This window comes from Acomys minous, assembly GCF_964271855.1.
Source record: "Acomys minous genome assembly, chromosome: 7".
NCBI classification, from domain to species: domain Eukaryota; kingdom Metazoa; phylum Chordata; class Mammalia; order Rodentia; family Muridae; genus Acomys; species Acomys minous.
Genome location: NC_140488.1, coordinates 23415673 through 23476620, shown reverse-complemented (window position 1 = coordinate 23476620; position 60948 = coordinate 23415673). Strand labels below are relative to the sequence as shown.

Here is a 60948-nt window from a genome sequence, read left to right as displayed (position 1 = left end):
GAAGAACAGTGAAAGTATAAATGAAGAAAAATTAATAGACCACATGGTTGTACAACTAGTAAATATAGCACTGTGTTGCTTGTAACTTATATAGCTGTATGAAAGCAGGGTCACAAAGGAGGAGAAAGGCAAAGTTTCATATACTACCGAATTGTGACCATGATATCAAAATAGATTGTAATAAGTTAAGAGCATTTAAGAAACACTGAAAATATTTTGTTAAAAGTGAAGTAATAGAGGATTAACAATTATGCAGTTGAGTAGCTTTAGCCTACATAGGAACATCATACACAGAAAACCAAGAGACAAATAAAACAATATGACAAAAAGGCAGACACAAATTCAACCCTACCGATAAATTCGTGGGATATAAACACCCCACTGAAAGGTCAAATCATCAGACTAGATGAGCAAAAGTAAGCCCCAACCATATCTTGCTACAAAAGACACACATTTCAAGGCTGAGTCTAGTGATGAAACATGTATCTCATGTACATATCAACCATGTAAAATGACTATTGGCTATAGTGACACATAAGATAATAAATATTTCTTGAGACAAAAGGCGACCACGTATATGATAACAGTTTTACCCCCTTAGAAAGATATAATAATTGTAATAATATTTGTTCTCAACAGTAGAACCACAGAGAACACTAAATAATACCCAAGAGAATGAAATGAGTAATAGATGAAGCATTCATAATGGCTGGACATTTTAATATCCCATTTCCAATAGCTTACAAAAAAGAATCAAGAATGCATAGACTTGTATTTCACTATTAACCAACTTTATCTGATATCTATTTTTCCACCCAGCGATTACAAAATACACATTTAAAAAATTACATGTGAAACATTTTCTGCATGTACTGAGCCACGAAAGAAGTCAAAATAAAAACTAAAGAATTCAAGTCACATAAATACATTATATGATTGTAATTAAATCAAATATTTATATCAGAACATTATCTGAGAATATCCAAATTTTAGGGAAGTTGAATAAGATATTTCTAAATAACAGTGGTGTCAAAGCAAGACTTAAATGTACATATACAAAGTCTCACTGTGTAGCCCTCACTATGCTGACCAGGCTGGCCTCACACTCACAGAGACCCACCTGTTTCTTTGTCTCAAATGTTTGCATGTGTTTTGTTTCTTTTCTGTGTTTGTTTCTGTTTTGAGGCAAAGTTATGTAGCTCGAACCTCCCTTTAACTTATTATGTAGCCACTGCTGGCCTTGAATTCTAAATCTTCCAATAGAGAAAAGCCCAAGCCAGATGGCCATTGTAACACTGATGGCTGAAACGACACCAATCCTTTGCAAATACCCTCAGTAGAGCATTTCTTTCTTTTTATTTTTATTTAATTAATTTATTCAGATTACAGCTCAATTGTTATCCCATCACTTGTACCCTCCCATTCCTCCCTCCCTCCCACTTTCACCCTATTCCCCTTCCCTAGGCCTTTGACCGAGGGGGACCTCCTTCCCCACTATAGGGTCATAGGCTATCAAGTCTCATCTTGGTAGCCTCAACTCTCCCCGGTACGAAAGTGGGAACAGTGGCAAACACCTAGACTCCCATTGCTCTGTTGGCAGAGGCAGCAGAATCAGAAATTCTAGGCCACTGTAGAGTGGTTTGAGAATGCAAGAAGAGGAAGAGATGGTGAAGGGAGTTGGGGTGATGATGCTACTAGATGAACAAAAAAGAAGAATCTTCATCTGGAAATATATCAATGGCACCACAGGGGGCAAAATTACCAAGTGATACCTTTTTGAAGGAGAGGAAACAGGAATCAACAATGTATGAAACAGGTTATGCACCCTGGCTGAGCGTTATTGATCCCAGGAGTGCAACATTGGCTTAACATTTAAGCTCAATTAATGTGATGCATGCTGCTGGCAGAAGAATGGCTCTTCTATGTATCTGTGCTTTAATCCACAAAAACCGTAGATACGTAACAGTACGTGGCAAAGGGAACGTAAGGTTATATAAAAGGCATTAAAAGTACTAGTCTGTTAACCACAATAGGGAGATTTCACTGGGATATCTGGGTATGCCCAATGTAATCAAAAGACTCTTTAGAGATGACAGAGGGCCAGGGCACAGGAGGAGATAGTCAGAATGGTGTCCCATGACAAAGACTGACTCTCCCGTTGGTAGCTTTCAAAACAGGGAGTTGTGAACCAAATTTCACAGGTGGTCACGAAGTGATTGAGTTCACAAAACGGATTCTTCCAGAGAGCCAATAAAAGGAGCACAGCTCTGTGCGTGCACTGCCTTCACCCTAGTGAATAGAAGTCTGTTTTGTGCGGAAATATTTTATTGTTACTGTGAAATCTAAGATGACTCTTTCTTTCTTTCTTTCTTTCTTTCTTTCTTTCTTTCTTTCTTTCTTTCTTTCTTTCTTTCTTTCTTTCTTTCTTTTGTCTTTAATTTGAGTCGTTTGTGCTACATGGGTGATGCTGGACAGACAGTGCTGTCTGTGGATCTGCCCAGGCATACAAACATTCTCTACCCTCAACATGACTTCCAAAACAGTATAAACTGGGAATTTTGCAGCACAAGGCACAATTTGACAATAAGCCCATTTCTACACAACCTGGAGTGCTAGCGCTACTGAGGCAGTTCTGCGTTGGGGAGGCGGTTTAGTTTTCTGTCCTGACCCCTCAGGATTGCCCAGACTCTCCCAAGGGTATGAGAGACCCTATTGGGCTGTGTAGCCTGGTTAGGCTGGGTTCTACTTGCCCAATTGTGCAGGCAAGGACCGCTGTGACCTGTAGCTAGGTTCCTGCTCGGACCCGTTCAGATACGGCAACTGTGTCAGTTCAGTCCCGATGAGTTGGAGGCCGCTGTTTAATTTTCTGTCCTGACCCCTTGGGGCTGTCCAGTTTCTTCCAAGAGTGTGGGAGACCCTGCCGGGCTGTGTAGCCTGGCCAGGCTGGACTCTATCTGCCCAATTGTGCAGCCATGGACCGCTGTGGCCAGTAGCTAGGTTCCTGTCCAGTTGCGTTCAGACTGCGCCGCTGTGGCTGGGTAATGTGTTTACAGCCGCCTCAGCTTCCACGTGGCCTCTGGGGCTTTCTGTGGCCTGGTATGATGTTGGGAGGGTCTGAGGACAGATCCACCCATGTCCCTGAGATTTCCCCAGAACAGGGGCTCTGGTGCTTCACTGCCTGGAGTTCAGTCCCGTATACCGAATTCGGGTTTTAGAAGCCAGCTGCAGTTTGCATGTGGGTTCCGGTCCAGAGTCTGGAGATTGGTTCCCCATCCTCCATGGGCTATTGATTAACCCAGGGCTAGGGTCGCCTGTGGGCTGCACTGTTCAGCAACCTACTCACCTAGTGTTCTCCATTTCTTGTGGTCTGTGGCTCCCAGTCAGGATCCTGGTCCCTAAGTGGTAGGTCAGATACAGTGCATGATAGGTGCCGCCATCTTGGAATCCTTCGAAACACTCAGTTATTTATTTGTTTATTTTGGTTTTTTTGAGACAGGATTTCTCTGTGTAGCCTTGGCAGTCCTGGACCAGACTGGCCTCGAACTCAGAGTGATCCTCCTGCCTCTGCCTCCCAAGTGTTGGGTTAAAGGCATGCACCACCACTGCCTGGCTCTCTCTTTTGGTTTTTTTAAAAAATATTTTTGTTAGTCATTTTAATGTAGATAAATGCATTACTTTGTTTTTCCATGGTAAGTCTTAATGTTTATATTGAACATAGAAAGTCTTATCTTTCCATTCACGGTTCAGAAAGATGTTTGCTAATAGACTTTGCAGTTGGAGAAAACAGCCAATTCAAAGGCATACCAGCTCAGAGAGCATGCGGGCTTCACAGTGCTTTCAAAGCTCCTGGGCCTTCACTGAAATAGCCTCTCCCTCTAAAGTCCTCCTTGCTTCTTTACCTTGCAATATTGATATTGTGTCTAAATCCAGGAAAAGCCTGCAAAAGCCAGCTAGAAATGGCCTTTCCATCATGTTTACCTTCACTTTAAAGCTACTACGTGCTTCCGTTAGAGGTTTATGTCTTTCATTCTAAAAAAAAAAAAAAAACCACACACACACAAAGAGAGAGAGAGAAGAAAAGAAAACAACAACAACAACAACAACAACAACAACAAATGTAGCGCCCATCATCCAGTTTGTTCTCTGGAATCTAGAGAGAGAAAGGACCAATCTGTACTCTCGGTTGATGATGCTTTTAGTTCAGAGTGTGGCATGAACTAGTTGCATAGCCCACCTGCTTAAGTGTGTTTGCTCATTTACTTATTCAACACCAAAATAGATGTGCAAATAGATAGGCTGTTGGGTTCTTAGGATACTTTTTGATGAGGGAAGGAATCATACTTAAAATAATGTGGTAAGATTGAACAACAGGCAAGAGGCACACATACTGAAAATAATACATGATAAAACTTGAGAGATTTTTTCAAAATTAAGAAAAATTTTAGCAAGAATATCAATAACCAGTCAGTACGACACAATGCTATGGAGATTCGGGCAAAGAAGTCATATGGCGGGCTTCATAAATATCGCTTTGTGTACTATAAAGTCAATGAGACTGTAAATCTCACTAAAATCATGATCAGAGAGGTTTCATCCAGCAACTAATGAAAACAGATACAGGTACAGATAACAAACATGTGGTGGAGCTTGGGGCATCCTGTCGAAGAGGGGAAGGAAGGACTGTAGGAACCAGAGGGGTCAAGGATACCACAAGAAGACCTACAGAATCAACTAACCTGAGCACACAGGGACTGTCAAGCAGGGAGCCCACATGGGACTGACCCAGGCATTCTACACCTGTGTTACAGCTGTACAGCTTGGCCTTCTTTCAGGACTCATCACATAGCAGTGTGTGCAGGGGATGTCTCTGACTCTGTTGCCTGCCTTTGGGACCCTGTTGTCCTACTGGGCTGCCTCATCTAGCCTCAATAGGAGAGGCAACTTGATATGACAGAGGGGCCTGCCCTTTTCTGAAGAGAAATGGAGGAGTGAATGAAGGGGATGTGGGGAAGGGTTGGGTAGGAGGGCAGGAGAGAGGGGAAACTGAGGTCAGAATAAAAAATAAAAATCTAGAAAGAATTAGAGAAGGAAGGAAGGAAGGAAAAGAGAAGAGACCAAGTTTTTTTCCAAATGCATATGGTCTTTATTTATTTACAACAAACTATATACATTGAAGACACTTATGAAAAAATCAGGAAAGCCATATGTAAAAGTTACATTCAAAATGTTTAGCTCATTTGTATTTGGCAACCTTGAAGAAAATACTATCTATCCTATCTAGGTGGGTCTAAGGTGTTGTACCTAAGTCATTCTCTATCATATCTTGTATTTAACAACTTAAAAAACATCTAGACATTAACACATTTTCTTAAATCCTAAACAACTTAAACCTAACTGTGAAACTATAACTATCTAGTAGTCAACACCATCAGAGATTAGGGAAGGAATAAAAGTATTACTTAAGTATGAAGTACAGACAAACAACTTTCAAAACTAAGAGATGACAGAGGCAGTTTACTGCCTGGAGAGTCACCCAAAACTCTATAAGGTTGGAGCATCATCTCCATCCTTCTGGCCCAGTATATCTGGCAGACATAATGGAGAAGCAGGAAATGTGAAGGACTTGCTTACGCTGTCATGGCAGAGCTTGGCAGTCAACTCACCCTGTGTTCACGCCTTGTCCATTTTGGACAGCATGTTGTCTGTAGAGAGAGCTGAGGCATGTTTGCCCAATAGCTAGCTTGCCATTAATGAAGCTATCCCAGAAAGGAGATTTTATTAGGCTCATCATTGTTTTTAAGGTTGGCTGTGGGTATTGGCAGCAGCTGACATGCTTCAAGTAAAAAAAATCCTTAGATTAATAAAAAATATCTCTAAATGCCATATTCTGTAGGAAGAGACCAGTTTTAAAAATGACAAAACTTCCTGGGCAATGTAGCATAGGCCTTTAATCTCAGAACTCCAGAGGAGGCAGAGGCAGAAGGATCTCCATGAGTTCCAGGACAGCCTGTCTACAGCCAGGGTCATACAGTGAGACCCTGTCTCAAAGAAACATTGCAAAAATAGCAGTAACACATATGAACAATATTAATGGCTCTGTAAAGATAGAGTACAGACAGATTCTAGATTGGAATTTGGAGGCAGAGCCAAAAGGATATACCTTGTGGTTGGCTGTTTGGAGTTAAGGAAAAGGAAGCATCCAAGGATATCCTAGGTGTACTACTTTCCTTGAGCCACCTAACTGTTACCTACTGAGTAGCTGTAATTATTAGTTTAGGACATTTAATAAAATACCACAGACTGAGGGACTTCAACAACAGTAATGTGCTTTCTTGCTAAATGCTACAATTCCATGGTCACGGCGTCCACAAATATCATTCCTGATTAGGGTTTGTATCCATTACTAAGTTTCTATGCTAATATGGCTTTCTTCTGTGCACACCTTAATTACTGCATTAAGGCCCCCTTTCTTCTGAGATCGCCTAACATAATTACCTGCTCAAAGATCCCGTTACGAATGCAGTAACATTGGAAGTTGAAGCTCACAGCTTAGCCCATGGCTTTGTGCAAGAGGAAGGTGTTGTGTTGCAGGTCGAGAAGCTAGCCTGACATTGAGCTTCCTCCGGTCACGTTGGTTGTTCTGAGGGTGCAGGGGATGCTCCACCCTATGCTTCTTCCCACAGCTCCTAAGTCTCGGTCTGTGTGCTATTCAGAATATGTTGAGGAAAAACATCATGATTTCCTATGCAAAATGGGAATGCCCATCATATTTACATTGTCAATGTTATAGTATCCGGGATAGTGACATAAAGAAGCCATAGGACATAGAACATGAAAAGACAGATTGATACGGTACTATATAACAGAACCTCAGGACATGTACACATGTACACACACATTTTCTTTGCTTTATAAGATTAATTTTATTATGTATGTATGTATGTATGCATGTATGTATGTGTGTATCTGTGTGTGTGTATGTGTGTGAGAGAGAGACAAAGAGGGAGAGACAGAGACAGAGAGACAGAGAGAGTGACAGACAGACACAGAGACAGAGACAGAGACAGAGACAGAGACAGAGACAGAGAGAATATGCGTACAGGTCTGAGGAGAAACCAGAAAACGTCAAGATTCCCTCATGCTGGAGTTAGAGGCAACCTGCATGATAGGAACTGAATTTGTTCCATTTTCTCTTGATAACAAACTATCACCAAACACATAAGTTGCAAAGAAAACAATCTGATTTAGGCTCACATTTTTATGCAAAGGTGAGAAAATCAGTGCTGAGCTTGTAGGCAGTCTCAAGGCAGTGAACGGATTACTTGGGAAGAGGTGCAGAGTGATCACACTTGACCATATTCACACTCTAAGTAATATAAGATCATAATACTCCCCAACAGTTTGAACCTTAATAAGCTCATCTATTTTTAATCACCTCAAAAAGTCACCTAAACAATATATTCAGATTAGGCTTCTACTTTTATACTTCACAATGAGGAATGCATTTCAACAGAATGAAGCCTTGGAGGCCATAAAAACCATATTGGCTCCATAGCAACTTCTGTCCAAGGTTTCATGAATCTGCTATAGGTCCTCAGGCATTCCCCTGTGCATAAGGGAGGAGTGCTGTAGGGATACAGAGGCCTGATTTTCAAATAAGGCCGGATACTAACATACTTGGGCCCAGTGATTACACAAGAATGTCGTTAAGATACTTTTAAACCACAAAACTCCATTTGTAGTTAATGTAACTGGAAAGATGGCAGTTATATCTGTGGAAACAGGCAGGATAATGGCAGGTGGTAAAATTTTCTTCCATGTAAGTTACAAGTGAAAGGCCAATCAGGCACCTATATTTTAGGGTAAAATGTAAATAGCTACAAGTAATAATTTATATTAGGCAAAGAGGTATGTGTGTGTTTATGTCTCTGTGTGTGTGTTACAGAGAGGGGGGGGAGATCACCTCAGGTATAAAAGGATATACATTAAAACTAAATTCTGAGTCCTATTCCCTTCAATGTTGAGAAGAACACTGGGGCCTTTGGAGACTTGGAGACTTGGGATACTTTTGGCTGTTCAGCGCTCTGCTTCAAGATACTCCTAGAGAGGACTGCTCAAGGGAAGGCTTCGGGGCTGTGGGCTCCAACTGAGGCTCCAGGTTCTGGGTGCTCCAGGATCCAGCAGAAGAAAATCTGCTGATTACACCAGGAGAAACATTCCTCGGAACTGATCTTCTTAAGGTATTGTATTCTTTAATCTTCTTTTCCTATTGTTTAGGTTAGTCAAGTTATCAGTGAGGTACTCTCAGTTAATAAGTTCGTAATAAAATATATTTGCTAAGAAAACTGAGCCTGCAAGTGGTGCCCAATGTGCTTTGGGCATCATGGGTAACTTAACTTCTAATGTTGTGGAGGAAGATAGTGGTTTTCAGGAGACAGTAATGCTTTTTCAGGGTGTCAGCAAAATCGCAAAGTCCTTTCCTGCCTTACACCCAGACAGAATCTTTTGTTTTTTCTTGGTCTTTTTACTGTGTAACGTATTTTAAAAGATTGGAAGAAAGAACGATAAGATGCAAAAACCGGAAGGGTCAGTAAATTCCATCCTTCTAGAAAAGATAGCAGAATTGGCAGTACAACTAGAAAATTTGAAGGTAGAGATTGAACCAAATAGAAAACAAATTGCGCCATTGACAAAGGAGAAAAACCTGGTAACTGAGAGCAAGTGTTTCCCACAATTGCCTCCCCACAATGCTCCATGGGCCAGGTGGTCAGAACACCAACATGTGGAAGGGGGCGGAGAGAAACTGGAAGCTGGAAAGGCTGTAAAAAACACTACAGGAACAGGAGAGCAGAAAAACAAAAGGGTCTTTGGAGAAAAATGGTCCCATAGAGGAACCCCCGAGAGTCACACCACCACTATCAGCTTTTCCTGTGCTGTTGGATGCGTGCCTGCTCAAAATGGTGCTGAGGGCTATGATGAGATGGTATGGAGTCCACTAGATATGTTAGATTTAAAACAGTTTAAGGAATCTGTCGTCAGGTATGATGACTACATTCCGCTTTCATCAAAGAAATGTTGAACAACCGGGCCACACAGCATAGACTTGTCCCGCAAGATTGGAAAAGTTTGGTTTCTGTGGTATATGAGGTGGTGCAACAACTGCAATGGTTGTTATGGTGGTGAAAGGAGGCAGAGAGAATAGAACAATAGGAGGAGGGGGATTAATGTTAGTACAGAGCAATTACTTGGTGAAGACTGATATGCTGACTTAAGACAAGTCCAATATGATGATACAGTGATTGAATGATGTCATGCTGCAGCCTTAAGAGCTTGGGACATGGTGGAGGAACCTGGGGAAGCCTTCATAGAAGTTTTGCAGAGATTTGGATCAGCACTAGATAGAGCAATAGCAGACGCTGACACCAAACAGCTGTTGAAACTCATTATGGCATACGAGAATGCTAACACAGAATGTAAGAGGGCGATTAGACCCTTAAAGGAGAGAGGAGCTCCATTAGATGAGTGGGTAAAAGAAACAGTTAATATTAGCTTTCCAGAACATCACAACAATATGGTAGGTCAAGCTGTGGCCAGAGGTCCAAGATACCATAACACCTGGTGCTTTAAGTGCGGCAGATTTGATCATATAAAAAGAAACCGTAAGGTTAAAAGTGTCAGCCCTCAAAATAACAGGGGCACTCAATGTGGAGTAAATGATGCTCGTAGGGCAGAACAAGGGGCATCTGGCCATGATGATTATGAGGTGCTGAGACTTCCAGGGTATTATAGCCGATGTGGGAAAGGAAAACACGGGGCTAGAGATTGTCAATCCAAAAGAGAAGTGCAAGGTAATATCTTACTGCTGGGAAATGGCAGGAGGGGCCCATTGGTTTGGAGCCCCACCACCAACAATACAAGCCTAATTCTTCTAACCAGTCCAGAAGTAATGGACACAAAGGAAAATGTGGATTAGGTGTTAGTGATCTAATGCGTGCAGCAGAGCCTTGGATCTGGCCTCAGATATATCTATTACATTATTTCCACAGGTTGACTGTTACAAACTGATTACTGGTGTTTATGGCTCTTTGCCTTTAGGGACAGTAGGAATGGTTCTAGGAAGAAGTGGATTGACTTCTCATGGTCTTATTGTACATACCGGTATCACAGATGGGAATTGTAAATAGGAAATAAAAATCACAGCATGTGTAAAGAAGGAGATGTGAATTAATGCAGGGAAAGAATTTCTCAGCTATTTGGTTTCCCTACATTAAGAGCAAAGCCTCTCCAATAGAACGAACAGGTGCGTTCAGAAGTACAGGGAAACATGTGCTCTGGCAAACAATCATTAATGATCAGAGACCTAAATTAATAATACAAATGAATGGTGTTGAGTTAAAAGGTTTGGTTGATACCAATGCAGACATCATGATTATTTCAAACAAATGTTGGAATCCAATTTGGCCACTTCAGAAGGTTTATACAGAAATTATAGGGATTGGTAAATTATCTCAAATACAACAAAACATATGGTGGTTTAAGTGTGTGGGACCAGAAGGGCAAACATGGAAGTTGAGACCCTGTGTGGCTGACATACCCATAACTCTGTGGGGAAGGGATCTCTTACAATAATGAGGGTACTCAGATTAATATTCCTGCAATCACAGCAATCAACGATGATGAAGCTAGGGGTGAAATGGCGCATGCTTCTGGGGAAGGTATTAAAATGAATAATCAGGAGCAACCGCAAGCTATGCCCATTGTCCAAACTGAGACAGATATTGACTTTCCAAGTTTATAAGAGGGGCCACTGCTGATGTACCAACAGCCTTGCCCCTAAAATGGATCTCAAACAGCCCTGTGTAGCAAGAGCAGTGGCTCTTAACAAAAGAAAAATTGCAGGCACTTCATCATTTAGTACAAGACCAACTGGAGGCTCAGCATATAGAAGAGTCTACTAGCCCTTGGAATTCCCCTGTGTTTGTGGTTAAAAAAAAAAAAAAGATGTCAGGCAGCTGGAGGATGATAACAGATTTAAGAGCAGTAAATAAGGTAATCCAACCAATGGGTCATTTACAGCCTAGAATTCCTTTACCTTCCCTGTTACCTAAGTCTTGGCCTATAATAGTGATCAGTTTAAAAGATTGGTTTTTTGTTTGTTTGTTTGTTTTATGATACCTTTGCATGAGAAAGATAGGGAAAAGTTTGCTTTCTCAGTACCAACACTGAACAGTTGTGGTCCAATGAAGAGATACCATTGGATGGTACTCCCACAGGGAATGTTGAATAGCCCTATGTTATGCAGAAATTTCATTCAAAGACCATTAGAAATACTTCATAAGCAGTTTTCTCAATCTATCATTTACCATTACATGGATGATATTCTGTTGGTTGATTCTGATTCAGAGAATTTAGAAAAAATGTTTAAAGAAGTACAAAGCATTCTGCCATGCTGAGGATTACAAATTGCTGTAGAAAAAAATACAAAGAGGAGATTCAATTACCTATTTAAGCTATAAGATAACTGAACAAAATATTAGACCCCAAAAGGTACAGATCTATAGAGATCAGCTGCAAACACTAAATGATTTTCAAAAAGTAATGGGAGACACTAACTGGTTAAGAACTACAATTGGGCTAGCTACCTGTGAGTTAAGTAACTTATTTCAAACATTACAAGGGGATTCAGATTTAAACAGTCCAAGATGTCTAACAGCTGATACGGAAAAGGAGTTGACGTTGGTAGAGCAAAAACTGCAAAAGGCATATGTGGATAGAATTGATCTGAAACTTGGTTGCATCCTGGTTATTTTGCCTTTAAAACATCCTCCTTCTGGGCTCCTTATGCAAAGGGAAGATAGAATTATGGAAAAGGTTTTCCTAGCAAATAAACAAAGTAAGAAGTTGAAAATGTATATCAAAAAAATTTCTGAGTTGATTACAAATGGAAGAATAAGATTGTGTCAACTATCAGGGACAGACATGGTGGAAATTGTGGTGCCTTTACTAGTTCAGAAATCATGTCACCATGAGTGATTAATGAAGATTGGCAAAGGGCTTGTAGTAACTATTTGGGGGAAATTAATAACAAATACCTGAAAAAGAAAACCTATACAATGTATAAAGAAAACAATTGGATCCTTCCAAGTATTGTAAAGGGGACACCAATACCAGGGACACTCACCTTCTACATGGATGCAAATAAGATGGGTATGGCTGGTTATAAGTCTGATAAAAAGACTAAGGTGATCAAAAGTCCATTTATTTCCATCCAAATATCAGAATTACATGTAATCCTTATGATACTGTTAGATTTTCCTGAATCTCTTAATATAATCACTAACTCTCAGTATGCAATAAGAGTCATTCTGCATATAGAAACTGCTGAATTTACTCCTGATAACTCCAAATTGACTATATTATTTATAGAACAGCAACAGGTCATCCGAAGTAGGAACTATCCCTTGTATATTACTCATATTCAATCCCATACAAGTTTACCAGGTCCATTGGCACAAGGAAATGAGGAAATTGCCCAATTATTAATAGGGAATGTGCTCGAAGCCTCAAAATTTCATGAGAAACATTATGTTAATGGTAAGGGTTTGAAGAAAAGGTTCCCTATGACTTGGCAACAAGCCAGAGAAATAATTAATAGGTGTCCTACGTGTTTGTTGTATAATCAATGCCCTTTACCTGCTGGAGTTAACCCTAGGGGTACAAAAAGGAATGAAATCTGGCAGATAAATGTGTTTCATTTTGCAGAATTTGGAAAACTAAAATATGTACACCATACTATCCAGACCTATTTAGGATTTAGATGGGCAACTGCCCTAAATTTTTAAAAGGCTGATTGTGTAATTACTCATTTATTGGAAATGATGGCAATTATGGGAATACCTGCACAAATAAAAACTGATAATTTTCCTGCATATGTGTACCTTAAGATGAAGAAATTCTTTACATGTTATAATATTAAGCAATTACTCATATGCCACACAATCCAACAGGGCAGGCAGTTGTTGAAAAAGCTAATCATATCTTAAAAGAGATGCTTATTAAACAAAAAGGAAGGGTAAAGAACTCCAGGGACAGATTAAATAATGCTTTGTTGACTTTCTGAATGTTGGTGAAGGGACAACAGCAGCTGAAAGACATTGTGTTATTCAAAAAAACTGAGGAATTAAGACAACCAATTTACTATAAAGATTTATCGAGCATGGACTGGAAACCTGCAAAAGTTTTGAGGTGGGGCCGGGGTTATGTCTATATATCTATGGAGTGAAAAAATATGGTTGCTGACAAAACTCATAAAGATAAGATGTGACCAGGAAATACCTCTTAGTACATAACACATGAATGCATTAATATAGCAATGGAATAATAAGGGATACCTGGTCCTTATGAAATTCTTTCTTGCAGCTTGGATATTACAGCTTAAACAGATGTATAACATTGATGGCTTACACCTGCTCAAAAACAGGGCAGACATTTATCTTTAATTTGTACATCTTGAAAATTCCGTGTGTGTGTGTGTGTGTGTGTGTGTGTGTGTGTGTGTACTTATACTAAAATTGTGTAAGTTTGCTTATTGTCAGAACAAAAAACAGATAATTATGAAGACAAAGCAGGTAGCCCGAGCGATTCAACATCAAAGACTGCTTCAGCTACTATTTCCTCAAGAAATTGCATGTCTATCGACTTTAAAAATGGCTAGCCCCAAGGATCGATCCAAAAAAGACTGGACAAAACAGATACAGCTAGCTTTTGCAGCACTTGGCCAATATCTTATTTTTCTATGGGTACCCAAAAGATTTTTCCCCCAAACAGCAAAAAGTAATTTTAAGAGCATGATGTCCCCATTCCCAATATGTAGGGTGGTGGTTTTTGGTGGGTTATCAATGTCCATTTTTGCCTAGGGGGGTTAGTTGTAAGTTAATAAAAGTTTCATTTAAGGATTTCTTCTATCACTCTTTCTCTCTTATTTTTCTATTTTATCTAACATTAGGGAATAAAGGATGACGAAGGGACAATATAAGGAAAGAATATAAGGTAGGGTATAGATTTATAGAATAAAAAGTAGATTATTGAATCTGCTAGCCTCAAATAATTTATATTGGTGTTCAAATATTTCATATTGGTATTATAGATTGACAGGAATTTAAGTTTTTTCTTTTTCAACATTTGCTTTATGTATTGTATATGGTATGTTAATGGAAACTTAAATTGTATATTGTACACTGGTAGAAACTTAAGATCATTTTGTTTGACATTTATGTAATGTATTATACATGTACAACTTATTTGAACAGGTGAAAAATAACTGTTATAACTTGCTCAGTATGGTCAGAGATAGAAATTGTTAGTTGGTCACTTATAAATCTGATTAATAATAAATTACTTAATTATAGAATAAGCTTTATTAAGTTTTTTGTATATGTTTCCAAAGGAATAGATTGATGATGGATAGAATAGATAGATAGATGGTCTTCAAACACTTCAGAGATCCACAGAAAATGGCATTCAATAATAAAGGTCTTTTAATACAAAGAGACACATCCGTTCCTGGCAGCACCTCGAGTCTAATCATGCAGCCATCAAGAAAAGATAGTGGCAGATAGCCACTGGTCTGAGGAACTTTGCTTATCTCTACTGCTGATGACAGAATGACCGTCCACTATGATCAAGCCTGATACTGAGAAATTAGCTGCCCAGCCTTGCAGGGATTACGTGGGCCAATACTTCAGGATTCCTGCTTCAGAGCAGTCTTTAAGATGCCTTGGGCTGGCTGGCTGAAGGCTGGGATGCCCCAACAATGGAGAGGAACTTGTGACTGTCCAGACACTCAGCTCTCTGTCCTATCAATACTTTTGGAAGTTGCTTGCCTGCACTTCCTTCATATTAAACAGTTTTTCCTTCTGGAATCTCTTATGGGGTTGAAGACTAGATAGTAACAGTAGTAATATAAGTTTAGTTTGAAAAAATGTAGATATTAGGATAAGAATCAGTAGCATAGGATAGATAGTTGAATAATTTCTTAAAAATTTTAACTACAAACAGACTGACTGCTCCTTGTAAATGTGACTTACTGGATAATTCTTATTTTGTTGTATATAACTTATTTTATTTAATAGAAAGGGGAGATGAAGGAGAGATAAACATGCTTTTGTTTAGATCACAAGTTGGGGATGAGAAAAAGACTTGTGAGAGAGCAGATGATGTTTATCCCCTTAGAAGTCGAACCACCATGTGGGGGAGATTGGTTATTAACCAGCTGAAAAACACGCTTGAACAAATTCTGAGAGGAGGTATATATGTGAGCCAAAAACAAGAGGCGGATCCTTTGGAGACGGGGATAATTTCAGCTGTTCATTCCTGTGCCTCAAGATGCTCCTAGAGAGAACTGCTGGAGGGAAGGCTTCGGGGCTCTGGGCTCCATTTGAGGCTATGGGTTCTGGTTGCTCCAGGTTCCTGCAGAAGAAATCCTGCTGATTACACCAGGAGAAACGTTCCTTGGAACTGATCTCCTTATGGTTTCATTACTGTATTTTTTTAAACTTCTTTTCCTATTATTTAGGTTAATCGGGTTATCAGTGAGGTACTCTCAGTCAATAAGTTCATAATAAAATCTATTTGCTAAGAAAATTGAGCCTACAGGGAAGAGTCAGGCAGATATCTTGGTGACTGAGAGAAGAACATACAGTGACTAGAGGAGGGAACCAAGGAAGAAGACCCAATTGGACCAGGAAAATAAAAGGAAAGATGCAACCAATTAGGAGGGTCTGGTCTCCCAGCATGTTCACCCTTTCACAGGATCAGTGCTTGCTCTGTGCCTTCATAGGAGCACAGGGGTGGGGGAGGAGCTGAAGTTTGACTTAGAGATGACTAACATGTGTTTCTTCACCTGTTTCTTGTTTTTAGGATCCTGGAGAGCTTCAGAGAACAGATGAAGTCTCTGCTGTCAATCAACTGTCTTAACCTTACCTTGTAAACCCAGGAGTCAACAAAGGGATTCATAGATGGTCCAGGTAAAAAGTCAAAGTATTGTCTTGTTCTCCACCCTAAATCCCAGATGGACATGGCTGGACACTGGCCATTGGCAGGTGACACATGTGGAATAAAAAATCAGCCCTAAACCAGAAAACCACACCATTTTTCTCAAGGCATTTACTGTGCACGAGTACCCTCCCTACACAGGCTTGCCTAGCAGATGGCATACCCAATGCCTCAGGTTTAAATCATCCCATGATACCAGCCCTCTCTGAAAACCTAGAGGCTATTTCCTTGCTGAAGTCCTACCCCACTCCCAGTCAGGTGAATTTCCAGCACCTCTTCCACCTACCTTCCCCACAGGATGGAACTTGGATTACACAAACACTTGAATTCGCTATTCTAAATACTGCAATTTGCCTGTCCCGTCTGCTGACCTCTGCCTCTCTGTATTTGACATGTTTTGATTCTGTAGGGTTGTGGGTTTTGTTTCATCACCAAGGTGACTATGTGGTTAATTACCCTTTGACTTTTGGGGTCAAGGCCTCCATCTGGGCAGGAAACATCAATGACTCCAGAAATTTCACCCATTCACCACCCCCATGTCTCTGCAGTGTCAGGACTTGTGTGTGCCATGGAGGAATGTCCAGAGGCTAACTGGAGCCACCAAATTATTGGTAGTGTATTGAGCTGTCTCATCCACCAAGTTTCATTAGCTCCCCAGTTTCATCAGACTGCAGCTGTGCCAGGGGCCAGATCTACTGGTAGAAGGGTCTCACCCCAAGGACTAAGCCTAAACCCATTTACTGGTTAAGGTTCATAAGCTTAGGATAAGTTTATACTTGAGCCAGAAAGACAGAGCAGAGGTGGAATGCTGTCTTGCCTGATCATCTCAGCTTCTGTGCAGGGCTACAAGCCAGTCTTTATTTCCCACATGATCATGTCTCAAGTAACTGATTTTCTTTGGGCAACATTTTCCTAGTGTTGACTAAGCACCAGGGTCACAAGCCTTGAATATTTGTGGAAAGCCAGTTGAGTCGCGCAAGGCCCTCACTTCTGGAAGTTGTGGGAACATCTAAGACCTGAGCCAACCTCTACCCATCATGGGAACACTTTAAAAGAGCACTGATGCGCTTATGGCAGGTGCTGAACAAAGTCAAGAATGCTCTAGGAGAGCCAGGGGCTCTTCCCACTGGGGCACTTCCCACCTGGGGTTCTTCCCACCTGGGGCTCTTCCCACCTGGGGCTCTTCCCATCTGGGGTTCTTCCCACCTGGGGCACTTCCCACCTGGGGCTCTTCCCACCTGGGGCTCTTCCCACCTGGGGCTCTTCCCATCTGGGGCTCTTCCCATCTGGGGCCCTTTCCTCATGGAACCCTTTCCACTTGGGGCCCTTTCCATCTGGGGTTCTTCCCACCTGCGGCTCTTCCCACGTGGAGCCCTTTCCACCTGCATTGTGGGCAAAGATGCAGAGACAAAAGGGAAGAACTTTGTGCTGCTTATGATATTGGCGATGCACGAGGGCAGAAAGTTGCAGAACCTTTGTATCATACCCAATGGTTCACCAAAGCTGAAGGCAGAGTGCATGCTGAGAGGAAAGAAACAACTACAGAGGGAAGGAAAAGATAGGACCAATAAGGGGGGACTGGGATTGCATTGCATAACAATAGATGATCATGCAGCAGAGCCTTGCTTACTGTTCCTGCTGAAAAGCCCAATCATTTAACATCCCCTGTGGCATAGTCAATCCAAACCTAGCTCTGAATCTGAGAGTTGATTTTTAATTTGGTGTTTGAGAATGAATAACATGTACTTTGATCAGTCTGTCCTTCTCCCTCTCCCCTAACTCCACACATTACTTTTCTCACCACCACTCTCTGCTCATGGGATCTCTTCAGTGCAGCCAGTGTGTGCATCTGTGTGGAGTCATTCACTGGGACACAGACAGCCTAGGAGAGTCTACATTGCCAGAAAAATCAACCCTCTTTCTCCTTCCAGCAGCCATCTGTTGTCATTGATGACTGGTGTTTGAGGTTAAAGTCTTGGGACCACTCCATGGCGATGTGTAATTTGGGAGGCAAGAGTAATTCTAGGTCAGTTAGTGCAAGGTGAGGCTTCTGGCCACACACATTAATCCTTCATCAGGCGAGCAGGCTCTTGCTTCAGTTAGTCAGAAGTCAAGTGCCAGAGAGCCTGAAGTGAGGGTTATCAGTGGGGTCTATCAGGCTGTCCTCTGACAGAGTTAGAATCCCAGCAGGAGCTGGGAGTGCAACAGGGGCTCAGGAGCAAGGCTTCAGGTGGCTTGAGATCACAGTGGGTGGGACAGTTATTAACAGGAACATGTCTCCAGCTCAGTCAGGGTGAACAATACCCACAGGCTACAACATGTCAAGCCTACTTTCCCCTTCATTGTCCGCAAGATACACTTCAAAACATTGCTCAATACATAGCCCTGGCTGTTAGCTGCTACTGTGGCATGAAAAGATGTGGAGGAAGGGTGTGGACTGAAGCTGATAGTCTTAATAATACTCTTCCTTTTTTATTATAAAATGCACTTGGGACTAAGAATCTTTATACATGTTGGATGCCATAGAAAACTCATGAATATGCAGCTGTAAATCTGTGTATATATAATATTCCATTATATATAAGCCAAGTCTTGTCCTTTCTATGTGGAAATGAGCAAGTGTAGAAGTTAAATTAAACCATGTCTGGAAGCTCTTGTGAATTTCATCATTTCCCCTGCGTGAGCCACACTAATATGTAACTCCTGAGCTCTCCCTGGAGGGTGAATTGAACTTGGCCTCATGTTGAAAAGATAAACAAGGTCAAACTGACTCTACCACCCCATGTCTCCTCACTGGGTTATAGTGAGGTGCTTTCAGCTTGGGGCCACTTTATTGACATTGTTGCTGGAGTGGAGAAACACAGGAGAGGGTACAGAGCCACCTACTTTGAATCTTAGAGCTAATGACTACTGTGTTGAGGATGGAGAAGGCAGGCTAGGTCCCGGGGCTTCCTTTCCAGGCTCTTCAATCTAGAAGGTTTTGCAGCTGTTCTGTGGTGTTCGAGAGAAGGACAGAGCTCCTGGGCTGCAGCTGTTGACTCCTGTGCTCACAATCTCTGGAGAACTTCTCTGTGCCTCTACTTACCCTCAGCTGGTAGGAGTTGAGCATTTGCAGGAGGGGAAACAACTAAAGCAGGAAACTCTGGTGAGTGCCAGCATTTGACAAACTACCTGACAAAGTGAGTGTGACTGTGCTCAGCCATTGCAGGGCTGCTCAAGGAGGTTATCTCCAAGAACAGCCACATTCTAAGCAGTGGGCGGAAGCAGTCATGCCCACAGGTGGCCTCAGGCCTCCTGGAATTCCCATGCCTTCCTAAGAAGCGCTCAATCTTACCGCTGTCCTCAGCAGTCCTGTGCTTTGTGAGGAAAGTGTTCTGCCCCCCAATGGCATATTCTCCAGCTGAAGACCAGATTGCTAAAACAACTTTGCAAATGCAGAGCTTAAGCTGTGATTCTGAGAACTATGGATGCTGTCCAGCAAATTAGAGTGAACTCCAAAGTCACACTGGGACCAGGGTGCTTGAGTAGCTATCAAAAGCCCACGTGCCACCACCATCCTTCTGTTGCCCTCAGGGCCATACCTCTTTAAGACCTCATCTCCAAATGGGGTGATTTCTGGTAGAGCTATCCATGCCCCTGACCCCCCCCAACTCCTACCACTCTTAATATAGTGTGGAAATGTTCTTCTTGGTACAGGACCAACAAGCAAAATCACCTTTGTGGCCACAATTCTGGGGAGATGATCCCTGAACTGTACTGGCCAGCCAATCTAGCCTGCTTGTGAGCTCCAGGTGCGGTAGTAGACACTGTCTTTAAAAGTAAGATGGGGATAACACACACACAAAGACAAATCAACCAACCAAAAAGGTTGTAGGTGGGAAAAGGGTGCCTATATTCATAGCCACAGAGCAGGGTACCAGCTATTGGATTCTGTAAGTGTAGAAAACAGGCCAATGTGCTAGGAACAGGTACTGCATGAAATGTTTCTCTCTAGAACATAGGCTCTTCATCAGGACATAAGTGTGGGTCTACCAAGTCAGTAATATTCCTAGGATTTCAAAGTCCGCCTCACAGACACAAGATTTGCAGTACAATATAGTGTTTATTAAGCAAAGACATACCTTTTTTTGAACAGATATTCCTTCTCAAATTGGTTGTCTGGAATATAGGTTACAAAGTGGCATAGGACCACAGAAGACATATATGAATAAATCAAAATTAAGGCCCAAGATTTGGGGGAAAGGGCATGATGGAGCAATATTTTTCTGCGTTTCAAACCTCTGTGGCATTTCTTATTTTGGCAAAAACATTAGTACCCTAGAATTCTGCCCATTGAAGGCAGCTTGCCCCAGCAAAAGCACAGATGTATATACGTTTACTTGAAAAAGTGTGGGGCAAGCAGATGGAAATGAATAGTGGTTATCACACACTAATCTGGATGTAATAGTTTGCTTTTGCAGCTTACTTTCCATTAAACTCATTATGCTTAAGAAACAACTAAAAATTAAATTTGTGAGTAAAGAAAATAACCCACCCACCCTCTCCCATCCAGGGACTCTTGTATGTCCCTTTCCCACATAGACCATGGATTTAGGTCTTCTGCCTCATCTTCCCCTTAGGGGTGAGGATTGATGGTGTTCTCTTCAGTCAGAGAATATGCAGAATTGCCTTGACCAGGCTGCCTGGTCTCTCTCAGGTAATCAGAAGAGGCATGCTGAAAAGAAAAAAAAAAAGCAGGGAGAGTGGTAAACTGAAATATTCTGTGGTGATAGGAGTATTCCTTTATTTTAAGCCAGTGAGCCACTGACAAGTGTCTTTGCACTATTGGTTTACAAGGTACTAGCAGAGGAGAGAGAGAGTGTGGGGGGGAATGGAGGGAGGGAGGGAGGGAGGGAGAGAGAGAGAGAGAGAGAGAGAGAGAGAGACAGACAGACAGACAGACAGACAGACAGACAGACAGACAGACAGACAGACAGAGGCAGAGACAGAGACAGAGACAGAGACAGAGACAGAGACAGAGACAGAAAGAGAGCTTGGAAAGCTAGGATTCCTGTACTATTCTTTCTTACAGATGCCCCTTGCCTTAATGGCAGTCCTGAGAACCCAAAACTTCCTTTTAGTCTGCAGCATCTGTGTCTGGCCCTCCACTCCCCAGCTTTTGTGAAGTCGGGTCTAGCCAAAGTCTCACCTGTAACCTTGGATTTAAGTCATTCCTGCATTTACACAGTGGAAGTAAAGATGTCAGCTCCCACCAGGAAGTGGAGGAGGACAAGCACAAAGGCAGTGTTACAGGTATCAGTTGTAGAACTCTTTTTTGACTCTATTTTGAAGTGATACAGGACCCAGTAAGTGGAACCAAATGGGGTGAATGAGGAAAATAGATTCAGGAGGAATTGGGCTTCAAACAGCTGAAGATCAGGGCAGGAGTGAGCAGAAAGGAAGGGGCCCAGTCAGAGTCTTATGTCCTCAGGATGAAACTCTTGCCCTTCCCACTCTACCTCTTTCCCAATGAGGTAGAAACCCTACATTCACTGCCTGGACTATCAGATCAATTTTGTGACAACTCTGATTCTTAGAGTCCCATTCAAGGATGCCATTGTCTTGGTAATGGGCACGAAAAGGACTACCTTTGGAGTCTACTTTGCTAGTGAGCCGGTCAGACCATTTGCCCATTTTGATCTCGGTATGAGATTATAGGGATCCAATTTCTGGTGACACAGATGGTTCACTTCGTCAAAGCATGTATATGAAAATACTACACATTTAGTTATCTAGAATTTCTAAACATTTAAAATGAAAATACTTTTGATGTGTTGCTTCTTTGCCAGATTGAATGTTTTTGCTCCTTATAGGGCTAGCTGGGACTTTACATGAAGAGCTAAATCTGCTGGGTTATTTTTATCAGGGCCGGTTTTAATTCTGCAAGTGTAGCCCTTAAAGATGGTCCCCAAGGTGTGTCTGCCCTGTCTAACATAAGGCAACTCCATAGATAAATGCCAAGTACACTCATTCAGCAAAGGGAATTTTAAGGAACTTTTTCAATATGATGAGACATATCCAAGGTAGGTTCTAGACTGTATTGCAGTATTGCAAAATGTATAATCTCAGTAAGGAATCTGGATTCAGTGTTGAGCTTGGCACTAAAGTGAGGTGTGGCTGGGGAAGACTGAAAGTCAGACTGTATTTAGGAAACATTTATGCAGCTCAGTCATACAAGGATCCTTGTAGTTGTTACTACTGCAGTAAAACCCAATGGTTTTACTCAGCAGTGAGTTCTACCATCACATGTGTGACTTCCTTCAAATTGATAATGCTTTCAACTCTGCATACCAAATAGAGAACATATTGCTGGGGCATTCTCCTTATGAAGAAGAGTCCCAGATCAAAAGAAAAAAGCTATAGGGCATTTCAACTCTATCATACAGATTCCCTCTTAGACTGTAGAGCCACAAGTTCACCTACACTAAACAACGTTTGTCTGTAATGTGGCCCATGGTATTATTTCATAACTGCATGAAATTTCCTGAGTCCCCCAGGCCAGGAATTTTTGATTAATGACCTTCAGTTATTTTTGATTTATGAATTTCAGATGATTGAGAAGCACCTACATGTGACAGTGTTGGTGGGTCCTGTGGCCTTGCCGATGAGTACTGTGATTCTGATGGTGGGTAACCTGTTGTTGCCAATGGCTGATGTGGCACTGTCATTATTTGATGTGACCTTGTTGATGGGTGAGGCCGAAGTAGAGGAGTACAATCAACAGGATCTCTGCTATGTCTGTAAGAAATTTGGAGCTGTTACACAGGTCAAAGAATGATGGCTCATATGGAGTTCTCCAGGTTACCTGTAAAAGCTCATCCAGGTTTATGTTATTGGCTGCTCACAGCAAGTAGCAAACATCTTACATCTACTTCCCTGGTTTTCATTTCCCATGCCTTCTTTCCAGAGAAGGTGAAGAATGGACATGAAACTCGGGAGTTAGTTATGGTCAATAAACACTTCTCTACAAACACCCCGTGCAAAGAGTCTGAACTTGAGGAATAAAGCCAATGATTTCAAGGGTTGGATGGGAAATCTCTGCATTTGAGGCTGTCTTGTCTAAACCTTCTGTGTGGAAGATCTTCCATTTTATTAATAGATGCTGAGATAGGCACTATACAGGCAGGAACAAGGAAAAAAGCAGTGGCCTCCACCCTTCTCCCCAGTCAATCTGTCTCTTACCTATTTGTCTGATTTTGTGGATGCTCAGAATTGTCATTTCCATAAGAATTAATGGGGCCTCTCCCCACGTCATTAATAGCAGTCACCATCTACACAAAACCAACAGCGTTATTAAAAAAAATACAGGGGTACCATATATGAACTTATTGACATCTTAGGCTCTGGCTGCTCCTGTACCTGTTCTCGTGGCCGACATGCCCGATTCGCTTGTCCTCGTCCGGTTTGTGGCGGGTCATACAAGCCGCGAAGCATCTCAATACGCTGGGCCAACTCATATATACATTGTTCTCGTTCTCTGATCTGCAGATATTGACGTGTCAAAAACGAACATGATAGTAACTTTTTATAGACAATTCAAAGACTTTAATCCAGCCGACTGGGACTTAAGTGTAGTGCAAAGAATTGAAAGCGAGGAGCTTTTAAAGGCAAAAAAGAAAACCAAAACCAAACAAACAAAAAACACACCCGACAGCTGCAAGGAGGAGCTAAGATAAGCAGTTAGTTGGAGTTGAGGGTTGCATAAGCAGGCAGTTTAACAGAAGCCAAGATAAGTTAGTTGGGGCATCTTGACCTTAGGTTCCTAGAGTAGGATTGGGTAATTTATAAAAGTAACTTGATGTTTGAAAAAGCACCCCCCCCCCAGAAATGAAATGTACATTTAAATGAATCTCAAACTAATGGAAGTCTGGTCTCTATATGCATACAGGGCTATGGGGACTACTGACTGCTTTGGTAGCCCACTAGTCACAGACATGCCTCTGAGTCACAGATTTCTGAACATCCAAAACACCTGCACAAGCAAGTGTATAGCATTGAGCCTGTATCAAGGTCTCCCTAGCATAGATATGTTTAATTCTCTGGAGCAACTCAACTGCAGCCTATGGGGTAGGCTGAATTGAATAAACAAAGCCAATCAGACTTCCTATACAAATGAAATGTCCTTTCAGTTATAAACTTAAACTTTCCATACCTCTTCTTCATCAAAGGTTCTGGTTATGGTCAAATCATAAACTTGTGTCCTTATTCGTGGGGTGTTGAGTACGGCAACCCTTTGCCGCAAAAGTGGATTCTGTAATTGAAAAGATCTCATTGGTTGCATTTGTAAGGACACAAAATTACCTGCTGTTAGTTCATGCCGTTCCTTAATACACTAAACACATGTGAACATGGAAAAGAAGGGCTCAGCAATCCCACAGGGAACCTTAGATATCTAGAAGCTAAGATCTGGCTGGGCTCTCCTCAGCTCCTGTACACAGGGAGATTAAAGACCCGCTATTGATGGTTTTAAGAATTTAAGACTGTATCCACACTGAGAGTTTAATTATTCGTATAAATTTCCTTCTAAATAGTTCAGGGAAATTTCATGGTACTCCAAAAATCCATGTAAGGCAAGAAGGCCTTTCAAAAACACGTCCTTGTATACTTAACGAGATGAGAAGAAAAGGGGTGTGATTTGCCTTAGAGAACATCCAACCTGCCTGTTTTTAAGGGTTCAATAGATTTTCTTGTGTGTCTGAAAAGCTAGGACATTAGAAACAGTGATATATGTTTTTGAAAAATAAAGATCATGCTTTCTATAAAGCAAACTTGAGCAAACAGAGTGAATTTAAGCTTAACATTGTTAGAGGTTAAAAAAAAATGTACTTGAAAAAAACTGAGATGTACCTCAGTTACTCCAGAAGCTGACTGATCTATGTGCACTGTGGGTTCCACTACTGCCACTGGGCGCACATGCTGTGTGTTTGTATTTGGGATTGTTGAGGCTGTCTTTGCTGCCTTTTGATGTCCTTGGCCTTGGCCTACAACGGTTTCTAGGGTCTTAACATTTTTCTTGTCTTCGGTGTCTTCTGTTATTTCACAGTAATATTCATATGATGAGGAGCTAGAAAGTACAATCATTTCATCGATATTCTGTTCCTTAGAATTGGAGGTCTTTGCCTCTTCCAGTGATTTATTCTCATCTTCATCTCTGCTCCTTTCCTGTTCTGGGGAGCCTTCTTCCTGGCTGTCATTTAAAAGGATCTCTGGAGGCACTTCTAATTCCATGTCCATGTTGTTTGAATCTGTCGTACACTTCTGTCCAGAACCTGAGGAAGGAACAACCATAGAGGAGATTGGGACTAAAACAATAAAATGTGCCATCGTTATATAACAGGACATTGTGGTTTAATCTCATGTTTAAGGATGAGATATGCTTGGAGAGATGGCTCAGAAGATAAGAGCACTGTCTGCTCCTCCCGATGTCCTGAGTTCAATTCTCAGCAACCATATAGTGGCTCACACCCATCTGTACTGTAATTTGATGCCCTCTTCTGTGATGCAGGCATACATGCAGATAAAGCACTCACACATAAAATAAACAAATGCAAATCTTAAAAAAAAGGAGATGTGCCAGGTACTAGGAATCATTTACAGGACAGTATTTTTTAAAATTCATTCATATTTGAAACTTAATGACAAATATATCTGAATTTCTCTCTGCCCACCTCCCATTTTATACTGGTGCTTAAATCCAGCCCAGTTAATAGTAACCTTTCATGGCAACATCCTTTCGGCTCTACCTCATGATGTTGGGTGTCCTCTAAATACTAAAGCTGAAATAAGTCACAAATGACTCTAAGTCTCATAGGCAGAAATTTATGCAAGCAAACTGAAAGTTCCACGGAAAACCTCTGAAAAAATGTCTGTAGTAACATTATTCATAATTATCAAAAACTTGAAAGCAATCCAGATGTCCTTCTGCTGATGGAGGGATTAAAATTGGCAATATAGTCATAATGTGGAATAAATGAAAGTGATCCATTGTTTCCTGTGACATGAAATTTGCTAACTGTACATTTCTAAGAAAAGAAGACAGATGAAAAAGTCCTCACATTGGTAATAAGAATGAAACCAATGTTGTTTTGATTATGTAATGTGTGACATTAAGGGCATCACAATGGAATGGGTAGATTTTTTTTGCTTTTGTCCATTTTCCCGTGTATTGCTCTTTCTATTCAAATTATTTTATTTTTGTGACAACATCCATGAATCCCAGGATGGCCTTGAACTCATGGCATAGATAATGGCCATGAACCCCTGACCCTTCTGCCTCTCCCTCCTGAGTACTGCATTGAAATTTTTCTCTAAGTCCAAAATTATTTCAAAATGAAAAACATTTACAAAATATAAGCATCAGGATCAGGCAGAGTGACCCACCAGATACCTCCCAATTGCTCCATGCAGCTTCAGGATGCGCACTTCACAACAATGCTATGGATACAAGCAAATTGCACTTCAATCATTCAGTTAGTTTTATATATTCCATTTTAGCCCTTTTGGAAAATTCTAGTTCCCTGACAGTTTCAGTGCTCAGAGCTTTGACTAAACTTTTCTGCTATCAATCACTTCCAAATCATTTTTGCATCTTAATAGTATATATTTGCAATTTTCTGGTTCCAAATGAAAAAATAAATATCAGTAAGCCATAGCAAGCACTCCAGATGCTGCTAAATTTCAACGTTTGTTGCTGGTTATCTGGCTTTGCTCCTCTGACTGGAAAGGCTAGCTGTAAGATCTTATAAGGATTGCTCCACAGCTGGTTTAACAATAATGAATATAATTCCACAGAACAACCCTACAAGGTAATTTCAGATAAGTAGGTTAAGTGCAATCACTCTTCATGTAAATGTTAGAAATGGTCACACACACACACACACACACACACACACACACACACACACACACCTACCTTTGTGCTGTTTTCAAAGAACAACTTGGAATAGAGATCTGAAACTTACAGAAATAATGGAAGTGGTGCTACTAAAACTATTTGAAAGTTAAACCTACATTTGAAACTGAGGAGAAAAGAAAGATTAACCATAATAAGTAAAAATGTCACAATATAAGTTATCTGCAATGAGATCCATGTCTCAAGTGTTGCAGTTTTTATACAATGGTATAATTAGTACTTTGTTATAGAAACATAAAAGGAGCAGCAGTATTTTGGAGGGATTAACCACCTTCACTGCTACTTCCATTACATTGTCCTGGCAACACACATGCCTATAATTCTGTCATCCCTGCACTCAGGAGTGGAGCTAAAGGGCCTGCTCTGACTTCTAGGACAGGGTGAACAATACATAAAAAATTTGCGTCAAAACATCAACAAAACTAACAACAAAAACATGTTGTTGCACTAAGACACTGCAAGGACATAAACAATAAAGTGTTATTTATTCAAAGACAGATCTATCACAATGTCTGCAGTATTAAAATCAAAAGCAAGTGAGTAATACAAATTCAACAGAAAAAAGGAGAGTCTGCACATTTCTAACTGGAGTTTCTAAAATGTGTAAGATCAGTGATTGCTTGAATCTATGAGAAGATATTTACTTGTATTTCTCTGAATCATCATATCAAAGATTTACAGAAAATGAGCAAAGTTGGACATGACACCTGTGATTTCACAGTGTTATAAACAGAACACTATTTTAAACCTCCTAACCACCTTGAAGGTCATCTGATTTATTTCATCCACTTCCAAATAGCTCGTTGTACCTACTCGATGTCAGGGGTGTAAAACCTGTGGAAGAAAGGCTTGTCCTTGTACCTGTGCTCTTGCTTGTAGTGGCACTTATGTTTCTCCTTGTGCTCAGCGGAGCTGATGTCCTGGTCTGATTTGTTCCTAGTGGCCTTTGTCGAGTGGCTGGTTGAATATCCATAATCTCAACCTGAGATTCCAAAAGAAGATGATATATTTCACTAGTGAGAAAGAGTAAGACACAAATAATAGGAAACACAGGCAGAACTCAAACACTTTAAACATAATAACATACTTCAAGCAATTGAAAAGCCAACACTGTGTCTGTGTGTGTGTGTGTGTGTGTGTGTGTGTGTGTGTGTGTGTGTTTGCAACAGACATGAAGTAAATAACAACATTAGAGGGATAAAGGTTCATAGTTCTACACAACGGCAGTCAGTGTACATACTTTTGAGTCTGAATTAGGATGTTCCATATTCGCAGCTTCATCCTGGCAAATTCTTTGCAAATCATTCTTCTGGCGTCGTTTTTCAAGCCTCAATAAAGCCAGAAAGAAAGAATTATCAAAATGTGTGTTGTGTACTGGCCAGGAATCTTGCTCTTTGTTGGATAGCTTTCATTGCACTAGACAGGGTTATATAAGCTGATGGAGGGAGAAAAAAAGTCATTGACAGTTTTGCCAGCTGTGAACACTGTCATCAACAATAATGACTGGCATGGCAAAATATGCCCATGTTTGCAACAGTTGCATCAATGTTATGTGGCAACCGACCAATTTCTGAATGGATTGATGGCCACACCACGGGAGGAAACATATGTCTAGTACTATAAATCTGATCAAGAACACAAAGCTGGGGAGTTCACCTGCCCCAAGGGTGAATCTACTTGCCATTACCTTGCTAAATGGACATAGTATCAATGTGCTCTCTAAATTAATGTCTTTATGCAATTCGTCTTTATGCCCATGGATTAGTGCAGTTCTCAGATCTCATCAGAGAAGTTCATTTACGCAGTATTCAGTGGTTAAAATTGAAACTCACAACTAGTCAAGCTATAGAGAATTAAGTGTTATTGGCATGTTTAGATATACATGGTACATCTGTAAGAGCCCCTTCCACACAAGGCTTAGGGAGTATTGCAGAAGGTAGGGCAGGAAGGCTGTAGGAATCAGAGATCAGGGAGGAAACAGTGTCATGTGGACCATGACAGGAACACTGCACTCAGGAGCTCACAATAATGGTGTGGCCGCATGAGACCCACAGAAGCCCTATGTCCTGTAATACTGCTCCAAAGACTGTTTGTTCTAATTGACCTCTTTAGAACAATATAGAAATATGATCCAATGAGAAACCACTGTTAGAACCCAATCTCTGCTCTGAACACAGTAAAGACATTCACAAACAGAAAGAATTCTAGCTCAAGGACTAGAACTAGCTATTCAGATGTTTGTTTTGATAAATCTCTGGGTATTGTGTTTATTTCATACTCCATTAATTTTACATTTTTAATATATTATCTATTTTTGTCTTTATGGATTAAGCTTAACATCCAAATGGTATAACGAGAACACTTTTTTTACACAATGAGAAAGACCAAGGACAACCTATTTTAAGTAAAGCAAATGGTTTCAGAAGGCCTACTCAGGTTACATATGCTCATGGTAAGGTTTTGTCAACTAGTTCATATTTTATTTGCTTTCTCAGTGTCTCTACTTGTAAAGACAGGGTTGACAGAGGATAACTGTGAACTATTGATTCTCCTTACTCCATATCTCAAATGCTATCACCTGTGCTTTCAATAGTCCTGTTTTTTAAAATATGTATTTCTTTATTCAGTGTGTGTGTGTGTGTGTGTGTATGTGTGTTCATGTATGTCACTTGTGTGGAGGACAAAGGAAAACATTCAGGAATCAGTCCTCTCTTTCTACTACATGGGTTCTAAGAGTTGGGCTCACAATCTCAGATGTACTGTGTATATTTTTTTATTGGTCCATTATTGGACCAATCTAGAAAATAATGCACCAGACACCAGTTACATGGTTCCTTACATACATGAAAATATACAGATTTGGAAACCAACAAATTGGTCATCTTAGATTCATTTGAAATCCTTAGTTGATCATCTATTGTATGCAATTTCTTTAGTAAAAAATGTGTTTCAGCTCTGCATTACTTACAGCCATGATACCTCTTACCTGCGGTGCTGTACGGTACTGTCATCATCCGAATCAACAACTGTAACATTGGATTGGATTTCAGTGGGGTGTTCCTGCAGAAAAATTAGCATATCCATTTCCATTGTTGCCATCATCATGTTGGCATCTTTGAGAGTCAAGCCCACAGTCAAGCCCCAGCCTAATATCCACTCAAATGTATCTGCATACTAAAATATACTTGACATTTATAGCATCCATTACATATTCTAGCTACAACTGATCCACAGGTCACTGTGAGGAAGACACCAGGTTCACAGGTATAAAAACAAAGTATACACAAAATGATTTATCCCAAGCCTAGTACATCCAGAAGAGGAATTTCATTTTCACTCAACTTCACCACTCACTATTTTATGCCATCATACTGTAAAGACTCTTCTGACTGCTGTCCTTCTATTCTCTTATTTTATAAAATACCCAGCAGTATAGAAACAATGTCCTAGAGGCTCAGAGAGAAAAACTGGAGTAAATCACAAGTAGACGTCCTGGTGCCTCGATGAAGGCTAGTGGAATATGGATCGGCCAAGTAAGATTTGTTTTCTCTTTCTCATAAGAGGAAGTGGGCCTTGGGACTGAGTCCTACATCTTTGAAGTCTACATTCTCATGGCAGATGACGGACAACTTCCTTCAGTTTTTGCCTCTACACAACATTCATCACTGTTTTCAGTATGGAGAGGCGGTTTATTCTAAAACTGAATGTGGGAGTGATGGATCTGCTACACCACCACAAGAGGATCATGTACCACAGGCCAGAGGTCTTCATCTAGGCTGCCAACACCGCCCTGTCCACGGTGTTCTACTTATGCCTGTATCTGCTGGTAGTGCCCCCATTCGTGCCAAATCCTCGAGATTCTGTCCATGTCACTGTAATCAGTCCAGATTCCTGCCATTCACCTCCTAACAAAATATACAACTGCTCTTTCCTCACTGAATACTGAGTCTTTCTGCACTGATGTCCAGCTGCTGAAAGCAAAAATGATGTGCTCTTCAAAGTGGGAGAGACATAAAACATACTCACCGATTCGGGTTGTTTACGAAGGACAGTAATGGTTCCCACAAGATAGTACTGTTGCTCCTCTAACAGCCTTGGAGCTGATGACCGAATGTTTCTGCTGTTAGGAACATATTTCCTCCAAACTATAAATGACTCTAAAGATGACACAATGTCAATTAATTTAAAAAGTATACTGGATAAACAAGGTGCCAGATAAATAATACATCACAATGCTGTTTGCCACCCCAATGGCAGTTTTCAAGATTCTGAGCCATAGTATTTTTCTTGTCTTCTTTCCTTTACAGCCAAGCTCTGCAGATTCCCCAGATGGTCATCACCAAAATATGAAAACCAAATGTAAACTTGTGCTGAGGTCAGTCTTTTGCTGTTGCTCAATTGATTGTTGTGGAAGTCTCTGAAAGAACTGTGTGTGTGTGTGTGTGTGTGTGTGTGTGTGTGTGTGTGCATGCATTTATCCATATGTTTTAAAGATATTTCACCTTTAATTTCTAAGAAACATGAGAAATATTTTAATTAGCATTTGGTTACCTGAAGCACAAACTATACCTCACCTCTGATGGTCTTGTATATTTTATGGCTCTGAAGTAGTTAACTTTTTATATGTCAATTTCTTTGCTTGCACATCCTTAAACCTTAAAAATTAAACATCAGGCCCCATAGCATACATGACATAAATGTGGAAATAGCATAGATTTGTCTAGTGAAAATGTTAGAGAGATGACTTCTTTCCCCAGGTTAGTGTACAGAACTTTAGTGTCTATATTTTATATATTGGTCCTTGATAGGATGCTAGAATTCTAGACCCCCAACCCCACCAGTAATTCAATCTGTGGTATGATTTACAAGCTACAAAATCCATTTGTAACTTTAGGTGTTCATAGAGTTGCCTTTAAGCTTGGCAGTGCATTAACCTTTTCTTTTTTTTTTTAATTAAGTTTTAAAAATATTTTGTTTTCTAAGGTGAGACAGCCATCATTTACCAATGTAATCTACCATATTTCTATATGGGACCACCTTATAAAAGTCACTACTATTTTTTTAATGCCTAATAGGCATAGCCATAAATTGTGAGTATATTGATGTTAGATGTTTTGTAAAGGCCAATAATACAAGAACATGTATGCTAGCAATCAGGGAATACATCACACATGGTCATCATGTATATATCATGGGATGGATTGCTTACCATCATAATAATTCTGCAGGTGCAAGATGAATTTCACATAGGCATACATTTTGGTTTTTTTATATTTGCCTCTGCCAGCATGTCTTTGCTGGGCATTTCGATATGCATTTCCTTTTCTTACCCAACAGCAAAATTCAACAAGACTTCCAACTAAGGAGAGCAAGAGGCAAAGTTATATCGTCTGTGGGATTATTTCAGACAATGAAAGTCTTCCTTAGTTAAAAGAACATTTTAAAGAACACAACTTTCTTCCCATGAACACTGGTACTCACTGAGCTATCATTGTTGTATCTGTAGACTAGTATACTGGTATTTATATAGCACTACTAAAATCAGAGAATTACTTCTGTAATTAGGGCTTAGGATAAAGAACAAGACAGAGTGGAGGATGATTATTCCATAAAATAATTTTCTTGATTCTTTGATAATTTCATATACGCATGTGATATATTTTGGTCAAGTTTATGTCCCATGCCTCCCAAACTCTCCCAGATCCAGTTTCACATCTACTCATAACCCTTTGGGGGACAAATGACCTTTTCACGGAGTCACTTAAGACCATTGAAAAACACAGATATTTACATTAAAATTCACAGCAGTAGAAAAATTAGTTATGAAGTACTGGTGAAAATAACATTATGGTCGGAGGTCAGCACTGCATGAGGAACTGTATTAAAGGGTCACAGCATTAGGAAGATTGAGAACCACTGGGACAGAGCATGCTCAGCCAGCCAGGGACCACGTCATTGAAGAAAACCCACTCACCTTCCCCCAGTATCCACGAAATGTCACTAGCTCCTTGGCTGAGAGTCAGGGCCCATGAACTACTACTCCCTATTCCTCCAGAGGAGATAGTTTTTTAATGTAAGAAATGTTGTGAATGAAATTATAGGCTATAAACTTAAATGAATATATGATCATCAGCTATATTACCTGATATTTTTTTGACAAAAATTGCTAAGGGTAAGAGAGACAGAAATTATTCAACTGAGTGTTACTGGTCACTCAAAACCCAAAATCAAATTGAAACAAAACAAAGCCATGTATACATACCTGCATTTGCCAAAGGAAGATGAAGAATGATCTTCTGAGATATTTCGTCCTTTTGTTCATCAGGAATAATATTTAATAAAGTCTTTCCCACAATATATTCCTGGAGAGAGTGAGAGAGAACAGCCTTTGCTTCCTATACTAATACTATTAGTCTGCCCTGTGAACCTAGCTCTGCCCTTGCCCACCTATGGCTATAGGTAGGTGCTGCGCTTCAACCCACTTGCATTGCCCTCCAGTAACTACTCCATGCTACAGCCCATTCTGGCCAGGGTTTTCCTGTGCATTATCTACTTCAAATAGTTGAAGCCTTTCCTATCCATCTCAGAGACCACCAACGCTGTAATCACCACCATGTACTGTTTCCAGAATTTGTTTTTATTGACTTAACACTGAAACCAGTGGAGAAGATGATGAAATATGGGCCTGGTTGGACACCAATGAGTTATATGAGGCTAAAAGGAAATAACCCGTAAACAAGAAACCATAATGACCCGCTTCTCCAGAATCTGGAAGAACTTACTGGACGGTGGCCAAGAAGAGGTAACACATTCTGTGATATAAAAATGACTTTTCCATCTATGTCCATGACAATTGAAATGTTTTCCAATGACTAATAAAGACAGAATAATAACATAATTCAATAGTGGACCAATAATAAAATGATAGCTTTATTTCTAAGTGCATAAATAATTATAATAGAACATTGAAAATGTTTTCCATTTCTTACATATCGTTAAGGTAAGACCATACCTAATTAAATTCTTCCTCCTACACAACAGAATCTACTTAACCTTAGGCATGAGATATTTATCAAATGATGTGTCACTTAAACAAATTTCAGTGTGCACCCAATTAACACTAAACGTGGGAATTTTTAGACATGAAAAGTGCACTTAACATACGAACACAGATAACATGGATTTTTTGAAGTTTGATGTGATCTGAGATGTGAAATGTAAGCAAAAGGTCTCCAAACAAAATTATCATAGAAATATCAATTTGGGGGCTGAGGCTATAGCTCAGTGGTAGGACATTTCCCTAGTATTTGTGAGGACCTGGGTTCTATCTTTAGCATAAAAGGAAAAGAAAACATCAACTTATAAGTTAAAATACATGGTAAAACACAGCCAGAGAGTTTTGTATGAGTTTATGTTGGTAGAGTGCTTGCCAGGTACAAAAGGACCTGGATTATAATCCCAGTAACAGAAAAAACAAATAAACAATGACAACAACAACAAAATGGCCACCCAAATCAACAACAACAACAAAACTAAAGTAAGCATAAAGCAAGGACCTGATAGGACTCTGACTGCAAGTTTTAGGAAGATTTTCAGGGAATGTCACTGAAAGGTTAAAATGAAGAAGCTGTGGGAAACCAATTGACCAGTCCTCAACATATTAGAGGATACCATAGACTCTAATGGTTCTTCTTCTAGATATACATGAGGAAAAAAGCAGAGCCTCAAATAACTGTGTTTATCCATATTATTGGCAGCATTATTCACAATAGCAAAAAGGTGGAGACAATCTACTATGGTTTGGATATGGCCAGTCCTCCAAGCACTCATGCCTTGAAAGCTTGGCCCCCATTGCACACTGTGAGAGGTGGTGGGGTCTGTAAGAGGAGAAGCCTAGTGGGAGGTCACTAGGGATGCTGCTTACCACTCTTTGGCTTTCAGTATGGTTGTTCTCTCACTTGCTACCTCCACTGTAAATCCAGCTCCACCATGAAGCCATCTCACAAGTGATACAACCAAGTGGTCATCCAGGAAGGACGCAGAATTTTGAACTTGCACTAAATAAACTTCATTTCTTAGAAGGCAGCTATGCTCACCACTATACCACCAAGGCCACATCAAGCTTTTTTGTCTTTATAGAGTAGCCAAACTTAGCAGTTTTATTTACCACAGAGAAGGCTTAACATATACTCCAAGCAACTGACAGATAAAAGGCTCTGAAAAATGTAGTATAACAAGTAGGTAAATCTTATTTAGCCTTTACAGGGAATTCTGTCACCAAATATTTTAGTGAGTGAAATAAGCTACTCCACAAAAGAAGCATGTTTCATTTTATGACATCTGTAAAATAATTAAATTGTAAGGAGAAAGAAAGAAGTGAAAAGCAAAACATAAAAATAATAAAAACTTTTAAAAAGAAAATAAAAATCAGCTCTTTGAAAAGAGAAATACTGGTGATAAGCCCCCAAGAAAGTGAATTGCATGATGAAAACCACAATCTTCAAAAAACAAGTTTATTTTATGTGTATGAGTGGTTTTTTTCCCCTGCATACATGTCTGTCCAACCCTCTGGGACTGGAGTTACAGAGAATTGTGAGCTGTTGCATGAGTGCTGGGAATTAAGCTCAGATCCTCTGCAAGAGCATCAGTGCTCCTTTTTTTTCTTTTTTGGGAGACAGGGTCTCTCCGTGTAGCCTTGGCTGTCCTGGACACGCTTTGTAGACCGTCCTGGCCTCGAACTCACAGTGATCCACCTGCCTCTGCTCCCCTAGTGCTGGGTTTAAAGGCGTGTGCCACCACGCCCAGCTAGCAGCCAGTGCTCTTAACTGATGATCAACAATTTTAAGAACAAAAGGTAGACATCAGTACAGAATCTTCACCCATAATAAATATGACTCGAGAACATTATCATCAATTTTATGTAAGTAAAATTGAAATTGATTGGATAAATAAGTTCTTAGGAAGTAGTTTACCAAAGATAACTCATGAAAGTAGAAAATTTGGATCATACTATAATCACTATAGAATGGAACCATTACTTTCACATATCCACTTATTACCTGCTGTGGTTTCAAACTGGTTTGAGTGTATCCTCACCCAAAGTTTCACACACATGGAGATATTTGTAGCACAGAAATAGCAACTGACCAGCTCCTGGATTCATTATGTGTTAATCCAAAAGATTATGCTGCTTTTATTGGTGTCAGTGTATTGACACTGCTAGGTAAGTGCTGCGACTGAGCTATAACCCCAGCCTCAGTTGAAATTAAAAACAAAAGACAAAAGAAAAAAAACTCCACCTTCTTTTCATGGCTCAAAATAATGGTCCAAGCTACACCTCGTTCCAGAGGCCTTAATTTTTTAAACATTTTTTTCTGCGTAAAGTCTGCTGTGCTCATACTTACAGAATGTTTGTGGCATGAAAAACTTTTCTAAGATAACGTTTTCCAGGGAAGTTACTCACACATGACAGAAGCTAAAAGGTGGCAGAGGAGGCATCTCCCCCTGCACTTGTGCCTATAAACATCCCTGTAGTGAATAGTCACCTTCTATAATAGTTCAAATAAGCATTAGGCTTTATACAACTTATTGAAAGACTTCAAATGATAATTTTGAGGCCCTCTACACAACACAAATTTCATTATATGATACCTACCAAGCCTTTTTTTTTAATATTGAAGTGCATAAAAGCATGAAAGAAGTCCATACGTGGCTTAGGTTTTCATTTAAGAATGTGTACTGTTGTAATACTTGTTGTATTACTTGAAGGCCTTTAGTCTTCCAGCTATGCTTTGAGATGTGCTGTAGTGCATCTTGTATTATATACAATCTACATGTGAAGTATGCAACAAAAGCACCCTTACCGTAACCGCCGTCTGATGGTACTCTTTATAGGTAGTGAAGACAGGAGCTTCACTTTTTTCAAAATTGGTCCTTAGGTTTGACATTCCTTCTCAAAAAAGAAATGAGAGATGTTATATTAAGATAATGAGCAGTTGATACTAGAGTTCTCAAAGTTATAATTTAGAAAAAATGTATTAGTTTCTGAATGAAAGTGAGGTTTTGTGTATACCATAGCTTATAGTGGAAGTCAGAAGAGAACTTTGGGGAGTTGGTTCTCTACTTTCACTTTTATGTGGGTTCTGAGGAGTGAACTGAGGTCATCAGGCTTACATGGCATGTGCATTTAACCACTGAGCTACCTTACCAAGGCAAAGTTATAATTAGTATCATAGAGAAGACTTAATCTGTGGAATACCAATTCGGATTAAAAATGATGGCATTGAAAATTCACCCAACAACGTGCAATTTTCCATTTGGTTCTGTGAAAACTTAGGATCCACAATATGCCAGACAAGGTTAACAACTCTGCATGGATCCATACCACCAGTCCCTAACTAAAAGCTGGAATTCTACTCTTCATTTCTGGACAAAGGCCTTTCACTGGGGGATCTTCAGGCCATTCCCAGGTCTGCTCCGTGAACACCACACCTCATCTTGTCCTCTGTTCCCCTTCACAGCCATACCACCTCTCCTCATCGACCTGAGTCAGTAAAGACATCAGTAACACAGCCTGCCACCTCAATGTTTTATGTGAATAAGAATTAGCTCCTCTACTCACAAGAGAAAGAAATAGTCGTGGTGTACAACGTTTGTGCTGGGGGATTCTGACTCTAGGTCAAGAGTCTCACAACACGCCCTCAGAGTGCATTCAAGTGCCTTCACTAACGAGGCAACGAGAACAGGGTGTGTAGCATTGGTGCCGTAGGATAGAGAGTGTAGCAGCTATGGCCTGGCTGATGATGACTGAAGAAGAAATGCAATGTGATGGAGTGGACACAGGGCCTAGAAAGTATTTTAGGATGTTTAGCCACAAAGAGGGCATAGAAATAGGGAAAGCCTTAGAGGAATAATGTAGTCAAGAAAATAGTTGCTTCATCTAATATTAGGAGAGTGTGATTATATGTTTATGGACATAAATACATCACATGTCCTTAGCTACATGTGTCCCATGATATAAGCATTGTCTTACAGGTCCACATAAATGGACATTACTATTGTCCATTTATGCTTCTAATAAGTTCCACTCTTGCGCAAGCTTTTGGGGATATTTTGTGCATTGTACATCCTCCACCCCCCCCCCAAAATATCTTGTAAGTGGAGAGAAACAAATAGTATGACCAAAGTCTCCTCCAACTAATACTCCCTCCTCTAAGCCATTCAAAGAATGGTAAAGGTTGTGATGCTCTCAAGTCAGCAATGGTACAAGGAAGAAATGGGCCTAAGTCAAACCTCTGTCAGCCAGAGCAGAGGTATTAGCTGCCTGATGTCTACAGGCCTTGCCCTGACCCTATGGGGTTCTTTATCCGAGCTTGTCCATCAGTTTTTTAATTCTCTTCAGCAAATTGCAAAGCTCTTCAAGTGTTGGCCTCCAGCATGGACTTAAGGCACCCCTAATTAACAGAGAAGTAAAAAGTGAGCGTTATGAATGGTAGGCATGAGACTAATTATTCATATGTGACCCAATAGGATGACTAAGATGAAAGAAAGCCAGGCGTTTTCATTAATTAAACATCCAGTGCCTTCACTATGCACAATAACTACTATGGCAGGATATGTCAGAAAATGGCCTTAATCCCAATACTCAGGTGGGAAGGCAGAAGGACTGTGGGTTTGAGGCAAGTCAGGCTAAATACCATGAACTAGTCTTGAAAATAAATAATAAATGAACAAGCACACAAATACATTTTATTTCTATTAAAACAATGAAATGGAAGCCAATGCTATAATCTGTTGACTGTGAGACTCTTTGCCAAGTGCATTATGAATTCCTACCTCCTCGTCTTTTCTTTTGTTTTCTCTGCATTTTTCAATCATGTAAAAGTAGAATCTAAAACCAAAGAAGATCAATATTTTACTAGGCAACCATCTTTCTGCAATCTGAGACATCTACCTGTGCTATATTTATCACCTATCTACTTCCTACCTTTGATTTATCCTGTCGTCTCTCATCTACAATCTATCTTCTATATGTCATCTCTCCACCATCTGTCATGCATCTTCCCATCATCTATTGTCTATCGTTTATTTTCTACACGTCGTTATCCGTATTCTACCATCTACTGTATCTCTAGCTTAAATATTCTATCTCCTATTAGATACTTGTCTACTTGCTATCAAATCTTTCTAAACTCTATCATCTGTCTACATGTATCTATCCTCTATTTTCTATCGACTACCTATGTATTCATCATGCATATATCTATAATTTACCTATATAATACCTACCTTCTACCTATCATCTATCAATCCTATGTCACTGTATTTTCTATCAACAATCTATCCCATCCCCAACTAACCTATATTTACCTTTCAGCTATTATCATCTATCTACAATCTATCATCAATCTACCTTGTGTTTACTTTCTATGTATCATTTATACCCCTGCTATACTGTGTCTAATTTACACCTATGTATGATTGATGATCTACCTATACTGTATCCCTCTGAGATCTATTATTTCATGTATCATCAAAATTTACCTCTTCTAAGTCTACATTCCATCTAGTATCTGAGGGGAGGACACCCTATTGGGACTATAGGTGAGAGAAGCATGGGAGAATGTGGAAATAGAAGGATCCAAAGGGTCCTAGAAACCTACAAGAAGAGCATTATGATGGGCAGATCTGGGCCCAGGGGTCTGGCTCAAACTATGACACCAGCCAAGGACAATACATGCAGTGAACTTTGAACCACTACTCGAATCTAGCCAATGGACAGGACATTCTCCACAGTTGAGTGGAGAGTGGGGTCTGAGCTTCACATGAACTCTGGTATCTCATATTTGACCATGCCCCCTGGATGGGGAGGCCTGGTGTCACTCAGAGGAAGAATACCAGGCTACAAAGAAGAGACTTGATACCCTATGAGCATATACGGGGGAGGAGGCCCTCCTCATTCACAGTCATACGGGAGGGGAGTAAGGGGAAAATGGGAGGGAGGGAGGAATGGAAGGATATAAGGGATGGGATAACAATTGAGATGTAATATGAATAAATCAATAAAATATATTTTTAAAACATGTTGGTATTTAAAAGTACAGCCAATCTGGCCCTTTTTGCCAGTGTATTCCATGAGATTGTTAACTGTGGTATAAATAGTATTACTGAAGAACAGGAAAGACATTCATAAGCACCAAGTTAGACAACTAAGCTTACATAAGGTATATACTTAACTACATAGCTTTAGACTAGACTAAAACCTTGTATAACTGAAATGTGAAATTATGAAATCCACAGTTTACATTTGGTGAGTTCCCAATCTCTATATTGGTACAAGATTAGACAAAAAATAACTCAGTATTTTGCCCTTACAACAGAGCTCCAACTGAGTCAACTTTACCTTATCACCCACTTGAAGTAAAGTGGTCTTGTGTCTACTGTATCTAGGCAACTATAGAATGCACACTGATTAGGAGATTGGCTGAGAACATAAAAGCCACTGACTATGATTGGTCCTAAGAGGCGAGGCTGTGATTGGCCAAAACACAAGTTTAAATGACTGTGGTTACTGTTAAGAGCAAGGCTGTGATTGGCCTAAAACATAAACTTCAATGACTATGATTGGTTCTGAGAGTCAGTGTTGGCATTTGTTCAAACATAATCCTTAGTGAATGTGATTGGTGGTTAGTGGTGAGGCTGTGATAGGTCTAAAATGTAAGCCCCAATGACAGTGGCTGGTTCTACAAGACTCAATGAGTCTATAGGGAGATATTCAGCAGTTGCTGTTTTCCTGATTTGATCGTTTAAATATATATCTCTATATGTTATATTTTGATTACTTTTATTTTATTAAATGTTTTCCCTGAATGTATGTATACCCTGTGCATGTCTGACACCTATAGAGATGAGAAGAATGCGTTGTACTTCGTTGAACTTGAGTTACAAATAGTTGTAAGCCACTATAATGGGTACTGCGAACCAAACTCAGGTCCTGTGCTGGGGCAACAAATGTTCACAACCACAGAACCATTTCTCTCTCCTCCCCGAGTTATATTCTGTTGTCTCTCTGCATAGTACCATACAGAAAAAGACCACTGTCCCAGGACACCAGAAGAGTTCCACAGAGCAGTCAAGTCTTTAGGTTAGAAATGTTCCCAGTCTTTGGCTAAGAGCTCTAAAGCTGGCTTGTGTTACTGGCTAAGAAATACCCCCAATTCTTATGCCTATGCAAGACCTATAACACTAGCTGCTGCCAAAGGATGAGACAATTCAATATCTGAGCCTGCCTTGGATTACAAGTCTAACTACAGAGCAGGAGTGGACATTCTCTACTTCCTAGGCTCTGACAATGACTGGAAGGCTCAGTAGGCCAAGAGTCTCAATACCAGAGGCCTGTACAAGAGCTGCCATACTGTAGGGTGTCACCTCCTGTTGCTCAGATTACTCTGGATATTTTTCAGTTTTGTTTTATTTGCTTTAACATGGGATACAGTGTAACCTAGCTGCCCCCTCAACTCACTTTAGGTCCTTAAATTACTGATCCTCCTGCCTCCGGTTCACAAGGACTAGGATTAGAGGCCTCTGCCACCATGTAAGATTCTTCATGGCTTAGATGGAACACACATCATCCATATCACCATCCCAGTATTTTGTGATAAATTTGTGAAGTTTTTTCCCCATTAATATAGCTGTGGAAAATAAAAAGCCCCAAATCCTGCACAGTAATTTATGAGTAAGAATAAAATACAGAATGGGTCTTTACTTACTAGATGTCAAGAGTTATTATAAAGCTTCAGGACTCAAGATTGTTGACAACACTGAAGGCATGTAAAATATAAGGAAACAAATGTGAAAGACACATAGCACCAATAAGATCCTTGCCAGGCCTTCCACCCGCTGCCACACTGACCTTTGCGTTCTCAGCATTATCTACAGGGATTAGAGGCATGGGAGCTCTGTTTATGGCAAAGGAGGGGAAGAACAAGTGGGACCTCAAGAGCAAGGCCTTGCTCCACCTCTTGGCAGGACCACATATTACTCTCTGATCTTCAGCAAGTGAATTGGCATCTCTGTGCCTCAGTTTGTTTATCTGCCAAATAGGAATGAGGCTCAAAGTGCCTCCTTCAAAGAGTTGCTCAGAGAGTCAGGGAAGTGATCAGTTAAAGCTGGCCTGATGCTTACAAGTGCGCTTAAGACACAGTGAGTCTGACATGCATTCTGTACATTGGATGCGTCCTCTTTCTTGGAAATAGGGACCATGTATCTTTCTACATCACCGGAATCTGGCACCGGGGCTTGTGGGGTGCTGCTGGAGAGGTCAAGCTCTGGCATATCTGGATATCCAACTGATATTACGCTGGACTCCCTTTCTCAGTGGGGTTCTCTCTTCCCCTGATCTGGGACCAATCTCTTCCCCTGATCTGGGACCCACAGATCCTATAAGGAGTATCATGAGCCCTCAGGGAGATTACAATCCCAACCGTTTCCTGATAAGAAACTGTTCAGCAAGCACCTCCAGCCTCCAGCAAATGACCTTTATTATTACCTGGAAGTTCTTCCTCCATCCGTAGGATAATTATGTGCTGTGTTTTCCTTCTTGTGATAGGACCCCATGCTACTGCATGTTAATGAGATACTGTATCACTGCATGTAAATCAAGTGTCCTGGCACATAGTGTATCAGACACCCTCAAACCTCTCCCCACTGCCCAAGATTTACAAATAAAAGTCAGCTGGCTGGCTGGCTGGCTGGCTGGCTCTCTTGTGCTCACGCCATCCTTCTACCATGACCTTCTGAGACTCCATTTATTCTGGGGAAGAATCACCGTTGAATGCCTGGGGCTTGACTGTTGATCAAGGCAGGCACAGTGATGGCAGAGCTGCTACATTGCTGATAGCTAGGTGCTGACCACTGCTGAAGCACCACGAGCCTGTGTCTCACCTGACCTGTCTGCCAGCCAGTTTCAAACATCTACCTGCTTCTTCTGCCATGCTTAGCACAGCAGCTAGACAAAGGGCTATAACATGTTTGGTATCATCATGGCCATGTGGAACTCCAGAGTCTCCACTGCCTTCTGATACCAGAGCTAACCATGGAAAACTCAATTTCCACCTTCCCTGGTAAGACCAGGAAAGTCACATAGCACATGGGCCTCACCCTAAAGCACTTTAGCAAGTCCTGAGAAAACCAGGACCTTTGACCTCAAGGTCCATTCCTTTTCATTCAGGAGCAAGAGGCATCTGGACAGAGCCACTGTCTTATCCACAATAGGTGTTTGCTAAATCTTTTTAGATCAAAAGTTGGATCTGCTTCCTCCCTCAGCAAACCTTGACCACCCTGTCCTCCCTTGTCCCTCAACTTCACCAGTCCTATCTCCTCCTCTTCCTGCTTTTTCTCTCCCTTATGCCTTCTTGCATTTCTTCCTATACCTATTTGCAGCCACATTAATTATTTTCCTGACATGCGTTCATCAAAATCGAACCTCTCTGTGAGTCTTCCTTTCCAAGCCTCACTTCACGTTCAAGTCCTGACCTTTACTCTACAAGAGACTCGTGTTTTCTCTGCGAATTCTTCACCCTCTACACACAAGTCACTGGTTAGATTGTAGTCTCAGTTGTGCTCCTTCAGTCCTTTACATGGTGGCCCTCACCTCACTGCTCCAGACTGTGACTGCATTTGGGGACAAGGTCTTTAATGAGGGAACTGAGGTAGAATGGGTGGGCACTGGTGCAGTGTAACTGGGGTCCCTATTACAGGGGGCAGATAAGACACAGTCATACACAGAGTGTGATCCTGTGAGTGCACTCACTGTAGACCACCATTTACAAGCCAGGGAGAATGATCTCAAGAAAGAACCAACCCTGGCAACATCTGGAACTTCAACCTCCATCTTTAAAAACTGAAAAAGCAATATATTTTTCTGTTCAAATCACTGTACTTCAAGGCTTTCCTCTGATATCCCAAAGTCACATATCCAGTATTGTTCAGTGATGTTTATGTCAGGTACACTTCCAGGAACTACAAATAGAGATGGCAATGAGCCAAGCACGAGCCACTACCTCATGGACATTAGGCCAGCCTCTCTCCAGGAAGTCAAATATGCAGGAGAGTGAATGAAGACTGGCTGTATGGAGAAAAGTGGAGCAGAGTAAGGTAACCATTGAAGGCTCTACTGAGAGGATGCCATTTTTGCTGAAACCTGAAGGACATGAACTATCTTGTTCTGGATAGACAGACTTACAGGAATAAGAACCACCAAAACACAGCTTCCTCTAGTATGTTTTAAGGTAGGGGTGGGAATCATGCAAGGCCTCCCAGGCCATCACAGGAGACTTTGACCATCAGTTTAAATGGCATGGAAAGAAACTGAAGGCTATGAATCAGGAAACACCATAATCTTTTCTATTTTCAAGTAACCCGTCAGACTTATTTCCTAATGAAAATGAGATGTCACACGTAGAAGTTAGGACACTTTTGGGAGGCTGCTGGAACAATCCAGGAGAAGCATGACACTGACTTGTATCAAACAGTGGGAAGGAAATAAAATTCTAGATGGAAGAAATGTGAATATTAGATGACAGCATGAAATTTAATGAATACTTACAAACTGGAGTCAAGGAGGGTGCTCAGAGTTTTAGTCAAAGAAACATGAATGATGGAGGTGGTTTAACTGAGATGAAGAAGACAGGGTAGAGCTGGTTACATAGAAAGGTCTAGAATCCTGAGTCAATATCAAGGCTGGAAATGGGAATGGGCAATTATCATTTAATTACTATTAAGCCACAGGACAGGCTCTTGGCAAGATTCTGTATGTGGCCCAAGAAAAGCACCCCCAGAACTAGGCCCTGAACAATCCTACATTTTAAGGCAGAACAGAGGGCAAGAAGGAAATGCAAAAGGTAAAAAAGAAGGATGGCCTGGCAAGAAGTGAAACCACCAGGCTATGGGGGAAACCAACAAATGGCAGCATGAAGATTGGGGAAAGGGGGGGGCAACTGTAATCCCAATCCCTCCCTTGAAAGATTTATACAGGTGGTTGAGTTTAAGAATACCCTGGGCTTGGTAGGAGTGCCAACCCAGGCAGATATTCAGCAGGGATGAGTATAGTCTAGTGATATGAGGGGAGAAAACTTGCAGTAGTCTCCTGGGAGACAGAAGGGTGGATGCTCTCTGGAACTTTGGCGTGATTGCAGGGCTGCATCAAGAACCCACCTGAGGATTAATGGCCCTTACTTTAATAAGAGAGTATTTACTCAGGGTGTCTGTGTGGGTTTCTGCAGCCACATTCAATTGCACTGGTGCAGGCTCAGAGTTGTGGTGTTTCCAGATGAATATAAGGAAATGACACAGGACTGCCAAAAAAAAGTATGTGGATTCAAGGAAAATATTCACACAACTAATTGTCAACTTCTGGCTGCACAAGGAAGGCTAGAAGGAAGGAAGGAAATAAGGAAGGAAGGAAGGAAGGAAGGAAGGAAGGAAGGAAGGAAGGAAGGAAGGAAGGACCAAGCCATAATTTGGTAAGAGCCAGGATTTTGTGAACCAGACCCAGAATCTGTACCTGGCTGTTAGAGAGCTGAATGCAAAATAGGAAGAGCAGAGAAGAAAGCAGCTGTGGTAGTGAGGAGAGAAGTATGCTGCCAAGTAGGACCACGAAGCATGTGTCAACACAAAATCACCAGGAATGTGTACATCCCATGCCTTGGGTTCACTGCGAAGCTGAGAGATGCCACGCCCATGACTGTCCCCTTACCCCACAGCCTCACTGCTCCCTTAGGCTCCCTTGCCCTGTCCATCACCCCAACACTGAGCTCCTCCCTCAGCTGCACTTCTCATCCCTTCCTCACCCATGTCCTTGAGCCTTTTCTCCTTTTTAAAATAAATAAATAAATCGCAGCACTCCTGTACTCCACTTGATTTATAAGTTTTACTTTCTGAGAGGGGTGCCTACATAGAAGGGGTTAAAAGGTCCAGGTTGCTTAGCCCTCATTTGGTAACTAAAAATACCAAATACTACACAATCAAAAACCGTTGGAAAACCAACACAGTTGAGTGAAAAAGTCCACTCTTGAAAACTTTGTTCCAGATACACAAGTCATTTCAGGCTATGTGATAAGGTTTATTTTAAACAAAATTGATTTGCATTTCTCTGATGACTAAGGAGGCTGAACATTTCTTTAAGTGTTTCTCAGCCATTTGACATTCCTCTGTTGAGAATTCTCTGTTTAGTTCTGAACCTCATTTCTCAATTGGCTTATTTGGTTTGGTGGTGTTTAATTTCTTGAGTTCTTTATATATTTTGGATATTAGACCTTTGTCAGATGAAGGATTGGTGAAGATCTTTTCCCAGTCTGTAGGCTGTCACTTTGTTCTACTGACAGTGTCTCCTGCCTTACAGAAGCTTCTCAGCCTCATGAGGTCCCATTTATTAATTGTTGACCTTAAGGCCTGGGCTGTTGGTGTTCTGTTCAGGAAGTTGTCTCCTGTGGCTAGTCCCATGAAAGACTTTACTTACCAGGAAAGTGGCTGAGGACCTTGATTGTACATTATTTGTTTTGTTTTTTGTTTCGGTTTAGTCATTCCAAGTATCCATGAGATGTGGCTACAGGAAGTCCCTCACCCTCCCAAAAGCCACCTTTATTCCCTAGAGGGGGATGGCCAAGTCCACTCCCCGAGTTCACACTGGCGAGGTGACAGCATTGCTTCTGTATAAATTATGTACTGCAAAAAAATTTTTTAAATCTTCTGCCTTAATACTACTTTATTTTTGTTTTTAAATTTTTGAATGGTCAGTCAGCCATCCGTGCTCCCCCTTTGTTTTTTGGTCCCCTCAACTTGATGTATGAAGGCTTTGGTCTCCCTGGGGGTGGGCTGAGGTGTTGAGGCAGCCAGGCCTTGCCTGTACACTGACTTGAGACAATTTAATAAAAGTGCACACCTTACCAAAAACAATTTTAAAAAAGATCCATGAGGAATGTGGGAGGCACACAGTTCTTGACAATTTTATACGAGGAGAAACACTGCTGCTTCAGACTAAATAGGGCACAGAGATTATTATATGAAAAAAGGCTGTCTGAGCACCAAACACCCACATGCAGAAGGCATCCAAAGGCTGATGAAATAATATCCTGGAACTATGCAGTGCCTTCTATGGGTGACAGAAGGGTGACTAGGGTGGGAGTGTGGACCCTGAGTGCGTAGCTGCTGCTGGTCAACAGAAAGGGTGAAGCCACCAGCCTCGTTCTTTCTAGGTCTTGGAAACGAACAGGATTTGGTTTCCTTGCATTTAAAATTTGTTTGCAAAAATGGTGGCTTGATTTCATTGTACTCTCCCTTTGTGAATAGGAGTGCATATCATCAGTATTCCAGATCATCATCAAAGTTTGGGAGCCACTGAAAGTCTCTTGACTTTCAGAGCTGTGCTAGCTAGAAAGGCATCATACCCTAAAAGGGACTATACCCAGAACCGAACCCACACTTAATTTATTTTTTAAAATATATTTTATTAATTTATTAATATTACATCTCAATGGTTATCCCATTCCTTGTATCCTCCCATTCCTCCCTCCCTCCCATTTTCCCCGTACTCCCCTCCCCTGTGACTGTGAATGAGGGGGAATTCCTCCCCCTGTATATGCTCACAGGGTATCAAGTCTCTTCTTGGTAGCCTGCTATCCTTCCTCTGAGTGCCACCAGGCCTCCCTATCCAAGGGATGTGGTCAAATATGGGGCACTAGAGTTCGTGTGAAAGTCAAACCCCACTCTCCACTCAACTGTGAAGAATGTCCTGTCCATTGGCTAGATCTGGGTAGGCGTTCGAAGTTTACTGCACATATTGTTTTTGGCTGGTGCCATAGTTTGAGCAGGACCCCTGGGCCCAGATTTGCCTATCATAGTCAATTGATTTTCTTGTAAGTTTCTAGGACCCTTTGGATCCTTCTATTTCCACATTCTCCCATGCTTCTCTCACCTAGAGACACAACAGGATGTCCTCCCCTCTGTCCCACTTTCCTGGTAAGTGAAGACTTTCATGGGACCTGCCCCATGACTCTTTCTGCTTCTGGGTTAACTCACTCATTATGATCATTTCTAGTTCAATCCATTTGTCCAAAAATTTCTGGAATTCCTTGTTTTTAATAGCTGAGTTTAAATGATGAAATTTGAGATTTTGGAACTGATAAATTTCAGATAATAGTGATTCTTTTTAGATACTGCTATAATAATTGGATGAAACATTTGGGAGCTATAGATGGGATGAACACATTTGTACATGAGAGAAACCTTTAAGAACATGCTATAGATAGCCCAGTTACAGTCTCTCCAGAGTATCCACCTTCTTGTCTCCATAACCAATGAATATGTTACAAGTCAAGTGAAACATAAAGCTGCAAATGTAATTACAGGCAATAATTAGCAAATCATAAAATATGGACATGATACGCTCTCTGGGTTGGTCCACTATGGTCCTTAGCATACTGCAAAGGAAAAGGATGACAAAAAGAGAAATGAGCCAGAAAAATGTCATGTGAGAGGGCTGTACCTCCCGTTGCTAGATCTGAAGATGGTGGAAGGATCAAGGAGATCACAAACCAAGGCATGCAGGTGTTCCCAGAAGGTTTCAAAAGCAAAGACTGGAATGGACAACCACCTTGCTGACACCATGGTTACATCCCAAAGAGACCTATGTTGGGTACCTACTATGCAGAATTGCAATATAATTAACTTGTGCTGTTTCAAGGCACTAGGTTTATGGTTAGTTGTTACAGCAGGAATACAGAAATACACATGAGAATAGAAACGTTCTACTAGCGATTCTAAGCAGTGCTTTATTCTTTTTCTTAATTGATTTTTTTAACCTTACATTCAGATCGCAGCCCCCTCCCTCCTCTCCTCTAGGTCCTGCCCTCCTACCCTCTTCTGCCTCTACTGCTGCCCTTTTGCTCACCCACTTCCTACCAATCCACCCTGGCACATCAAGTTGCTTCAGGACGAAGCACATCCCCTTCCACTGAGGCCAGCTAGTGGAAAGTGATCCACAAGCAAGCAAGAAAGTCCGTGTCAGAGACAGCCCCTGCTCTGCATTCAAGGGAACGCACATGAAGACCAAGCTGCCCATCAGTTACATATGAGTCAAGAGCCTAGGTCCAGCCCATGCCTGCTCTTCGGTTGGTGATTCAGTCTCTGTAAGCCCCCATGGGCCTAGGTTAGTTGATACTCTTGGTCTTCCTACAAAGTTCTTGTCTCCTCTAGGTCCGGCTATCCATCCCTCCACTCTTCCACAGACTCCCTGAGCTCCACCTAATGTATGCCTGTGGGCTTCAATATCTGTTTCCATCCTCTGCTAGGTGGAGTTTCTCAGAGGACAGTTATGCTAGGCTCCTGTCTGCAAGCATAGCAGAGAATCATTCATGGTGTCAGAGGCTGCTTCTCTCCCAGGGGTGGATCTCACATTGGACCAGTCATTGGTTGGACATTCCCTCAATCTCTGCTCCATTTTTATTCCTGCACATCTTGTAGGCACAATAAATTTTGGGTCAAAGGTTTTCTGGGTCGGTTGGTGTCCCTTTCCCTCCACCGGAAGCCCTGACTGGCTAGGAGGTGGCCTCTTCAGTCTCGATGTCCCCTGATGCCAGGAGTCTCAGCTAGAGTCACCCTCATACACCCCCAGGAGCCTACCCTGTCGTGACTCTTCAGCTCGTCTCAGAGATGGTCTCTGCCCACAGTTTCTTTTCTCTCTGAAAGCCCTCTGTCCTCCTGGCCCTGCTCTCCCCACATCTGATTCCTGCCCTAGCTTCCCTCAGCACCCTCTCTTCTATCCTGTACCCTCTCTTCAACCCCTTCTGCTCTCCATTCTACTTCCTCTTCTGAATGAGATTCAAGCATCCTCCTTTGGGCCCTCTTTCTAATTTAGCATCTTTGGGTCTGTAGATTGTAGTATGTTTATCCTTTACTATATGGCTAATATCCACTTATCAGTGATACCATGTGTGTCTTTCTGAGTCTGGGTTGCCTCACGCAGGATGATCTTTTCTAGTTCCATCCATCTGACAATTTCATAATTACCTTGTTTTTAGTTGCCTAGTAATATCCCACTGTGTAAATAAACCACAATTTCTTTATCCATTCTTCAGTTGAGGGACATCAAGAATGTGTCCAGATTCTGGCTATTATGAGTAAAACTGCTATGAACACAGTTGAGCAAATGTCTTTGTGTATGGTGGGATATGTTTTGGGTATATGCCCAGGAGTGGTAAAGCTGGGTCTTGAGGTAGAGATATTTCCAATTTTCTGTGAAAGTGCCATATTGATTTGCAAAGTGGTTGTACAAATTTGCGTTCCCACCAGAAATAGAGGAGTGTTCCCCTTTCTCCACATCCTCACCAGCATGTAAGGTCACTTGAAATTTTGATGTTAGACATTCTGGTAGGTGTAAGATGAAATCTCAGAGTCATTTTGATGTGCGTTTCTTTGATAACTAAGGACATTGAGTACTTCTCTAGGTGTTTCTTGGACATTTGATGTACATTTGTTGAGAATTCTGTTTTGCTCTATACCCCATTTTTAAAATTATGGTATGTGTTTTGTTGGTTTTTAATTTCTTAAGTTCTTTATATATTTTGAATATTAGCCCCTTGCTGCATGTAGGATTGGCAAAGATCTTTTCCCAGTCTATATGCTGCCAGTTTGTTCTGTTGACAGTGTCCTATGCATTACAGGGGCTTTTCAATTTCACAAAGTCCCCTTTATTAATTGTTGATCTTAAAGCCTGAGCTGTTGGTGTTCTGTTCAGGAAGTTGTCTCCTGTGCCAATTAGCTCAAGGCTGTTCCTCACTTTCTCTTCTAATATACTTAGTGTTTCTGGTTTTATGCTGAGTTCTTTGATCCACTTTGACTTGAGTTTTGTGTAGAGAGATAAATGTGGCTCTATTTGCATTTTTCTATATATAGACATCCAGTTAGACCAGCATCATTTGTCGAAGATGCTTTCTTTTTTCCATTGTATGGCCTTGGCTTTTTTGTCAAAATCAAATGCCCATAGATGTGTGGGTTTACTTCTGGGTCTTTGATTTGATTCCATGGATCAACCAGTCTGTTTCTATGCCAGTATCATGCTGTTTTTATTACTGTTGCTCTATTGTACAGCTTGAGATCAGGCATGGAGATACCACCAGAAGTTCTTTTATTGTATAGGATTGTTTTAGCTATTCTGAGCTTTTTGTTTATCCAGTTGAAGTTGAGAATTGTACTTTCAAGGTCTGTAAAGAAGTGTTGGTAGTTTTATGGGAATTGAAAATAGACCTCTTGAAACTGAAAAGCTTCTGTAAGGCAAAGGACATTGTTAATAGAACAAAACAGCAGTCCAAAGATTTGGAAAAGATCTTCAAGAATCCTACATCAGATAAAGGGCTAATATCCAAAATATATAACTAACTCAAGAAATTAAACATCAACAAATAACCCAACTTTTAAAATGAGGTGCTGCTTAAGCAGGGAATTCTCAACAGAGATCTCAAGTAGCCAAGAAACACTTTTAAAAATGCTCAACATCCTTAGTCATCAGGGATATACAAATCAAAACGACTCTGAGAGTCTGTCTTACACTTGCCAGAATGGCTAAGAAAAAAAACTCAAATAAAACTAAGATACCTGGTCTTCAGCTCCCTCAGAGACTTGAGAAGAAATAAACTTGATTATCTGAATATGCCAGGAGTACAGGTTAGTAACTCTCCAAATGAAAATACAACAGAGACAGTTTTCTACCTGAATAGTCACCCAAAACTCTCTATAACATTGAAGCATCTTCTTCGGCCTTCTGGCCCAATGTATCTGACAGACACTTAGTTTTACAATGAAGCTTAATTGTTTAGGGGTTAAGATGTTTTTAGGTCTAGATAGATGTTTTAAGTTGATAATGACAATATGTGATAGAGATTGATTTACATTCAGAAATGTAGATGCACCAAGATAGGAAAGATGTCTCCTTCAAGGCTGTCAAATACAAATAGCCAAAACACTAAGAATGTAACATTTATATAATTCCTGATTGTGTCATGGTTCTTCTTGCTATAGGTAGTCTATTGTATATATATATATATATATATATATATATATATATATATATATATATGTGTGTGTGTGTGTGTGTGTGTGTGTGTGTGTGTGTGTGTGTGTAGTAATATAAATGTATATGTAAAAATTAAGTTAAATTAAAATTAAAGAAAACCTCAAGTGATAGCACATGCTGGTGAGGATGTGGAGCAAGGGGAACACTCTTCCATTGCTGGTGGGAGTGAAAACTTGGACAACCACTTTGGAAATCAATCTGGTGCTTTCTCAGATATTGGGAATAGCTCTACCTCAAGACCCAGCGATACCATTCCTGGGAATATACCCAAAAGATGCTCCACCTTACAACAAGAACATTTACTCAACTATGTTTATAGCAGCTTTATTAGTAATAGCCAGAATCTGGAAACAACCTAGATGTCCTTCAGCTGAAGAGTGGATAAAGAAACTGTGATACATTTACATAATGGAATACTACTTAGCTATTAAAAACAAAGAAACTCTGGAATTTGCAGGCAAATGGATGGAACTAGAAAAGATCATCCAGAGTGAGGCAATACAGACCCAGAAAGACACACATGGTATGTACTCAGTTATAAGCCGATACTAGCCACTATAGTACAGGATAAACATCCTACAGTGGACAGACCCAAAGAAGATAGGTAACAAGGAGTGTCCAAGGGAGGATGGTTAAATCTCACTCAGAAGGGGAAATAGAATAAATAGAGGTAGTGGTTGATGAAAGGGAGCAAAGTAGGAGAGGGAGTGCAGAGAGACAAGCTGGAAACCTAAGTCAGGGTAGACTCCTAGTAGCAGGGGTCATAGAGACTGAAGAGAGCACCCTCTAACTAGACAAGACTGGTTAGAGGGAGTAGAATAGCAACCCATCCACAAAAACGTTGACCCAAAGTTTAGCCTGCCTACAAAATGTACAGGGATATAGATAGACTAGATAGAGCAGAGATTGAAGGAATGTTCAACCAATGCCTGGCCTAATCCAAAACCCACCCCATGGGAGGGAGCCAATCCCTGACACTATTAAGGATACTCTACTATGCTTGCTGAGAGGCTCCACCCAGCATCGGATCCAAACAGATGCTGAGACCTATATCCAAACATTGGATGATGTACAGGGAGTCTTATGGAAAAGTGAGGGGAAGGATAAAAGGACCTGGCGGCGACAGGAGCTCCACAAGAAGACCAACAGAGCCAATTAACCTGGGCCCAGAGAGGCCTGCTAAGACTGAAGCAACAACCAAAGACCATGCATGAACAGGACCTAGGCCCCCTACACAGATATAGCTGATGTTGCCAGCATTTTTTTTTATCACTTCCCCCTGGCTGGGCTGCCTTACCAGGCCACAGGGGAAGAGGCCATGCGACCTAATGAGCTGAAATGGATGGTAAAGGGGGCTCCCCTTTTCTGATGAATAGGGAAGCAGGGGTGGAGATTGAGGGAGGAGGGGAGGGATGGAGCTATGAACAGAATGCAAAGTGAATAAGCAGCAAGAACTGCACCACTAGGATTATTGGAGCTGTGGAGATTGCTAGGTGGTTAAGAGCACTTTTTGCTCTTGCAGAAGAGCCAGGCTCCATTCTTAGGTCCAACATCGTGGTTCATAAGCATCCATAATTGCAGTTCTAGGGAATCTGATGCCCTCTTCTGACCTCAACAGGAGCCAGGCGCATACGTGGTGCATAGTCATAATGCAAACAAAACACTCATACACATAAAAATAAAAGAAACATAAAACTTAAAAGAATTATTCTTAGCTGTATTTTTGTAAATACCTTGAGTCAAGATGAGAAACAACTTTTGGGTCTTGGTTACTGTGATTTTGTTATAATGGATGGGAATTGGATTCTTCTGTATCTTCAGGGTAACTGTAGTAAAGTCACGAACAAGACAGAAATGTGTAGTCTTCAGAGTTTCTATTCAACATTGAACTTGAGGCTCTAGCCGGTATAATGAGGAAAACTTAAAAGAAGACAGAGAGAGAGAGAGAGAGAGAGAGAGAGAGAGAGAGAGAGAGAGAGAGAGAGAGATTGAGGAATCCAGACTGGAAAGAAGCAACTAAAATTCTTTTCATGCACAGATGGCAGTTATCTACAGCAAAAGTCCTTGAGAACTCAAGAATAAAATTATTCGGCCTAAGAAGTTCAGCTATTTTTCAGGATCAAAGAACATCATGTAAAAATGAATTCAGTTTCTTTAAACCAACAGTGAAATATGAAATTAAGAATACAAATCAATGGAAGACAGTAATAATACAAGGAAATACGCTTAACAATTGTCATGTTTCTACACTGGGATTTCAGTATGTTAGAAAACAAAATGGCACTTGTACATAAGTGAAGAGATACTTTGTGTCTCTGAATTAGAAGATGCAGCCTTATAGTATGTGAAGCCCCATCTCAAACAGACAAGACATAAAATAGAAATAAATAAGGTGAACCTAGCATTTCTAATTTTTTGAAAAGAATAATGTTTCAGGATTTAATATTATCAGATTATAGAACCTACTTTAACTGTAGATTCATTAAGACAAAACAATTTCTGTATATTAATAAGCATAAATTAAGGGAGCAGGATGGATAATTTTTAAACCTCATGAACGATCAGTTCCTTTACTTACCTTTGGACATAGCAACAAAACAATGCAATAAGGAAAGACAATCATCAGTTTTATTTTTTCACAATAATCATGTAATTGAAGGTATTTTCCTAATTGCATTGAAAATTATAATCAACATCAATTAAAAATCCAAAGGCACCAGACAGAACACAAACTACTATACAACAATGGTGATAATTCAAAATGGAGAATTTCACCTGAGTGTGGAAACTAACTACAGTATTTGGCTTATATATTCTACGAATTTCTCTAACTTTATATTTTTAAATATATTTTCTTAATTTATTCATATTACATCTCAATTCTTATCCCATCCCTTGTATCTTCCCTCCCTCCCATTTTCCCCTTACTCCCCTCCCCTATGACTGTGAATGAGGGGGACCTCCTCTCCCTGTATATACTCATAGGGTATCAAGTCTCTTCTTGGTAGCCTGCTATCCTTTGTGCCATCAGGCCTCTCTGCCCAGGGGACTTGGTCAAATATGGGGCATCAGAGTTTGTGGACAGCCTACTGGGACTCTAGATGAGAGAAGCATGGGAGAATGGGGAAATAGAAGGATCCAGAGGGTCCTAGAAACCTACAAGAAGAACATTATGATGGGCAGATCTGGACCCAGAGGACCTGCTCAAACTATGGCACCAGCCAAGGACAATACGTGCAGTAAACTTCGAACCCCTACCCAGATCTAGCCAATGGACAGGACATTCTCCACAGTCGAGTGGAGAGTGAGGTCTGACAATCATCATTTTTAAAGAAACGGGGCTGGAATATCAAATACCCATATAGAAAACAAACAGATTTATCTCAAAGCACATGTGAAAATCAGTACATTGAAGAAAATATTTCCCATTTGGAGGATCAAAACTTAGTATAAATAATTATAGACCCATCACAAAAGCATGAATTACTAATTTTTAAATTTATTCAGATGTACCATTAAAAAGATCAAATTGAGTGAAAAGACCAAGAGAAAGTATTTATAGTACCAATAGTTTACAAAATGACTTGTATGCGTAATATATAGAGAGCTCTTATATGACATAAAAAGAAAGACAACCTAATAAAATACAAGTCAAATATACACAAGTACTTTAAAATGAATAAAAAAGGACTAAGAGCACATGAAGAATCATTCCACGGACGTTCCAAGTGACATGATACTTCAAACCCACTAGAATGGGTAAAATTATAAATACTCTCACTCTCAAGTGGTCAAGGCTGAGAAGCAAGTGGAAGTCTCCTAGGTTTGTCACACAGCACACACACCAAAATGTTAAATGATATGACCACCTTGGTAGCTCTTTTCAACACTGAGTAGCATTCCATTGCTTGAATATACCTCTGCTAATCCATCCGTTTGCCTGCTCAAGAACAAAGAGGAAGCTTTCAAGTTTGGCCTATTATAAATGAGGTAGCTGCAAACGTTTGTGCTGTTTTTGTGTGGACATGCGTTTATTTACAATGCCCCTGGACAGTAGCAACAAGTGGAGGGGCAGAACTGTAAGGGAAGGGTTTGGTTTCTTTGGTAAGAAACTTGACAATCTGTTCTCTAGTGTTTTGCTTTTAATGGCCAGTCTTTGCAACTCTTGTACAAAGTCCTCCCTTGAGTGATTAGATCCTCTTTTCTTGAAAGCCCAGAAATCCCAGCAGAACCTAAGCCAGTGAGAGAATGCTACAGGAATAGTGAAGTCCTGATCTCATGTGTAACTTACACACTGGAGCTGGGACTCAACTAGGCGTTCCACAGTTTCCTTTTGTCTCCTGTCAGAGCCCTTATCTAGTCCTGGAGCATTGCAGAGTAAGTCACGTATGCTCAAAAATCTTGATCTCCGGGTCTGCTTATAGTGCAACTTCCGGCCTAATACGTGACGGCTTACCTCACATGGTGTTTTCCAGATAAATCCAGAAAGTGGATATTGTGATCCTTGCTAAACCTTGGGCTCTCCCGTGACCTTTCTCTTGCTTCCTGCTCAAAGGGGGGTGGGGGGAGCTCCTTATAGTACTGACTTTCAAGACACATGTGGAACCACTTAGCTCAAAGTGAATCTCTCTGTTCCCACGGAGAGTTGAAACACCTTCCATGGCTTCGGACCCGCCCTGTCTGTGCAGGCACGTTAATCCTAGAGACGCTAACGATCGTCCTATGACTACACAGAACTCTCAATAGTCAAAAGCTTTGAGTATTTCCCTCTTCACTACAGTCTCAGGGTGCAGGAATTCTGACGATTCCATTTTACTAGTCAGGAAATGGACGCTGAGACAGATAACACATCTGTAAGCGGCAGGACTGAAGTTTTTTAGTTCAGATCCCACATGCAGGACTCCACTGACTAACTCTAACCTCTGCACTCAGTTATCTGTCCCTTCTTACCTATTTCTCAGGGAATTCTGCAAGCCTGGTCTGCTCCTTCTGTCGTCATCCACTACGTGCATCTGAATAACGTCACTGAAAAACTGCTTCCATTTGTAAGGCCCTCTCTCAGCCAGCCTGGGAACGTGACCCAGGCAAGCTTGAGAAAATGACCCCAAAAGAATTAAAGGCCAGCTCAGCTTCAGTTTCTGAGATCAAGGTGGCCAACCGAGATAAACAATTTCAACTAAAGTAAACAATTACCATCTGAAAATTCTCTGGAAACTCCCCAACATCCCTCCCTGCAATAGCCAATAACATTTAGATAAGCACCCTTAGCGACCACCAAAGCCAATCCTAACATAGGACACGTAGCCCTTCCTAACCTTTGCGGTTTTAGCCTTTAAAAAGTCTGTAATAGTGACTCGGGGTGTGCCTCCCTCCCTCCCGAGTGAGTGCTGAGTGAGTGCTGAGGCCCCCTGACAGGAGTCAGCAATAAACCTTGTGCCTTTGCATCAACACTGTGGTTCTCCAGTGGCCTCTCGCGACGACCCCCCCCCCCAACCCGAGTAAACTCTAGGGTCCAGTACATTCAATACTAATATTTGGCCCGGCACTCAAGTCCTGAGTTTATGCAGAAATACTGAGATCATCCCTGATCGTTGCTTTGGAGGGTCTATATATGACAATTTATATTTGTACTGGTATAAATTAATTGTAAGAACTAATGCTTTTCATTGTGGCATTTTTACACATACATACAGTATATACTCTCTATCACCCCCACACTCCTCACCCTCATCCTACTAGTCCCCTAAGGATCCTCCTTCTATTTTTATGTCTTTTAAACAATTGCGTCTTTTTGTTTTTGAGATTGTAACATAATTACATCATTTCCCCTTCACCTTCCCCCTACATAGCCTCCCAGGTGTTCTCCCTGCTCTCCTTCAAAGTCATGGTCTCTTCATTAACTGTTTCATGCCTTTTCTAAAATCTTCTACATATGAAAGAAATCACGTGGAAACTAGTCTTTGTGAGTATATATTTTATTTTCTTACAAATATGGGAATTTCATTCTCTGTAGTGGCTGAATGATATTCCACTGAACACGGATCCTGTATTTTCATCATCTATACATTTGTTGTTGGGATAATTAAGCTGGTTCCATATATTAGCTATCGACAGTAGTGCTGTAAAAAATATGGATGTGCAGTTACTTCAGTATCCAATCTGGCAAACATGGAACCCAGGCCCTGGTGATAGAAAATTTTCTCTGCGCATTTCCATCGAGCTGCCTTTTAATATTAACCATCCAAATCTCCAATATGATTTTCTGGCAATGGAGCAAGCCTGCTGGTTCTGTCTTTGCAGAGATGTTATTGTTGAAGAGGGTGCTTGCTCAACTGTGGTGCACATTTGGTTTTCACCAGGGGCTCGGTGTTTCTTGCAAGCTATGTTACATGACCAGTGGTGTTTGAGAAGGTGGGAAAGGTTCTGTGAGGTCAAAGTAACTTTGCATGGTGTCTTCTTTGTACAGATGATCTGCCATTATATACCTAACTGTCTTAGGCTGGGCATTAGTAGGCAGGTAGGTGACCATGGAGGGCATGCATCTTCTTTCAGGCTGGAGTTCTTACTCTCATGCCAACACTGTCACCGGTTTTCCTGCAGAGTTTTAGCAAGGAAGAGCCCAAGACTTACTCAGCTATTTATTAAATGCCATTATACATCCATCACTCAAAGTGTCTGTGGAGTTCTATCAATAGAAGGCTAATGCCTTCTATCGTGTAGTGGTCACGATGTAGCATTGGGCAAAACAAGAAAGATGCTTTCTGTTCTAGAAAATACATTCTAGTGGGGACCACACACGATCTGGCTTTTCTCTCTCCAGCTCCAGCCTTGCTCCAAATTCTGTGGTTTTGCTTTATCTCTACTTTAATTTTTTTTGTGTTTTTTTTTTCTTTTTATATCTCTGCGAGTGTCATGTGTGCATGTATGGGGTGGGTATATGTATGTGTGTTGGAATATATGTGCAGAGTCCAAAGGAGAGTGTTGGGAGTCCCGTTCTAATCATTCTCTACATTAATCCTTTTAGATACGGTCTCTTAGATACTGAATCTAGACCTAGGCTATTGGCCAGCAAGTCCCAGTCGTCTTCTTGTCTCTGCTCTCCACACCCAAGAGAGAACTGGGGTTAGAGGTATGTGAGGCCACACCCAGATCCTTCTGCTAGTGATATGATCTGAGCTCAGGTTCTCACTCATGTGTACCAAGTTGTCTTACTCTCCAGCCCCCTACGAGTTCTTTCCAAGAGAGAATTCATTTAGAAAAACCAAAGACCCGGCCACCTAGAATGTACGCAAGTTGGAGAAAGTCCAATAAAGAAATGAGTCATACCTAATACAGATGCATAATTTAAATGACATCTTTTGACTCCTAAAAACTTCGTTTTGTTGGATGTTCCTTGCTGCTTTACTTGTTTATTCTAGGCATGGGTCAATGCTGAGGGGAAGCTTTTGGCTAAGACAGTAAGGAAAACACTTGGCTCTTTATAAAATGTGCAGCTTCCTCTCCCCAGAGAAACAATTGTCACATCTCCATCACCACACAAGGGTCCTACCTTCGAGCCTAATGTTGTGTGTTCAACTTGGAGTTCCTGTAGAAGACAAGAAATAGAAAGACGCCATTGGAAGCAGTTGTCTTGTAGAATGAAGGATAATAGAATGTAGGTAATATAAAAGTAGACAGGGAAAATACTGGGAATGGAAAGGGCAGCAGGGGGCAGATAGGAGAGAGCAGCAAGCAGGGGAAAGATTAAGCAAAATGAAGGGGATATGAAAAAAGCATATGGAAATCTACTATCTTGTACGCAATTTTTAAAAACCTATAACTTATGATAAAAATAAAAGAATTTGAAATAATTGCCCTACATGGCTGGAAAAAGCTCCCCCCCCCAAAAAAAAACTATGGTTCATTAAACAAAACAAAAATAGTACCTGGGATGAGGCACCACCATCTTTATGAGCTATTTGTCAGAGAGGTCCCAGAGAGCCCAAAACAATACAAGCACTTTGCATTCCTCCTGGCTGCCCATCATAACCAGAAGATGTGATCACATTGTGATGATAGCGCACACCTTGGTTACAAGATACAGATAAAACAAGCCAGAACAAGACTACACATATCCTCCCAGCTGTCTACCTTTTGTCATGCTAGAAGGTGCTATGCAGCTGCTAAGGGAGAAAACACATCAGTGGTTTGACCCAGCTGTCAACCCAATCAGCTCCAATACCAACTTGCTGTGTGATACTTGCCAAGCAGTAGAATGGTGACATAACCGTTATGAGAGCAAGCTTTGGTTGGATTTGAGCCCCACTCCATAGGATGGAACCCGTGTATGGTACTGTAAAGGCAGTCAAAGACATCTGGTTAGGGGAGGGGCTAGTAAAACATTCAACATTTGAGATCACTGACTGCTTTGTCAGTGGCCCTGGGCTTGATTTCCAGCAACTCCATGGCGACTCATGGCCAACATGCTCCAGGACGCTCCAACGCCGTCTTATGGCTCCTATGGGTACTGCACTCACACACAGACACAGAGAGACAGACACAAACACACACACACGTGCACAGACATGCACAGACACATGCAAGCACACTCACAAAAATTCCACGTAGGCAAAACAACCATACACATAAAACAATTTTTCAAAAATGTAACCATGTGACAAGGAAGTCACAGACTCTAGTGGGGGACTTAAAGCTGTTGTTTAGTTACATTGACATAGCAACCAAGTACTGTCTAAAATACCTGTTTATACATCAACCTTAATCAGAGAAACCTTTCTTTGCAGGGGACAATAGTGAATGTAAGACTCATAGCTGCTCA

At 40.9% G+C, this 60948-nt stretch overlaps 1 protein-coding gene across 1 annotated transcript; it reads right to left on the bottom strand.

The window, feature by feature from the left end:
• Nucleotides 1–20192: 20192 nt before the first annotated feature.
• LOC311601471 (uncharacterized protein) lies at nucleotides 20193–38896 on the bottom strand. The gene is made up of 15 exons (XM_084788935.1): nucleotides 38840–38896; nucleotides 36868–36956; nucleotides 33787–33876; nucleotides 33267–33366; nucleotides 32214–32363; nucleotides 31031–31161; nucleotides 29991–30064; nucleotides 28245–28332; nucleotides 27866–27986; nucleotides 24940–25361; nucleotides 24245–24343; nucleotides 23452–23574; nucleotides 23275–23363; nucleotides 22662–22830; nucleotides 20193–20767 (listed from the first exon to the last, which is right to left on the bottom strand). The coding sequence occupies exons 1-15, from the start codon at nucleotides 38868–38870 to the stop codon at nucleotides 20669–20671; spliced, it is 1875 nt and encodes a 624-aa protein (XP_084645061.1). The 5' UTR covers nucleotides 38871–38896; the 3' UTR covers nucleotides 20193–20668.
• Nucleotides 38897–60948: the final 22052 nt, after the last annotated feature.

Excerpts from the sequence above, each read along its gene's own strand:
- LOC311601471 (XM_084788935.1), bottom strand. The coding sequence starts at position 38,870 with ATGCAGAGAAAACAAAAGAAAAGACGAGGAG. Across the intron at positions 23,364-23,451 it reads CATGTCGGCCACGAGAACAG|ATGGTGACTGCTATTAATGA; the intron begins GTACAGGAGCAG and ends GGTTTTGTGTAG. Across the intron at positions 22,831-23,274 it reads CCACAAAATCAGACAAATAG|ACATAGCAGAGATCCTGTTG; the intron begins GTAAGAGACAGA and ends AATTTCTTACAG.